This window comes from Hemicordylus capensis, chromosome 1, assembly GCF_027244095.1.
Source record: "Hemicordylus capensis ecotype Gifberg chromosome 1, rHemCap1.1.pri, whole genome shotgun sequence".
NCBI classification, from domain to species: Eukaryota; Metazoa; Chordata; class Lepidosauria; order Squamata; family Cordylidae; genus Hemicordylus; species Hemicordylus capensis.
Genome location: NC_069657.1, coordinates 214,093,935 through 214,166,023, shown reverse-complemented (window position 1 = coordinate 214,166,023; position 72,089 = coordinate 214,093,935). Strand labels below are relative to the sequence as shown.

The 72,089-nt window shown below is 44.6% G+C and overlaps 1 long non-coding RNA gene across 1 annotated transcript; it reads right to left on the bottom strand.

Moving 5' to 3' along the window:
- Positions 1–48,326: 48,326 nt before the first annotated feature.
- Positions 48,327–53,171, bottom strand: LOC128341112 (uncharacterized). Its single transcript, XR_008314212.1, has 3 exons — positions 53,005–53,171; positions 51,270–51,416; positions 48,327–48,675 (listed from the first exon to the last, which is right to left on the bottom strand). It is a non-coding gene; the product is annotated as an uncharacterized LOC128341112 (long non-coding RNA).
- Positions 53,172–72,089: the final 18,918 nt, after the last annotated feature.

Here is a 72,089-nt window from a genome sequence, read left to right as displayed (position 1 = left end):
GAGCTGCACATTGCCTACCCCGTTCTACAAACTCACATAAGCCCAATTCAGACATTACGCTGTACGAGTGTACACAGGGGATGTGCACAAAACTGGTTTGCCTGGTTTGATTTGAATCTGAACTAGAGATGTGCACAAAACCAGTATGCCCAGTTTGGTTCGGATTCAAACAGAATGGGCATGTTCAGTTTTGCCTCCCCAAATGGACCCCGCTCCCCAGCTTGGCTTGAATTTGAGCTGGTCTGGGGTTCTAACACAAAAAAGGGCTTTTTAAAAAACTCACTGCCTCTGGAGGGCACTTTCACAGGAGGGTATCCAGCGGCTCCCCCTCCCCCCTTTGGCCTCCCCTGGTTTCAAAACGGCCCAGTTTGGGTGCCATCTGCATGGCCATTCAGGCCGCTGGCAGTGCGAAGAAGCCCAGAAGAGGCGGAAAACTACCCAGAATGGGCCAGAAACTGCCCAACCTGGGCCATTTTGAGGCCAAGGGAGGTCAGTGGGAGAGGGGAAACCACCAGACACCCTCCCACAGTTGTGGCAGCACCCCCCAGAGGCGGCGGGTTCTTTTTAAAAAAATAATTAGAACCCTCAGACTGGCCGGGGTGGGTGGGTGGTTCGGCTCAATCTCAAGCCGAACCAGTCCTGGTTTGGCTTGAGGGTGAGTCCTCAAACTGTCCATGTTCAATGTTGAACCAGCTTGAGGTCAAGTCAGTTTGCACATTTCTAATCAGAACCAGATTCAAACCAGACCAGACATGTTCAGTTTTGGCACCCTCAAATAAGGGCCCGATTGGGTTTGAATTAGAACTGGTTCAGGCCTGGTATGAAGGTGGGAGGTGTTCTATTTTTAGTTGTGTTTTTTAAAAAAAACAACTTACCACCCAGCAAGGGCAGTGGAGGCCTTCGGTGGGGGGGGGGGGGGGGCTGCTGCAGCCGCAGGGGGATCTCCAGTGTTTCCCCCTCCCTGCTGGTCTCTCCCAGTCTCTCACAGGCCAGGCAGCAGCCTGTTTCAGGGCCATTTTGGCCCTCTGTGAGTGTGCAGCAGCCATTTTTTAGACCAGAACACCCGCATGCATGCACAGACCTGTGGGTGACCAGGTGGAGGCTGGCAGTGGGTGGGGGAGACACCAAAGACCCCGAGACCTCTGCAGCACACTCAAAGGCCACTGCTGCCCTTGCTGAGCGGTATATCAATTTTTCAAAAAAAGTTTGTTTGCTTGCTTTCTATACTGCCCTTCCACAGTTTATACAGAGAAATAATAAATAAATAAGATGGATCCCTGTCCCCAAAGAGCTCACAATCTAAAAAGAAACATAAGATAGACACCAGCAACAGTCACTGGAGGTACTGTGCTGGGGGTGGATAGGGCCCGTTACTCTCCCCCTGCTAAATAAAGAGAATCACCAGGTTAAAATGTGCCTCCTTGCCAAAAATTAAAATTTGAACACACACACACCCTGCCCTCAAACCGGACCCGAACCAGCCTGAGAGGTTTGGTTCTACGTCAAAGTGGTTTGAGGTTGAACCACTCATACCAAGCTGCTTTGAGTGCAAACCAGATCTAATTAGAACCAGCCCATTCATCCGTAGTATACAGATGTCTGTACACTTGTAGATGTGTTTGTGTGAATGACTGTACCTTTGTTCATTTTAAAAGTGAACCTCTATACAAGCCCTTCAAATGCATGGTACAGATAGGAATTGTACTTCTGTACCTGCGTTCAGCATAACGTCTAAATGACTGTACAGATATGTATTTGTGTACACTGAACACTCATACGAGCTGAGTGTTGAATAAAACTTCTGAACAGGCCTATAGTATGGTTGCGTACAACTTAGCCTCAGTGTATCCAGACTTCTATTTGGTTTTTCAGTCACATCTTTTAAAGAAGCACAAACATCCTCTGATTGAAGTTAACTCCCTGAGGCTAAATCTCATTGGGATGGCATTCTTAGTTATAATCAAACCCACAGCCACTGCCATTTTGGGAAGATGTGGGGTGTGAACTTTGCCTCACCCTTTGTTTCAGTGTGGTCATGCTTCAGTGACACTTATAGCTCTGACAAGCTCACTGTTTATTCCACATGTATTATTACAAACAACCAGTTGGCCTATGTGTACTAAGCATGGATGTGAAACACCCAAATCCCTTTCACTAAGGTGACTGTTTGATTTCCGTTGGTAACACTGTGGTAGCAAGTAGTGGTGTGCAATTTGGATTTTTGGTGTTTAGATTCAGATCCGAACCGAAACACCCCCATTCTGTTTTGTTTCCGAATATGGCCTGTCCAACTCACCCCCGATTCAATTCGGATCTGAATTAATCCAAATCCGAATATGAATCGATTTGGATTAAAAAATGGGTCCTGGGGCCAAAAGAGTGGGGTAGAGTGGTAGTGCCCAATGGGTGGAGGCTACCACCCAAATTTCAGGAGGATTGGGCAGAGGGCTGATTTTTGGTGAATTTTTGAAGTTTATGCATTTTTAAGGTTTTCCCCCATTAGGTATAATCGCTTCACATTGTGGGGAAAGGGGTGGCCTAGAGCAGTGTGGGGTTGGTGGTAGTGCTGGGTAGGGGCAAAGAAGCTACCTGAATTTTTTCAAAGGATTTGGGCAGAGGGCTGATTTTTGGTGAATTTCTGAAGTTTACGCCTATTTTAGGTTTTTCCTCATAAGGTGTAATGGAGTGTAGATTCTATGATAGCAAATTCATGGTGTTTCATTGAAAATCTCATTTGCTATCATAGAATCCACACTCAGAACACCTCAGAAGCAACAAAATTCCAACAAATGAAATCACCAAAAATCACCCTCTCTGTGAAATCACCCTCTCTGTGACAGTGTTCCCCCCCACCCATACGTGTGTGTGTGAGATATAATCCACACATATGAGCACATGCCATTGCACAGAGGTACTCTGTACTATAGACTCCCGGGGATGTTCCTGACTGTGCCCCCCACACATGCAGCAGCAGCCTGTCTCTGAGATGGATGGTGTGCTGCCTTCTGGCTCTCATCAGGACCGGGCAAGTGGGTGCTCCTGCCAAAGGGAGGGATCCACCACAGATTTCTTCTGCAGAGACAGTGACTAAAGCTCCAATTGTGCCTAGTCTCGATGGTGGCCAGCCGTCGCAACAGTGGGAAATGGGAGTTGTAGTCTCTCTCAGCAACATCTGTGAGAACCCCTCCCTGATGCAGGGAGCACTCACTTGCCCTTGCCCTGATTGCCAGGACAGAAGCAGTCCACCATCCCAGGCTGACAGTGCAGCGGTGCCTGTGTGTGCATGCGTGTCTGGATGTGCCAGCAGCACTAAGGGGCAGGGAGGGATGGACTGTGACACATCTTCTGGCCGGGATGAACCGCCGTGGCGTGGGAGGCGCTGCATGGGGGGGGTGACGCGAGTCACTCGCCCTCCACGGCCAGCTCGGGGTAGCCCAGCAGGGGGAGATTCACCTTCAAGAAGACAAGCTGCTCGACCAAATCAGCATCCAGGCATGAGCGCAGAGGAGTCACCACATCCCCGGCCATGGAGAACAACCTCTCGCTCGAGACGCTGGTTGGCGGGCAAGAGAGGCACCGCACAGCAACAGTCACCAAGTCCGGTCAGACTTTGCAACGCGTTGCCCAAAAGAGGAACGGCTCACTCTCCTCGTCTTCCGCTTCCTCCTCCAGGTACTGCACAACACTCTGCTCAGCACGGCTGGAGCGAGGGGCAGGCTCCTCCCGTCTCCCCGGCAGGATACCACCAAAGCCCTTGAACCACTGAGTGGTGGTTCAAGGTCGCACTGGCTGCTCCGCTGGTGCCACTGCTGGAGAAACCACGCTGCTGGACTGGGAAGAAGTGGGGGTGGTGGCAGTGCTGCTGGGCGTGGGATGCGCACTGCCAGGCTGCAACCCATCCCCCTCCTCCTGGCCACCTGCTGTATCACCTAGCCCTAGCCTCCTATCCTCTTCATGCTTCACGTGTTCGACCAGGAGGCCCCTCCACTTGGGCAGCTCACCAGGAGGCACAGTGTTGCCCTTCATCCTTGGGTCGCAGATGCATGCCAGGACATGCCATGCAGATGCACCCAAGGGTCTCTTGAGCCGCTCCACTACCCCAGTCCTCAACTGACCTGCCAGGGCAATTGCGTCCCCAGTGGTCAGAGTGGTCTGGAGATCACTCATTGCCTTCTCCAGGAGAAGAGCAGCGGGCAAAACCTGGCTCAGTGTGGCTGTCTGAGTACACAAGCCGCTCGTTGCAGAACAGAACGGCTAGAGTACTGAGACCAGCTCAGAAATGAGCTGCCAGTCCCCATGGACCAGCTTGCACACTTCCAAGCTACCATGCCTTGCCAGGCTGTGGAGGGCTCCCTCCTGCTCATGCATGCGCTGGAGCAAGAGAAAAGGGGAGTTCCACCGGGTAGGAACATCCTGGGGGAGTAGGTGTTCAGGCAGGCCCAGCTCAATCTGCCAGGCCTTGAGCAGGTGCCTTGCCTCTTCACTCTGGTGGAAGTGGCCCGCTATCTTGCCACAAGAGCGGCCACGGGAGCAGCAGGATCCTGAGCTGAACTAACACCCTGCGCACGCAGCTTGGACTTCGATGCCTTCTTGAGCCCAAGCGCATCCTGCACCACCAGGTTCAAGGTGTGCGCAACGCAAGCGATGCTCACACTGTAAACCTGCCTAGCTGCCTTGCTGATGTTATCTGCGTTGTCTGTCACCATGAAGCCTCGGCGGAGGCTTGGCTCCCTGGCCAGCCAACCCCCCACATGGTGGTCCATGATGGCAGCCAACTCATGTGACCTGTGGTCTGTATCCATCGCCTCCACATGCAACACTGCCCAAGAAGGCGTGCATGCATGGGAGGAGCTGGATACAGCGCCAGCAGAGCCAGATGTCCCCTCACCCCCATGCCCCCACCAGTGGGCTGTCAGGGACATGAAGGCAGTGTGCAGCCCGCTGCGGCTAGTCCAGATATCTGCAGTGAAATGCACACTGGTGCTGGGCCCAGCTGCACGCAACCGGGCCAACACAGCCTCCCTGCACGCACGGTACAAGGAGGGGACCACCCTCCTGCTGAAGGTGGTCCTTGAGGGGATCTTGTAATCTGGAGAAAGCAGCTGGAGTAGACGGCAGAAGCCGACATTCTCAACAATGGAAAACGGTTGGTCATCCAAAGCGATCATCTCAGCAATGGCCCGAGTCACGAGATGTGGTTTTGGGCGATCAGACCGCTTTCCAAGAGATTGCACCCACTGGTGACGATCGGTCAGTTTTTCCTGCCTAGGAGCAGGAGCCACTGGCTGCTTGCTGCTGCTGTTACTACTACTGCTAGTTGAGGCACTGGGCCTACTGCCAGTGCCAGCAGAGGTCTCCACACCTGGGTGCCACCGGCGCAGGTGCGACAACAGACCCGAGGTAGTGAAGTGCTTAGGGTCCTTGCCTCTGCTGACCAGTGCCTTGCAGTGGGTGCACTCAGCATGGCTGGGATCACTAGGGCGAAGCTCAAAGTTATCCCAGACCACACTGCTGGACTCTCCTGCGACACGAGGTTGCTTGGTTGGTGGCAGCTTTTCTGGTTCCTTCTCGGGCATACCACCACCACCACTGCCCTCAGAGCTGGCCTGGGAAGGCCCAGGGACAGGAGGTCTTCCCTCCTCCTGAGCCTCCTCAGATGAGCCTCCTCCACCAGCACCACCTCCTCAGCTGCCACAGGAAGATCTTCTACCCTGGCAAGCTGGGACCCCCCCCCCCCCGCTAAATTCTGCCCGGCCGCAGGCCCTGGCATAGGGCCAGGTTGACTCAAGAAGTTTAGCCTGCGCGCCGAAGCAGGGCCGGGGGTGACTCGGGGAGTAAGCCCCTCTGGCCGCCCCCTGCCACAACCAGCAGGGAAGAAAATCGTCCCCCTTCCTTGCACCCTCCCTCTTTCTGCTGCTCTACCAGCCCTCCCAGCCATCGTTTTGGGGCTTCTTTTTAAAATGTAAAAAGGGGGGGGCGGAGTGGATGGGGTTGTCTCAGGGGGCAGGTAGACTCAGAGGACCAAAAACAGGGGCTGCTGTGATGACTTGTGGACTGGAGTGGAGTGCCTCCTTCCCTCCTTGCTTAAGGCTTGTTGGCACAAATATTGTGGCTGGCTAAATCAGAAGTTGCCGTGTAATGCTGTGTAATGTGTATCACACAGACTTTAGCTAGAGGGACTGGCAGTTAGGTGTGTGTGATACAACAGAAGCAGGCTGCCACAGAACAAGAAATAAAATAATGCCACAGCTTGTGGCACTGCTGCGCACACACAGTGCACTGACTGTGGAGGAGTTCTTTAAGGCTGGCACAGTGCACTCACCAAGAATAACAGGGAATTACAGTTATTCTCTGTCTGTGGTTCTTGGAATGGAAGTTAGTTACAAATGTATCAAAATCTAATTACACAGATTAGGATTGCTGGAACAATGATGTTGTTGTCAATATCACAGGCACAGAAGATGAAAAAGTAACTGAATCGTGCTGGGCCTACCTACACACAAGTCAATCAAACAATGTGTGTTTCAATTCACAAATGATTGGCAAAGAAATAACTGGGTGGGCACTGGGCAGGCTAGGGGCTTTCAATATTTTTGAAAAAGCAGCAACACAAAAGTGTAATATGCGCAGGACTCAGGATAGGAGGGGTCAGTGCTGAGACAGCTGAATAATATCCTATCCTTTACTAGCGCAAGCACTGGAACAGGCTCAGGCTCCTTTCCTCTTTAAAAAAAATTACTTGGGAAGGGGGAAAAGAATTATTTATTTAAAGCATTACTAGGCTACGCTTCCAGTCTACTCTACAGTTGAACCACCATCTACTACCTAGCTAATGGGGATCCAGCCTATAGACTCTAAGGCTACACACACTGAAGAACCCCTATTTAAAATATCCAAATATCACAAAACTTTTAGAGAACAGTTAAACCCCAAAACCTTAACCTCCCTCCAAACACGGATAAAATAATAAACCCCAAATACACAATTCAAGGGAGACTAGAAAGCCATGTGTGATGTGCGTGTGTGTGATGGTGTGGTGTGTGTGTAAAATATAAATGGCTGGGCCACTCTTACTCAGTTGAAGGCTTCTCCAACGCTGGGTCTCTGTAGTCCACCTCTGAGGGTCTGGTCACAGGAGGATGGCACACTGGGCCTGGAGTGGAAGAGCAGGCAGGCACAGGCAGCAGTGATGATGATGAATGATTTTCTCTCCACAGCAGGAAGAAGTTGCAAAAAATCAGGGGGGAATTTTAAGAGGAGAAAAAAACCCCTCCTTTTCTACCAATATTCTCTCTTGCTCAATTTTTAAAAAGGCAGAAAATGCAGGCGAGAGAGAATGGCTGCACAGCCAGCAGGCTGGCCTTGCAGCAAGGCAGATATTTTTTAAAAAAAATAAAAAAAATTCCTCCTCCTCTTCTCTTTTTCTCAAAAAAAGGATGAAAAGGACAAGGCAGATGTTATTTTTAAAAAAATTCTCCTCCTCTTCTTCCTCTTCTCTTTTTCTAAAAAAAAAAAAAAAAAGGCTGAAATAAAGCAGGAAAGGCAGGCAACCGGCAAGGCAGAGTAATGGCATAAACGCTGAACAATAGCACCCACACGAATGGCTCAGCAAAATGGAGGCAAGGCTGAGTAAGCAGGGCAATAGAGCTCTCTCTTCTCCCACACAAGGCAGCAGAAAGGAAGAAAATGGCTACTGGTGGCCCTTTAAATACCCTCCTGAAAAGCCCTCCAAAAATTGTCCCCACCCTTGACCCTTCCTTCAACTCCCCCTGGCCAGTGGGGGGGGGTGTTATTTACTAATCAACACCAAATATGGTCATTTCTCTGCAGGTCGGGCCTTTTCAATTAAAGTGAATGGGAAGCTATTTTTGCACTGAAATCAATGGAGGCAAAAAAGCGGGAAATTCAAATAGACGTCATTCTGAAAATGAAGGGGGAAGAAGAAGGCAAGGCAGGCACTTTATCGGCCACAAAATGGAGGGCCGAAACAACCAATATTTTGCATCCGAAAGAGGGGTGATTCGTTTTGGATCCGAATATTTTCGGGGTGCTTCAGGGTGATTCGGTTCCAATCCGAATCACCCGGAATTGGCCGTTTCGGGTACAGATCATTCTGTACCTGAAATGTTTCGCACATCCCTAGTAGCAAGAACGAAGTATAATAAAGTAAACACAACAAATGCTCTTAAAGTACACAGAGCAGGACTTAACATCACACTGAGAATCTTCCTCACAGACTCAGACCAGTGAAACCTGAAATGTCTTCACTGGGATGCAGGGCCTCTAGGGCAGCACCAAGGGAGGAGCAGTGGTGGGGCAAGCACCCTCTCACACAAGTAGTCCCCCCCCATTTTTTTTAAATTTCTCAATATGCTAACACCCAAACCTATTTCTCCATGTCAGTGTCATCAGGAGAAGGCATAACCTCCCTAAATGCCTGTCTGAGGTGGTGATGCGCTGACTGAGGGATAACAAACTAAGACCGCTTGGGATAGGCCCATAGTCATCATGGCCGCTTTGAACTCCTGAGCCGCCCTGGACAAATTTATCCTGAAGTGAACATTGAAGTCCCCCACCATTATAAACCTGGGGGACTCCAATGCCAAGCCCAATACCAGGTCTGTCGGCTCATTTAGGGACCATGTTGAGCAGCGGGGTGATCGGTACATCAACAGAAGTCCCGGTCTATCCCTGGTCCCCAAACTTAAGTGCACACATTTGACATGGTCAGACACTTCAACAAGGTTCCTGGTAAGGGAGATGTTGTTCTTATAGACCGCAGCCATTCCACCTCTCTTCCCACATCCTCTCACCTGCTCCTCAACAGAGCACCCTGGAGGAAGAAGCTGAGACCAGACTGGGTCACCAGCCTTTCCCAACCAAGTCTCTGTGATACATACCAGCTTGGCCCCTTCATCCATAAGCAGATCATGGATGATTTCAGATTTATTGTGGACTAACTTGGCATTACAAGGGAGCAAGGTGAGGCATTGCTCCTCAAGGTCAAAGAACTGGCAGGACATCTGGAAGGGCAAACAGCTATTTCCCTTCCCCTGTAATGGCCTGCTGCCCTCCAATGTTACATTTTCTATTCCTTGCCCCCACTGGAATAGCCACCTCATAATAAGTGGATACGCCTCCTGTCTTCCCATCTTCAGAGAAACCAAGACACATTAGAAACCAATCTCACCCAAGACTTAAAACAACAGAAGCTAAAATATAAAATATTTATTTATATTTTAAGAAATCTGCTTCAGAAATCTAATACGTGGAATGCAGCATATCATCTGTAAATGCACTTTGCCCCTCCCCCCATTTGTTTTCTAGTGCGGCCGTGGCTGGGTATGAATCTTGCAATTGCATCTGGTAAATGCTTGACTCAGCTGTGCATGTGAGGATTTTAAAGGACACTGTGGATTGACATGGCCTCGGTATCTTTCTTTTGTTGTTAATCTACTTGTCTCCATCCCAAGAAACTACTAGGATGAATCCTGCCAATTTTAGCTGTCCGTTTTGTCTTAGTTGTGCTTAGGGAAGCACAAACAAATATTTGTATTGACTGGAAAGTTATTAACAACCTCTCACCACGCCAAATTCAGAAACCAGTACATTTTTCAGTCACCTCCCAGACACTTATTTGGCAAGGCCACATGACTTAAAAGGAGAGCTGCAATCAATTATCTTATATTCAGGTTGCATTCCAAATAACAAACACTTTAATTAAATATGTCCCACAAGCAATGACGTGCAGGCCCAATATGAATTTAAAAACTGAACTGCTTCGCAAATGAGTGGATATCGTGCAAAGCTAAAGATAACTTGTATGTTGACATTTGGGATTAATAGTCTGCAAATAACATCTCAGGCTCAACCAACAAATAGACCAGTCTGTCATTTCCTCCTTCTGTCTCTTAGCATGTGTCTTTCTTCTTGCAGTGTAGAACAAAAGCACGTCCATGTTCATGAATCCCTTCCTGATTATGTAGCAGAGCAAACCGAAGTGCCCAGAGACGGGGTCTTGGCTTACATGCTGCAATGCACCACCTCTGACAAGAGCATGACTGATGCCCTTGTATAAAACTATTGATCTTTTTTAATGGGAGGAGCTCTCATGTTTATTTCAAATGGTGGAAGTCCCTGCAACCCTTTTTTCTGCACGTACACAGCTCTAGCTGTGCTATTAGGGTTTAGGAAAAGTCCCTGGTGTTTGACAGTAACTCATTGTAATGTGCAGTGTAATGTGATTCAGTGCTTTGCCCTTCAAGCACAAAAGATTTGTGTAGGTGGTATTGCTAGGTTAATGAACTAAACGATCACATTAAAAGATCACAGTTCATATTCCAGTGAAATCCGGTGCTGTATAGGCGGAATGTCCAAGTATTCGTTGATAGGTCCAGTGGTGCTTTCAAAGCGAATTCTCATTGGAGAACCCTGAAGTTGGAGAACCATGGCCCCAGTCCAGAAGTACATGCACAAACACCATCTGTTTGCCCTCTGGAGTAATTCAGTTAGATTTCTTTGAAACAACTCCACTCCCTGCCCCCATCTGCAAATTGCCTTTTAAACGCACACTGGCTTTAAAAATTAATGTGTGGGTTTGGTGCAAGCGTTGCTGAAATGAGAAATTGCCTTTTGATGCACTTGGACTATTTTTGTTTATCCTTTGAAGCATCTTCCAAGACCAAGAGACACCCACTATCCTGGCTTTCATACTCCGGGAAGGGTCAAGCTGCAGACCCACTCAAGGTGTCATTTGGAACGCAGGTCATGCGTCTTCTGGGATTGTTTGATGTATGTGTTTTATTTGAGATACTTAGACTCCCTCTCTTCAGGGCCGGACTGGGGGCACTGAGAGGGTGGTGGAATGCATGTGGGGAGGGCGTCGGGTTTTGAGCAGAATGAGTAATTAAGGGTGCAAGTATTCATTGCTGCCAAGCGTGGTGGTGCGCTGGGGCACCCCGCAGGTGGGGTGCACCGGGCATATGCCCTGTTGCCCTGTGGGCCAGTCCGAGCCTGCCTCTCTGTGATGTTTTGTGGATTTCCTGAGCAGCTCACAACAACCAGGAGCATCACTAGGCGGTGGCCCATGGAGCATGGACCCCAGTGAATTGCTCAGAACCCCAAATCTCATCAGCCACTTCCCTTCTCCATGACCTCTACCAGAAAGGAAGTGCAATAGGGGTGTGCATGAAACAAAAATCACAGCTTGGCTCAAATTTGAATCGATTTCAAGCCAAAACCGCATGCTGCTGAACCATGTGCTGCCAAACCAACTGGCTGGACTGATCCGTTTGACCCAACCGTTCTGGCAATTCAGGCAGCTAATACATGTAAAGGGGGATCCTCCACACATCAGCGGAGGCTGGAACCGAGCCGCCACCTCATGGGCAGCTTGCTCAAGGAGGCAGTATCACACCCACTTGGGCTATGGTCTGCACTGGGGGTGGGGGGAGTGAGCAGCCACACCGGCAGCTGCACCTGGTGGCTAAGAAGACCCTTTGACTACCTCTCTCACTGCCCCGCAGCGGCTGCCTGTCCAGCACCAAACAGGTCCACCTGAACTAGGCTTGGTTCAGTTCAATCGTGGACTGAACCACTCCTGGTTTGGTCTGTGATCAAGCCACTGAACATGTCTAGTTTGAGGCGAACCGGTTCGTTTTCAAATCGTTTGTGCACACCCCTAAAGTGCAGCAGTGGAGGCACCTTCATAGAGAAGGGGAGAGAGCTCCTAGCTATATGTAGCTCTCTGCTGCTTCTACCTTCATACTCTATTTACCTGAATCCAAGACCCAGAATGTTGGGGGCAATATGCCAAATCATTGTAAACCGCTTAGAGAGCTTCGGCTATAGAGCGTTATATAAATGTAAGTGCTATTGCTATTGCTATTGCTAAGACAAGTTTCCCCCAAAGTTTTTTAATGTTAGAAATCAGGAAGTCATCTTAAATTCAGAGTTCTCTTCCTCTTGGGTAAATATAGGTCTACTCTGCATTTAACCACTAGTTTTAAAGGGGCTTGTCTTAAATTCAGAGTTGTCTTGTGCTAGGGTAAATATGGGTAGGTGCTATATTATAATATTAGAAATTTTTAAAACCCACACAATTATTCTTTACAGGGGGTATGATTGAGTTTAATTATCAAGAAGGGGCTATGAGCTTGGGGCCTTTTAAGTATCTTGCAACAACAATATTTGTGCAGGCAGTGATGTGGGTGTGGTGAGCAAAAGCGCAATTAGTTAAACAGGCAGCAGTTCAATCATCCTTACCAATAGAGATGGACTGTTGAGACTGAAGAGTCAGAGCAGACTGATACAGGGCAATGTGAGACAACATTGGCACCTTGTGTCACATGACAATAGGCACCAACAAAACAGGGCTGAAGCTGGCTGTGTCACCAGGGTGATACCTATGTCCAGCGAGCTGTAGTCCTTCCCTCCATTAGCGTTTTTGTTTATTTCCTCGGTCCCACTCCCCATGTCTTGCCCTCCAGGCTCGGCATTTTTCCACTCTTGATGGAAAAGGGAGTCACCTTTAAGCGATGTGTCTGTTGCTGGGCCAGTCTTCCCTCTATGGATGGCCGTAACTGCTGTTTGTTCTGCTTCAGCGAGGCCCACAAGGTAGAGGCTTGAATCCATTGCTCCAAGTTCACCAAGCAAGCGAGAAAAAACCACACTTCACACTTAAGATCCTGGTTGTGGGAACAAGCTCTAAAATCCTTGGATACAGCTTCCAAAACTATGCAAGTGGCTACTGGCAGTTCCTAGCTGTATTGGCAGCACAAGAAAGCCATAGATAATATGGGCATGAAGGACCAGAGGTGGCTACTTCTGCCAAAATGCTATGGTGGCATAGGGGGCCAGATGCCAGAGTTCATCTGCCAGCATCCATGGTTTGACACCCATGGCATCTTACAAAGAGTGTAAATTACAGTGTGGGAGTTTGGTGGGAGATCGTCTTGGTACTTCACGAATTGTATGGCCTTTGTTCACAGAATGTTGTAGGGACCACACGAGCCACATGCCCAATTACCACAGCAATGTAACTGACAGCAAAGAAGGCTTTTGGAGGGAGGAAAGAGAAGAGAGGTGGAGAGACAGGTTTGCAGTAGCAAGCATGAAGTGTCCCCTTTGGTAAGTAGGGTTTGCCTTGGTTCATATTTGAATGGGAGAATATGGCACATGTGAGCACTGTCTGCTGTAAGACATTTCTTTTAGGGATGGGGCTGTAGCTCAGTGGTCGAGCATCCGCTTGCATGCAGAAGGTCCGAGATTCAAACCCTGGCTTCTTCAGGTAGGACTGAGAGACTCTCATCTGAAACCTTGGAGAGCCACTGCTCCATCGGTGTAGACTGAACTCGATGGACCAATGGTCTGACACAGTATCAGGCAGCTTCCCATGCTCCTAAGTGAAAAATCACTTCCACATCTCTGTCCCTGTGTGCTGGGCTGAAACACCAACCTGCAGCACAGCAATTCAGCTACTGTACTTTGGACTAGGCATTACAAATGTGCATTATTACAAATGGGGGAAATGGTCTGCTCTCAGGTGTTTCGCTGGCTTATCTTGTATAAAAGTCAAACTACATGTTCTAGGAAATGAGTGCTTAGGGCTTCCATGTTTTCTTTATTAAAGTAAACAATAGCTGGATGAGGGGCCCCTGAATACTGAGATGGCAGGAGTGGGGAGAAAGGTTTGAACCCTAACGAAAAAGAGGCAAAGTATTACACGAATGAAAATGAACAGCTACAGGGATTGGGATATTTCTTTAATAGAAGTTCCCAGATGTTCTTTTGTTTTGGGGATTGAATCCTAACCCTGCTGTAGTCCTGGCCATGGTCGTCCTCTCCACCTACTCCAGCTGCTGCTAGTCAAGGAGAAAAGGTTTCCATTGACACCAATGGGAGCATTTACCTCTTAAGAGCATCTGCAGGGTGCTTAATATGGATCAGGGCCAAGACGGGAGTAGGATTAACACTCTCTTCCCCCAGTGTGGTCCCAGTTTCTGGCACCTCTGATCTAGCTGCTATTTGCTGGGGGAGAGGAAAGCAATGATGGAAGAGCTCAGCAGGCACATCCTTTATGGTAGTTAAATCCATTTGACCACATTCGCATGTAACGGGAAAGCAGAGGTGAAGGAGCCTGAGGTTCACAAACTCATACGTGTGAATGCATAAAACCCCGGTCCCATCCGAAAAGTGACCCAAGGTTTCCCTTCCCAAACTGAAACATTGGGCTGGAGAGAGTTTCACTGCTCCTGCTGCAGTGGGGAAGTAACTTGCCTAGGGAGCAAGAGGTTGCTGGTTAGAGGTTGCTGGTTCCCAGTCTATGGGAAACTCCTATATCGGGCAGCAGCAATACAGGAAGATGCTGAAAGGCATCATCTCATACTGTGTGGGAGATGGCAATGGTAAACCCCTCCTGTATTCTATCAAAGACAACCACATGGCTCTGTTTTCGCCAGTGCAGAACTAGCTGTGTTCACTGTAGGCTGTGTTCACTGTAACTGAAGCTGAGGGAGTAAGCTCCAACCTCTCTCTGTCTGTGATTGGCTGTTGGGGCTGTCCTTCATGCCAGAAAGAAGCCCAAACTGCCAGTTACCCCTCCTCTCTGCAGTCTCCCTGACTGCAGTTCAGTTCCTGTTCGTTTTGTCTGAGTGGAGGCATGTAAGCAAATACAAAGAGGGGAGGAGCACAACTGTGGATCAATTGGACCTTCGGTTCTGCGTTAAGTGTGAATGGTGCCTTTGCATCATTGTTCATTTGCTAAAATCATGTTCATTTGGGAAAAATCCCTCCCTCATCTTTATTACTCCATTTTTTTCTGTAGTAAAAAGGGGTGGGGTAATTAGCCTGTAGTGTAGCATAGTAGTGGGCTTTTTATAAAGTGAATGTTTATAAAGAGGCTGCTTTGTGGGACCACCATGCCTTTCCCCGCACAGTGCCCAAACGTTGCATAGGTTCAGGGCATTCTGGGAAAGACACACTCCTTTTACAATTTAAAAACATTTTTTTTACAAAAGTGTGTCACTCTGCCATGCTAGCCTCTCCTCTTCACTCCAAAAAATGAATGGGGCCTGAATGAATCAAATGGTCCAACTGACATTAGGCTCAATCAGTCCTCATAAATATTACTTTTGTGATGAATGAATGTTTAACCAAATGAGCTCCATTCGGTTCAGTGCTCCATTTGTCCCGAAAGAAGTGCACAACCCTGCAATGCATATCAAGATGGCATATGGAGGTTGTCAGTGTTACAAATATGTTTCATGGTACATATTAACCAGGCAAATAGAAATAGCATCGTAGCCTTAAACAGCCACAAGTTGAACCAGTGACCTAGAATGAAAGAGCCCCATAATCCAGGACAGAAAGCCTTTGAGCCATCCAAGTAACCCCATGGCCTCCCGAGTTTACTGGCAATTGTTCAGCTGAGTTGGCCTGTGGTGAAGAGTTCATGGCAGCTTTGGTTTCTTTAATTCTCCTGGAACCAAAAGAAATCGTTCTGTAAGAGAACCGCTTGGCTCTGTCACACGTGAAAAAGTGGCTTTCTTTGCTGTGATTTTCAAGTCTGTCCTTGGCCATACTGGCAGAAAAGCATAATCATTGGATCCACAGGACTGGAGAGAGAGAGAGGGAGAGGTAGCTTTATTGGAAATACATTTTCAGCTTTGCCAAAGGCTTTTTCCAGCAGCCTGGAAATATGATAAGGCAAAAAACATATTATAAGAGTGGGAAAGGCGGGGGGGAATAGGGAGTAAAATACAAGAAAAAAATTAAGTTGCTGAGTCCGGTTCTCCTGTGCTGAAATGTTTTGAAGAGTTTTCATCTTTGAACAGAGAAGAAAAGCTTTACAGTTAGATGTAACATTCAGTCCAGACTCCCAGTTTCTCTCAGGGTGGATTCACACGTTCAAGTCACTGACGGTTAGTCTGTTTCCATACTCTGCAAGGGTATATCATCCCAGTACAATTGAATGCTCACAAGTTGTGCAACTGTGCAAATTACACAAATGCAAAACTTGTGCAAATGACATTACATAAGAGTAACCTACTGGAAATAATTTCAACTACTGTTCTTTTTGCAGGCATGTTATCCCACATAATACCTGATAGAGATGTGTGTGATATGGGTCATTTACAGTCACTTCTGTAATAGACAGAGAGGCTATTCTCATGACCTCCCAAAAGTGGGCTAAGAGAGCCCAGCCCGCTTTGGGGAGGTCGCGTGCGGCAACAGGAGCCACACAGCTCCCGGCAGCAGACCTCCCAAAATATCCCGCTCCTTAAACGAGGTTAGTGGAGTGAGTGCTCAGCTAACCCTGTTCTTCTGATCGTGAGTTGCCACGGCGAGGCTCCACACCGTGGCAACTCACGAGGAAACCCCCAGCTGTGAGGCTGCAACAAGTCTCCTGGCCTCGGGGGTCTCCCCAGAATGCCCCCGCATGGGACATCCTGGGACTTTTGTGGGCCAGGCAGCCCCCGATCACCGCAGCCCCAACCAGCTCCATGACGGAGCCGGTAATCATGTAGGCAGCTAATCCAGCCGCCCAGGGTGATCTCCCTGCTTGTCTGTGGGCAGAGCGAGCTAAGTGCGCTCTCCCCACAGAGCCCAGTTAGGCTCTACACAAGGATAGAGCCTCCGAGTGATACTACATCATAGGAACACAGGAAGCTGCCATATACGGAGTCAGACCATTGGTCTATCTAGCTCAGTATTGTCTTCACAGACTGGCAGTGGCTTCTCCAAGGTGGCAGGCAGGAATCTCTCTCAGCCCTATCTTGGACATGCCAGGGAGGCAACTTGGAACCTTATGCTCTCCCCAGAGCGGCTCCATCCCCTGAGGGGAATATCTTGGAGTGCTCACACATCAAGTCTCCCATTCAGTTGCAACCAGGACAGACCCTGCTTAGCTGTGGGGACAAGTCATGCTTGCTACCACAAGACCAGCTCTCCTTTCACTGAAGAGAATATAAGGGCTCCTATACTTCTATGGGGTGGAGCCATGGCTGTGATGGGGACACATAGCTCAGTGGTATGGGAACAAAGCTCATCTGCTTTGCATGCAAAAGACGCCAGGTTCAGTTCCTGGCATCTTCAGGTAAGGCTGGGAAATACTCCTGCCTGAAACCTTTAAAATCTGCTGCCAGTCAGTGTTGACAATACTGAGCTAGATGGATCAATGGTCTGACCTGGTATAAGGCAGCTTCCTATGTTCCTACTCTCCTTTGCCTGTTGCTGGACATATATGGTACATTAACAAAGGCTGCTATAAGAGTACACTGTTCCTTCCTTAAAGAAGTGCAATCAGATGAAATTTTTCATATGACTTGAAGACGTAAGCTAACAAAGAAACAGCTGTTCTGTGGGTGGTCTGCTCAGTGGTCGCTACAATGCTGTGATCACACAGCTAGTATTCTAACATTTAAGCTTCCTCTTGAGAGACACCTTTGATTAGTCATAAGAGATATTACTCTGAATCTCTAGATGCTTTGCTCCCAAACTCTTTGGCCTGGTGCCCATGAACACCTGTCTTCAGTACGCCCACACCATCATCATCATGATATGTTCAGGCTGCCTGTAGAGAATTCATATAGTTTGGGGGGCCTTCCCCTCTCTCTGTTTAAGTTTTGTTGGTAGGTAATAATATGCTTTATTTTCTCAACTAGTCTGGGCTTCTATAAATGTTAGGCTCTCTTTTCTAAAACATATTTGGGAAACATAAACTACAGCCAGGACACAGTTTGGTCTTGTAAGTAAAGCTTGGATGGTTTTAAAAGGGGCTTAGACAAATTCATGGAGCACAGCTCTATCAACGGCTACTAGTCTGGTGGCTAGAGGCCACATCCAGCCTCAGAGAAAGGATGCTTCTAAATGCCAGTTGCAGGGGAGCAACAGCAGGAGGTAGGGCATGCCCTACCTCCTGCTTGTGGGCTTCCAAGAGGCATCTGGTGAACCACTATGGGAAACAGGATGCGGGAATAGATAGGCCTTGGGCCTGATCCAGCTAGGCTGTTCTTATGGACAACTGTAAGGTTCAGATGATGGAAGTTAGAACTATGGGTGATGCTGAGATCAAGCAGAGTGTTTCTTTTACTAAGCTTCTCAACTCCTGCTCTCAAATGAAACCCATTTAAAAAGAAAGAAAATTATAATTGTGTTTTTAGCCTACTTTCTTTAAGGAAAGTAAACTTATGAGATCACCCAGAATATTCTCTCTCTCTCTCTCTCTCTCTCTCTCTCTCTCTCTCTCTGTATCAATTTCACAATGCTTGGACCAATATGAACCAAATTGGGTACAGTTGTAGGGACAACTCAATGGCATAGTTTGTGATGATTTCATCCATGCCAATTCAAGATGGCGGATGCATAAACATTTGAGGGGCAAGTGGGCTAACTTGTGAACTGCCTAACCGATTTGAACCAAATTTGTTATAGCTGTAGGGACACATAGGAACATACACATACCTTGTGCCCCATGTAGGGACACAAACCGTGCCTCAGTGGCACAGTTTGTAATGGTATCTTCAGCCCCAATTCAAGATGGCGGATGCATGAACATTTGAGGTGCAAGTGGGCTATCTTGTCAAGATGGTAATTCTCAATTAAGATTATAGCGAAAGTAAAGTAGGCAGATTCGTTCTTACCAGCGCAACTTGTTCATTAGATGATAGCATTTCAAGTAGGCTTTCCTATTTTTCTGGGTGCTTCTGGGATTGGTAGTCCCTGCAACCCCACCCCCTAAAAAGCAGCCATGCCACTCACAGAACCTAGAAGGACGTGGAAGGGGTGGTGGGGTTGGTTTCTGGCAAAGCTTCCAAACCTTCAGTGGAGTACCAGCACAACAGCAGGGAGCCTCCTCACTGTGAGAGGGCAGTTCTCAACAGAGGGCAAGTCAGTTTTGACAGGCTTGTTGCACATCTTATTTATTTGTTTGTTTGTTTGTTTTATTACATTTATATCCCGCTCTTCCTCCAAGGAGCCCAGAGCAGTGTACTAAATACTTGAGTTTCACTTTCACAACAACCCTGTGAAGTAGGTTAGGCTGAGAGAGAAGTGACTGGCCCAGAGTCACCCAGCTAGTTTCATGGCTGAATGGGGATTTGAACTCGGGTCTCCCCGGTCCTAGTCCAGCACTCTAACCACTACACCACGCTGGCTCCCCATGCCATGCCACACAGCCCCATGGTACATTAGAAATATTCTAACCATTATTCATTAATCAATGTGCTGATGCTTTTAGAATTCACAAAAATACACCAACCTCCTCAACTTGCACCTCCATTCCCCTGAGATCACACACACACACACACACACACACACACCACAAACAGCATAGTGAGGCAAAAGCTGGACTGGCTTTATGAAAGCATCTTCTGCATTTCTGAGGTGTGAGCTCTTTATTTTTTCCACAAGTGCCAATGCTTCAAAAAGAAATCAATGGAAATACAGAGGTGCTGCCGTTATGTATACCACAGAACTCTATTACTACATTGGATTATTTACATTTCTCCTGAGAAATTTAATTATTTAAAAGTTTTACCAATAGTAATGGCATAGCATTGTAATTTATGACATTAAATTCAATTTGCAGAAATGTGAGGTAATGTACAGTAAGCTGTTAGTATGCTGCCAAATGATGCAGGCAACACTGGCCAAGTTCTGACTTTAAGTATCCGTTTTTATGAATTAATCACATGGGAATTCCATCCTTCCTCCAAGAAGCTCAGGGCAGCATAGATGGAGCTCATCTGTTTATTCTCACAACAACCCCATGAGGACATTAACCTGTGAAACTGTAGTCAAACACGCAGAGAGGTATGAAGCACTGCCCCAATTTCTGCATGTTTCGTTTATCGCCACTTATCTCTTGCCTCCTGCCAATATTGACTCCTTTGTCACAGACAGATCTCTAGCTGGAAGGTTTTGTGCTCTCAGCTGTGCCTGGGCTCTGCAGGGGTGGTGGGGGACTATTAAGATGCTCCACCACCAGAGATTAATGGATCTGGGTGAATTCCTGATGTTGCTTGAGGAGGTCACTGATAGGTCTGGTGGTTCTGCCAATGCTTTGGTCTCATTGTGGAATGAGGAAATGACTAGAGGGACAATTGCTCCTCAAGAGCTTTGTCTTGATCATAGCACTGTTCTGAAGAGCTGAGAGTGTGAAATGGATGCATCTCCAGCTAGAGTGCTGGTGGTAAAAAAATCTCATTGCACAACTCATAGGAAAACTGCATAGACACAGAGGACTTTCTTACAATCATGCAGACAGGTGGGGGAAGGCAGGGTTAAGCCTACTTTCCCCACAATCCTGGACTTGCCTCACTACACTACACCACTGTGCACAGACACAGGCGAACGGTGCAACATTCCAGAGGCCAGAGAAATCCCACAATGCACCACACGATAGGCACAGTGCATTGGGAGATTCCCTCGGATGATGGGCACTCTAGGCACCTATCTCTATGTCAATGTGGGTTGCAAGCAACCTGTGCTGACGCATGATCCCAAAGCCTTGGTTAATGGAGCGCTCCATTAACCCTGACTGAGAGCCAGGCTTGAAAGCCAGGTTTGGTAATTCAACAGCACCAGGATCCACATGGATTCCAGTGGTTCTCACGGGCAGCCAAACCTGAGCTTGGTTGCCCAAGCCTGGGTTTGGCTGCTCATGAGAACAGTCTCACAGACTAGAGCCCATTTTAAGGCCTCCTCTGTGCTGGTGATGTTGGGAAAGGAAGTGTACTTTCCTACCATTACATGTGATTACCATGTCATCTAGATTACCATGTCATCTAGCAGCACTTTACTGGGTGGTGAGAAGCCTTTTGCAAGGTGGTTCAGATGGTCATATAAGGCAACACACTCAGTAGCCCACTGTGACCTATTTATTCTTTTTATTTCCCCAGAGTTCAGGGCAAGGGGGAATTAGCCGTTTAAGAGATATGACAATATCAAGTGATCTTGTCATCAATCAACTGATGCAACAAGTTTGCCAATAGCTCCTCCTTCCCTGTATGTTTGTAATCCCCACCAGCTACTATTGGGGTTTTTTTTGGGGGGGGGGCAGCCTTCAAAGTTTTCAGCTGATTATACTGGGCTCTCTGCAGCCTAGCTTTCAGTGGACACTTGATCAGCTCTTGCTGGTCCAGCTCCAGCAAAGCTCTGCTCTGCACTCATTCTCAAATTGCTTCTAGATCAAATGCCTCATTTGTCACATTGAGGTTACTCTGCTCTCTTTGAAAAGTTTGCAATATTTTCTTGGAAAGATTTGCAAGGAGATTCAAGTTAGCACTAAACAGCAACTTAAGTGATGAAATGTGGAGGTTCTTTCTTGGGGAAAACATCTGAGGAATGTTGATGGAAGCAAAAAGAGATTCAACTAGACTAGTGACATTTCTTTGAGGGTTGTATATATCCATGCTGGCCACTGACTGAAAGCACTGATACATATTTTTAGTAAAAGTGTGCAGTGGATATCTTCTGACTTGCCCCACCACCAGCCAGCCTTGGCTGTCATGTTGAGAACCCAGGAATGTTGAAGGATGTCATCCTGCAGTGGTGTCTGAGCTTCACCTGGAAGAGGTCAGCCTTGGATTAGGCAGGGATGTCTCATAGCAACAAGGCAACAGGTGAGCTGGGAAGCAAGGTACACATCAGCAAGTTAAGGGCCACACAGGCAGCAAGATTACAAGGCAGCCAGTGAACAAGGAGGTTTGGTAACACAGTCAAGGAGGACAGTTGCACCATCAGTGGGCAACTAAGACTGAGAGGGATAAGTAGAACCCAGGAGGTCCTTGCCCATCTTCTGACTCTACTCATTCTCACAGTTGAGCCAGGCAAGTCTTCTTCCTCATGAGGTGACACCTCCTCCTGAGGTGACCATTCCAAGATTTGCCTGTGAGTCACTAGGTTGCTGCTGCTGTATTTGGGGGCCTGGACTCTGCACTGACACTCTTGAGGATCTGGCAGTGACACTGGTGGTCTTGCACCAGGACTGGATCTGGGGTTTGAGGGAAGCAATCTTCCAGGTCTTGAGATGGCAGATGGATCTCAGGTTCTGAATCATCTAGTCCAGCATCTTGTTTCACACAGTGGCCCACCAGATGCCTCTGGGAAGCCCACAGGCAAGAGGTATGTATATGCCCTCTCTCCTACTCTTGCTCCCCTGCAACTGGTATTCAGAGGCATATTTTGCCTCTGAGGCTGAAGGTGGCCTCTAGCCACCAGACTAGTAGCCATTAATAGAGCTGTCCTCCATGAATTTGTCTAAGCCCCTTTTAAAGCCATCCAAGCTGGTGGCCATCACCACATCCCATGGCAAAGAATTCCATAGATTAATTATGTGCTGTATGAAAAAGTACTTCCTCTTGTCAGTTGTAAATTTCCCAACCTTCAGTTTCATTGGGTGACTCGTGGTTCTAGTGTTGTGTTAGAGGGAGAAAAATTTCTCTCTGTCCACCCTCTCCACTCCATGCATAATTTAATACACTTCGATCATGTCTCCCCTTAGTCGTCTGTTTTCCGAGGTAAAGAGCCCCAGATGCTGTAGCCTAGCCTCGTAAGGAAGGTGTTCCAGGCTCCTGATCATTTTGGTTGCCCTCTTCTGCACCTTTTCCAGTTCTAAATTATCCTTAAGATATGGTGACCAAAGCTGAACACAGTACTCCAGATGTAGCCGCACCATAGATTTGTATAAGGGCATTATAATATTAGCATTTTTATTTTCAATTCCCCTCCTAATGGTTCCTAGCATGGAATTAGCCTTTTTCACAGCTGCCACACACTTTCAATGAGCTGTCCACCACAACCCCAAGATCTCTCTCCTGGTCAGTCACCGACAGCTCAGATCACATCAGGGTATATGTGAATTTGGAGTTTTTTGCCCCAATGTACATCACTTTACACTTGCTTACATTGAACCACATTTGCCATTTTGTCACCCATTCTCCCAGTTTGGAGAGATCTTTTTGGAATTTCCCGGATCCCTTCTTGAAAATTGGAGTCACATTGGCTACTTTCCAGTCCTCTGGTACAGAGCCTTTCCTCAGCTGCTAAACCTGAAAAACTCAATTCTGAAGAGGGTATATGGTCAGTATCTTCCACTGTGAAGACAGATTCAAAGAACTCATTCCGCTTCTCTGCAGTCTCCTTATCCTCTTTAATAATCCCTTTCACACCCTCATCATCTAAGGGTCCAACCACCTCACCGGCAGTTTTTCTACTTCTGATATATTTAAAGAAGTTTTTGTTATTCCCTTTGACACTTCTAGCTATATGCTCCTCAAACCCTCTCTTTGCATCCTTTATTGTCTCCTTGCATTTCTTTTTCCAGAGTTTATGTTCCTTCCTGTTCTCTTCATTTGGGCAGGTCATCCATTTTCTGAAGGAAGTCTTCTTCCCTTTTATAGCTTCTCTGACTCTACTTGTTAGCCACGCTAGCATCCTCCTGAACTTGGTGGTACCTTTCCTCCTTCTTGGTAGATATTCCAACTGTGCTTCTAGTACTGTGGTTTTAAATAAGTTCCGTGCTTTCTGGAGTGATTTGACCCTCCTGACTTTCCCTTCCAACTTCTTTCTTACCAGTCCCTTCATTTTTGAGAAGTTTCCTCTTCTGATGTGTTGGACAGATGTGTTGGACTTCCTTGACAATTCTGCATACGTATACATGCTGAATTGGACCACACTGTGGTCACTGCTACCCAATGGTTCTGCAAGTCAGACATCTCGCACCAGGTCCTGGGTACCACACAGGATTAAATCCAAAGTCGCCATCTCTCTAGTTGGTTCTGCAAATAACTGTTCTAAGGCACAGTCCTTTAGCACATCTAGAAATTTGGACTCTCTCTCTCTCTCATTACCTAAATGTGAATTTACCCAGTCTATGTGTGGGTAGTTGAGGTCACCCATTATTACTGCCCTGTGTGTCTTTGATGCCTTTCTTATATAACCATAACCATAAATGTCTCATGTGTGTGCATGTGTGGGGGGACCCCTTACAATTGGAGGTATCCAGATGTCTCTCCCATCATCATCATCATCATCATCATCATCATCATCATCATCATCATCATCTAAAGTAAGATTTGTGATCCAACAGTTGTTGATTGATGAATTACTTTATAAAGTCAGCATACACATTCTTGATGTGAAGCTGCTGTGACATTCAAAGATAATGTGCTGGCTGATACCTTTTTAATAAGAGGCAATCAGAGAGTGAATATATGTGTAGGATTCAGGTATGTAATCTTCCACCGGAAATCTGAAATGTCAGTCCATGAATCGTTTTACCATATGATAAGCTTTATTCCCCCCCACCTCTGTTACAGTACCAGAGAATGCCACAACTCAAAACCAGTTGTTAGGTGACATGGAGTGGCACATCAATATATGTAAAGAGGATGGATTTTGTTCACAGTCAGAAAGGTCCCCCCATCCCCAATTCTTAAATCTCTGACCAGGTTAGATAGTGATTCTGGATTGTTTTGTTGGTTGATCTATACTCAGCGATGTGTGGGGGGTGGGGGGAGAAAGAGAGACTCATGACAGGCTGCTGGACCAGATAAACATTTGATCTCTTACAACACTATGGTTCAAATCAGGATGCAAAACACCAAGCAGATTGCTGAAGGACTTCTGACTCCTTCCTCCGCTGGGGAGGACTCCTTCCTCCGCTGGGGAGGGAGTGTGGTCTGTGGGGAAGGAAGGAGCTTGCCTGCCTTCCCTGGCAGATGAGCAGCCCCTGCAAGCACTATCCTCCCCTCTGCCACACCACGTGCCCACACGAGCGGTGGTGCCGCGGAGGGAGATGCTCTCATTAAACTAGCCACTGTGTTGGGCGCGGCTGCTCCTCCCCTACCCCCACCCGGCTCCCTGCTAGAGATGGTGGCGGGCCAGGGGGAAGCCATTTAATTTGGTGGTGGTCACCCAGACGATTGCCAGCCAAGGTTAAGCAAATCATAGCTTCACTTAACCTCAGCTAAACGCCGAGTTAAAAACTCGGGTTTGGCCCAGGAGCAGCACCAGGATCAGGCTTGATCCTGGTGCTTCACATGCGCAGCCTAGCCCAGGCTGGGTTAGGCTGCACATGTCCTATGGTATGTATTTGCAGTTCATTTGTGGCTTTATTCATTAACTCAGAAAGAAACAAGTTGCAACCATCTGGCTATTGTCCAATTTATTTTGTGTGGGTGGTATGGATACATTTTTTTGAAGTAACAACCATTTCTACAGATAGCATTGACAGTTATTTTGCTGTTGCTATCTTGAACATATTTGTGTATTCCCCAATATTATACATCGGTTTACATACCATGCAGAGGTCTGTAGCTCTGAGAGGTGTGCACACTGCTTGAGAGCCTCTCTAGAGGCCACCCACAAAGCTTATGGAGAAAGGACTGCTCTGTGTCTATTAAGCAATGAGTAATTCCAGTTGCGATGGTACTCCATTTGGAATTATGGAAGTAGCTTGCACATTATGCATTGCCTAGTAGGGATGGAACAGTCCCTCTTCCACAAGTAGTGGTGTACCTCTCTCACACATAAGAACATAGAAAGCTGCCATATACTGAGTCAGACCATTGGTCTATCTAGCTCAGTATTGTCTTCACAGACTGGCAGTGGCTTCTCCAAGGTTGCAGGCAGGAATCTCTCTCAGCCCTATCTTGGAGATGCTGCCAGGGAGGGAACTTGGAATCCTATGCTCTTCCCAGAGCGGCTCCATCCCCTGAGGGGAAGATCTTACAGTGCTCACACTTCTAGTCTTCCTTTCATTTGCAACCAGGACAGACCCTGCTTAGTTAAGGGGACAAGTCATGCTTGCTAAGACAAGACCAGCTCTCCTTGCTAGAGAGGAAAGAACTATGGATCACTGCATGGTATGTAAGCTAATCGAGATACAGGCTTCCACTGAATAAAGTTGAGATTTTTTTCATTAGACTTGTTACCATTTCATTCAGCTCCAAACTGGCCCAAGGACTGGCTCTCTCCCTGATTTCTAAGGTTGAGGCAGTAGCCAGGAGTGCTTTCTATCGGCTTTGGCTGATTTGCCAACTACGACCATTTCTGGAGATAAATTATCTTTAAACAGTGGTGCATATGCTGGTAACATCCAGACTTGACTACTGCAATGCACTCTACATTGGGCTGCCTTCGTACGTAGTTCATAAACTGCAGTTAGTACATAATTCAGCAGCCAGGTTGGTCTCCGGAGTTGCCTGAAGGGATCATATTACACCCATTTTAAAAGAACTACACTGGGTGCCAAGAAGTTTCTGGGCAAAATACAATGTGCTTGTTATTACCTATAAAGCCCTAAATGGCTTGGTATTTGAGAGAACACCTTCTTCATCATCAACCTCGACACCTATTAAGATAATCTGCAGAGGTCTGGTTGTGGTTGTCCCTGGCTCGGTTGGTGGCGACTCAAAACCGGGCCGTTTCTAGAGTTGCCCTGGGCCTCTGGAACACACTTCCTCATGACATTAGTTTCCCACTCTCTGAATTTTAAAAGAAAAACCTGGAAACATACCTGTTCAGCCAGGTTCTTAGTTCATAGTTTTAAAGCTTTGGGTTTTAGAGTTTTTATTTGTATTTTTAAATTGCTTAAATTGTGTCTGTGTTTTAATGGTTTTTAGAATGTGGACAACCCAGGGACAATTTTGTGTGGGACAGTATAAAAATGTAAGAAATAAAATAAAATAAAATAAAATAAAATAAAATAAAATAATTAACGATCTATGAAAATATCCTTAGATCAATCCATCAAAGGCTTAATCAATATTAAGAGAATGGAATCATATTAAGACCATTTCCTGGAGCTACCTGTATATGGGAACTGCAGATACTATGAGCTGGTTCATTTGTTCATAAAGACACACACTGTCTATACATGGCCCTGTGCACCTGTCAGAAGCAACACATTTTTATCATTCTTCTACCTCAAAACAGAGAAAGAAGAATAATGAGAACTGGGCCATGTGTGTTCAAATCCACACATAAGACCAATTCAAAAATTACTTCTTATTACAGTGATCCGTAGCTCTTCACATTCATGTATAAATGTGAAGAGCCCCTGGTGGCGCAGTGGTAAAACTGCCGCCCTGTAACCAGAAGGTTACAAGTTCAATCCTGACCAAGGGGCTCAAGGTTGACTCAGCCTTCCATCCTTCCGAGGTTGGTAAAATGAGTACCCAGAATGTTGGGGGCAATATGCTAAATCATTGTAAACCGCTTAGAGAGCTTCGGCTATAGAGTGGTATATAAATGTAAGTGCTATTGCTATTGCTATGTATGAGCAAACTGGACATTGGGTACACATTGGTCCATGGAACATCTGTTGACCTATCAATGAAAAGTGTTTGTTTTGAGGACTGCAACCTTAATTATTATTCATTCTAGACCATTATTAATATTAATAACGTTAACCATATTAATATTAATAACGTTAGCACAATACAACACCAGTCCTAGCTTTTCTGGAAATGAAAGTTGGAATTTTACTCTAGGTAAACTTTATCCACAAAACAATAGCTCATTGTCTATTAAATTCATCTGAATGTTATCTTTTATTGCTGTTGGTTTGTACGGGTTAAGCTTAAATCAAAAGAGCAATGGAAGTTAAACTAAACAATGGATGTTTGTTTTCAGATGGTGAACAAACAATTTGCTTATTATCCCCCATTTACCTTATTTTCGTGTTCTGCTTTTGTTCCCCTTTGTCTTACTTTACCATTACGAATACGAATATGATACATATTTATATACCACTTTCCAACCAAAGTTCCGAAAGCAGTTTATGTAAATAAATTTTTAAAAAACACCTAAAATGGCATTCTAATAAAAGGTTACAAAACATTGTTACTGTTTAGCACCAAGCGCTCCTTATAAACTAGTTTTAATGGGGAAGTGGCTGTTCTTCGTGGCTTGCTTTATGTTATTTTAAACAAAACAAGCAGCATAATTCAATGCAATATGATACATTGCTTCATACTTGCACAACCTTGAGCCTATTAGAATAGTTGCCTTTCTTCGATTTTCATTTAAAACCACAAAGACATCATTGGAAGCCTTAGCCTACCTGGGTAATTGCTTTGATATTGATGGTATCTCATGAGGGTACATTGGAAAACGTTAACTCTTAATGCAGCCTTCATACATCAGGGGATGATTTCATGGGATGAAACACAAAGGGGAGAAGAATATAGTTAAATAAAATGCTAACAGGGAACCAAAATCACAATGTGCGATGGCTTTATCTCAGTCCTTGTGCCTTCCTCAAGACCCAACTAGATGTGATGTTAAACATGTTAATGTCTAGTTTAGGTTATGTCCCCTTTTCACATAGCAGCCAAAAGGTGAAATTTGGATCATGCCCAAGGCACAGACGTAAAGGGTGTAAAACCTTTGATTCTACATCATTTTCATGCCCCAAAGCCCAAAGTGGCTGTTTGCCCCCCAAATGTGCTGTTTGCTGCAACTTTGGCCTTGTGGCTATTTGTCCACTTTTGGGGACAAATAGCCACAAGGAAAGTCTGGTGGGGAAATGGCATGAAATTAAAAAGTTAAATGCCGTCTTCTCCTGTATCATGATTCCAGTCCTGTGGTCCAGACTGATACCATGTCCACTCCTGACATCTACTCCTGTGTCATGATACCAGACTGTGGTCCAGGCAGCTGCTAATTAAAAGGGGGGAAACCAACCTAAATGATATGCTTAATGTCACAAACCCAACCTAGATTGGTTTAATTTATTTTAATTTTATTTATTTATTTACATTTTATATCCCGCTCTTCCTCCAAGGAGCCCAGAACGGTGTACTACATACTTGAGTTTCTCTTTCACAACAACCCTGTGAAGTAGGTTAGGCTGAGAGAGAAGTGACTGGCCCAGAGTCACCCAGCTAGTTTCATGGCTGAATGGGGATTTGAACTCGGGTCTCCCCAGTCCTAGTCCGGAACTCTAGCCACTACACCACGTTGGCTCTCGCCTGATGTATGAACGCTGCATTAAGAGTTAATGTCACATCTAGTGTGCCCCTCAGTCTCCTTCCTTCAGTATGATTGAAAAGTTTATTTCGAAAGAGCCAATGATTCCCTTCTCCTTCAAGTTTCAAGCACTCCACCAACAAACCTGTTTGAAGAGGTAGTGACTCTTCCATCGCAAAAGGCAGTCAGCAGGCCTGCTTCAGCACAATCAAATGGTGCATTTAGTGTATTTATTTAATCATATTTCTATGTCACCTGATATAGACATCTCCAGGAGGTGTACAGGTTAAATCATAAAAACAATATAAAATAGTTAAAATTCATAAAACTGATACAAACAATTTCTGTGAGTAAAAACATATTAAAATTAAAATTTCAATTAGAAGCCTGGAAAAACAGGAACATCCTGAGGGTCTTCCCGAAAGCAGAGAAGGAGATGCTCTTATTTCAGCAAGGAGTGTATTCCAGAGCCACAGAAAAAGCCCAAGAATATTTCCCTGGATTTTATAACTTCAGGTCAAAGATGGTGACATAGGTGTTGCACTTTTGCATATTGCCCCATAGGGAAAAAAGAAGACTAGCTAAACCCTAGTTTAATATAGTTTTACCCCTGCTAACATGGCAAAGAGACACCTTTTAATGTGGTGAGAGGGGGAGAGTAGCTGGCCCTATCCACCCCCAGCACTGTACCTCCAGTGACTATTGCTGGTGTCTATCCAGAATTGTCTATCCAGCAATTCTTTTTAGAATGTGAGCCCTTTGGGGACAGGGTTCCATCTTATTTGTTTGTTATTTCTCTGTGTAAACCGCCCTGAGCCATTTTTGGAAGGACACTATAGAAATTGAATTATAATTATTATTAATAATAATAATAATAATAATAAACAGTTGCATGATTTTTAATTTTTTTAATTGATGTGTGGACTTTGAACCCTGGAGCACTCCATCTGAAGCCTGGGGTTGTATAATCTAGGGCAGGGCTTCCCGACCTGTGGTACAATAAGTTGTATCTGGGGATGATGGGGATTATAGTTCAGCAACATCTGGAGTACCACAGGATGGGAATCCCTGATTTAGGGAATGCTTCAACACTGAATTCTTCCAATGGTATAAACTGGTCCTGAATCAGTTCTCTGTTTCATTAATTCTTGCAGACTTATTGCTCCCAACAATGCAACATGTAGTCATGATGACAATTATGTTTGAATTCAAAAGTGAACCCTGGGTGTGAGAGGTGCTAGTCCAACACACAGAGTCACTGAGACACTGGGAGGGCTGATTAATCAAGGTTCCATTCACCAAAATGTCATTTCCTTTCAAGGAGATACAAATGTATCTAACAGCTAATTCAAAGCTCACTAGTTTAGAACCTTTCAACTTTATTAACAGCGTGGTTTGCAATGACATTGGCTATTTTCACACTCCCAATTGTTCTCTTAAAGATTTCCAATCATCTCCCTTCTTTTCAACGTGGATGGGCTACCCCCCCCCCCCCGCCGCTGCCACCCCATGTTGACCCATGAGATGGGATGGCAACCGGATCAGCATCAGAAGGTCAAAAATGCACTGAAAGGAGCTATCGATTGAAGTCCATTTTGAACAAGGAAGCCCAAGACTGGGTCATGATGCAGTTCATTTGGAAGTGAAACCCTTCTTCCAGTGAACCAAAGGTCAGAGAACTAGACATTGTTAAAGAGATCCCATGTGCCTTAAAAAGGGGGGATAATAAGGGGGAAAGATTACTTTGCAGCTCTGTAATCTATAATGTATTTCTAAGGGCAGTAAGTAGAAGTGGCAAGAAGAGAACAAGATAGTAAAAGATGTCGATAGGCTGCCTTGTGATCAGCGGGTGACTCACAGCCATTGCAGGGGAGAAGGCTTTCTTTGTTCTGGGAGTTCAAAGAAAGCAAGTCTTGCATTTTAGCACAGCTTGTAATTTCGTTCAAAAGGCTTCTGGGGCGAATAAATTCACTTGAAAGCTGTTGTCTCAATTAAAACATGGAGAATCCAAAAACATGGAGAATCTTAGATTCAGGACAAAGAGTGACTGGGAAGATCATATAAAAGTTATGGGAGATAGATAGATAGATAGATAGATAGATAGATAGATAGATAGAGTGAGCATATACAAGAAAGAAAGGTGTTACAAGATAATATTTGGCTAATGCCCAGATCACCTCCAAGGGTGGGAAAAAGTGTAAGTCTTGCTGTGAAAAGCTTTTCTGTCCTGCTGAAAACATCAATACTGCATGCTGTGGCCAGCACTCTCAGAGAAATAAATATTGATTTCCCTCCTCCTTGAGGCTTACCAACGGCAGTCAAATGTATTCCTCAACTCTAGGGTTGTTATTTTCATTGTTTTCCAGGTGACAGATTCTCTGAGCACTTCTCTTTTATGGTTTCATTGTTCTCCAATTCGTGTGTGTGTGTGTGTGTGAGAGAGAGAGACAGACAGAGAGAGAGAGAGAAGGAAAGAACCAGTCAATATACACACGACTCTGCTTTCAGTTCTCATATAGCCAAGTAATAATAAAAAGTTTCAACAATAAGTTCACAGAGGGCTGGTTTGGATGATACTTCCATGGCCCATGTGATTAAAAGGGGGATGTCTGAGAGCACACCCAGCATGACATCTTTTGTGCATATCCTGAATCCTTCCTTGTCCCTTTATTGTTCCATGTCCCTTTATTGTGTGGGGGTGGAGAATGACCGCTCTACACAAGCTCAAAATACTAGTTTAAACTGGGCTGTGTGTAGAGCTGACATTCAAACTAGGGATGTGCAGGACATTTTGACATTGAGCTCAAAACAGAATGCCTTTCAAATAAAGGTCCTGTTTTGAACTTGGAACAAAACATCCCCATTTTGAGTCAAAATGTTTCAATGTTTCAAGTGCTATTTTGGAGGCCTATTTTCCCGTGCTGATTGGCTTTCTGGCACTGGTTTCCAATTGGCTATCAATCTCCTTGCTTCATGGTTGGCTTGTTATCATACAAATCACGTGCAACCAGGCCCCTTTGGCTGGCAGGGAGGGAGGGGGAACACAAAAGGAGGGAATTTCAAAATGTATTCAAAGGGACTGGGAGGCAGAGAGAGCCCTTATATCTCTCTTGAAGAAGATACAACAGGAGAGGAGGAAGGTAGGTTTGATTTTATAGTTTTCTTTTATCAGTATTGAGTATGATATGCTGTACTATTGCTGCTATAACTATCTGATTTTGCTGCATATTGACAAAGGCAGAACTTGGGTGCCTGCCTTGCCCTCCTTGAGTTGTGGTTTGTTTTGTTTATGAGATAGGATTCCGGCAGGAAGTGGACAGTGGCAGCTCTCCCTCTCTGTGTGTAATATTTCTTGGTGATTGCTGTGATGAGCTCCATGCCTGGCCTTGAGACTAACCTGTGCTTCACTTGCTGCTCTGGTCTGCTCTGCAGTCTGCATTGCAAGGTGTACTCAGACAAAATGTGGTTAAAGTTGCTCTAATTGAGCTTATGGCTATGCTTGCAGCTAAGGGTGCTGCCCTGGTAGATGTTGCAATGCTAGGATGTAAGGAATCATAATTGTATATGAGAGAGTACTAGTGCAAATGATGTTTCTGCTAGGGATGTGCGAAACAATTCAGGTACAAAATGATTTTTACCCGAATCTGGCTAATTCAGGTGATTTGTAGACAAAACAAATCACCCCTGCCCTCAGTTGCCCAGATTTGGGTATAAAACAGATCACCCCAGATTTGGACCGAAAAATCTTGGAGATTTTGACCTCCATTTTGTGGCCAAAATGGGTTGGGTGGTAGAGCTCAATGAGTGAAAGCTACCACCCAAATCTCAAAGAAATTGGGCAAAGAGGTGATTTTTAAAGAATTTTTAAAATCGGTGCATCTTTAAGCTATTCCCCATAAGGAATAATGGGGATTTCAGCAACCTTAAAGCTCCATGAGGGGGGCACCAGGGTGACCCAGAGTGGGTTGTGGTGGGTGGTAGTGCTCAGTGGGTGCAAGGAAGCTACCACCCAGATTTCAAAGAAATTGGGCAAAGGGCTGATTTTTAATTGTTTCTGAGTTGTTCTGAGAGTAGATTCTCTGGTAGGAAATGAGAGTGGATTCAATGTTTGTCATTGAATCCACTCTCATTTCCTACCAGGGAATCTACTCTCAGAAGACCTCAGAAACAACAAAACCCAGTGCCTTGTGGGTTTGGGGGTGGTTGGCACCCTATGTGCACTACACCACCACTCACTCTGGGCTGCCCTGGTGCCCCCCATGTGGATTTATGGGGCTGCTGAAATCCCCATTATTCCCTATGGGGAAAAGCTTAAAGACATGCCAACTTCAAAAATTATTTTAAAAATCACCCCTTTGCCCAATTTCTTTGAAATTTGGATTGTAGCTTCCAGTGTTTTGAGTTTCCCCATTGATCCCTATGGCCAAACACTCAAAACATTTCTTGTTTTGTTCCGTCAAAACAGCCAGCTCATCTTCTTCTGACAAAACATTCCAGCCACTTGCATGTGGTTTCAAGCACAAAACATAATGCAAAGACCATTTTGTGCAATCCCTAATTCAGAACAAACAGCTCTGAAAAGAGACACAAGAGACACAATGGGAAGATGTCAGCATGTCCACAAAAGCTATCATGACAGGTACACATTCAGCCCCTTTTGATGGGGAAAAGGGGAAGTCTAGGGTGAGTCTAGTCCAGGGAAGTCTAGTCTGAACTGACTGAAAACCAAGTGGTTTACACAGCAAAAGGAATGATAAAAAGAATGAGAAAATGGCTTCCTGTCCCAAAGGAATGCTATTCTGGGTTGAGTGAGGACTGTTGTTCTTCCCCTGCTAAATATAAGAGAACCACCACTTGAAATATAAGGGAACCACTCTCCACAGTTAGGATACAAACCCATTAGTATTGGGGAAGGATCTGTTTTGCCAGTGAATAACTGTTCTAAAACACCCAAAGTGGAGGGGAGAGAAGGTCTACCTGTTGATTAAAATTTTTGAATGGGTTGGATCTGTGTAAGACTGACTGGCTTACATACAATGCAGCCAGCTGTGCATCCCAGCAGGATGCAGGCTTGCTGGCTCTGTGGCACTCACCAGTGCATTGATGCTCCTATTGACAGTCCATGAATCCTACGTGAGGCATCAGAGCAGCTGTGACCTCGTCAGCCACTTCCCTGCCACCATTAGAAAGAGGCCATTGTGGCAAACGCACAACTTTTATTTCCCTTTACCAGTCTTCCAGCTGTGATGGGAGAAGATCACAGCTGTTCCAGTGCAGTCTTGAGGATGCATGAAGTTTTCCCTGCCATCAGTAGGGAGGTGCATGCGCTCAGGAGCGTAAGGAGGCTGGCGGTGGCCCGTGTGCGGCCGCCACAGCCTCCTGGCCCCACCCCCAACATCTGACATCAGACGCAGGGGGCCGGCTAGCCACACCCCCATGTCTGACATCAGACACGGGGGATGTGGTCTCTCTCCCAAACGGAGCTGTGCGGCCTCGTTTGGAAGGGACATCGTCCCGCGCTTGTTGGGCAGTGTGGGCCGGAGCGACTCTCCCTGACTTAAAGGCAGGGAGAACAGTTCTGGCTGTGCTGCCAAGGCAGTGCAGGCCAATCTCTCTCCTAAATGGGGCCACACAGCCCTGTTTGGGAGGAAGATCAATAGGCCCCGCTGCGTTGGCAGTAAGACCAGGAGTGGCGCTTCCTGCCTTTAAAGCATGGAGAGTCACTCTGGCTGTGCTGCCCAATGCAGCGCAGGCTGATTTTAGCTCCAAATGGGGCTGCACAGCCCCGTTTGGGTCCGAAATAACACCCCCGCGCCTGACATCAGACATGGGGGGCATGTCTGGGACCGTGCTCGCGGCTCCTGATTGGTGGCGGCCCAAGTTCTTTGAACCCATTCACTCAATAGTGGCTCCGCCTCTGCATGCGCTGGTGAGTGGTGTGGAGCAAGCATTCCCCTTGATTACGCAGCTGGCTGCATGGTATTTAAGTCACGAATGTTTTGCACAATCAGTAGTAGTCCTGTTAATTTTACTTCTGTGTAATGTGTTACAGCAACACAGCAGTAAAGTTTAACCCTAAGTGCAGCTGGAGCATTTCAGAAATAGCAAATATGCAATGCATGCAGAATAGCTCTCCAGTCTCAGCTCCACTGGCCATTTAAAAATGTTTTCCCCCACAGAGTCTGAAAAATGTAACCAATTTTCTAAAATGCAATCAAAGCCTACTTGACTTTTCAGGAAAATGTATTTGAAATTATTGGAGAACATAATTCACTAATGTCAAGTATACTTGAGTTTCATTTTAGATAACCATTTTGTTCAAATAAAACCGACTATAATTATGGAAGTATAATTTGATTTTAATACCTTGTTGAAAGTCTCCTTCCCCCTGCCCCCACCCCACACTTTGATAGCCAGTTTTTGGTCTCATGTGCCTATATTACCTGAATGTTATTTTCAGGACCTTTCAACTTGACTCTCAGATCTTTCTTACAGCCTTCTCCTAGGCATATTTACTTAGAAGTAAATCCCAGTGAGTTCAGCGTCTTACTCTGTTATGCACTTTTAATTTTGCTTTCATTATATTCATTGCCTAGCAATGACGCCCCCACCCTCAAGAGTTCATATCTGCTACTCTTCATTATAATTCAGATAATATATAGTGGGGTAGAGAAAGGCAGCTGGAAGAATGGTGAAGGGAAATAAAAGTCGTACATTTGCCAAAATAGCCACAAGAAAGAAGTATTTCTAATAGTGGCAGGGAAGTGGCTGATGATCTTCTCCTCCGATGCCTAGTAGCTTTGACATCACCAGCAACTACAAGGTAAGGGTGAAAGAAAGTAAGAAATGGTAAATGATTAGTATAGGCATTACCGGAGAAAACAACAGCACCTAAGAGGCCACTGAATGAACAGCTTAACTCTCTGATTTACCCTCCTCAGAGATGCTTGCATTCTTGATGAAATCACTCCACATCTGAACCAAAAGAGACTGCAAGGCTGTTCTCAGGAGGCTGCGGCTAGCTGCTTGTGTGGTGCACTGGGATCCATGCAGATGCTCCTGGTGCTCCCACCCAGCCAACCCCAACTTGTAAGCCTGGCCTTTAGCTGAGGTTGAGGGCGTGAGAGTGCCTTTAACCCGGCTGTTGGGATTGTGTGTTTGCTCAGGCTGTTTGCACAGCCCGAGAAGTCACAGAGATGAGTGCCTAAAATGCCCCTCTGAAGTGGGTATCCGTGGCATTGGAGACATAATTGATGATTATCTGGGGGGAGGTAAGCAGGATTGTGCCTTCCCCCTCACCCTTCCCGCTATCACACATGCCCATGTGAATAGCCTATGAATCTCAGAAGAATGCTGAAAGGTGAAATGCTCTGGGCTTAGCATATAATTCTACTTATCTGTCTTTAAAGGCTTTTATTAGGCTAATTTCCTTAAGGAAAGTAAGCTTGTGAGATTGCCCAGCATTCTGTTTGTGGGTCCATGTGTGTCTGGGTGTGCCTATCAACTTTCCTGTGCCTGGACCAATATGAAACAAATTGGGTACAGTTGAAGGGACACATAGGGACACCGCAACGGTGTTTGTGATAGATAATGTCACCCATCCCAATTCAAGATGCAGAAACATTTGAGGCACAAGTGGGCTAACTTGTGAACCGCCTAACCAATTTGAATCAAATTTGCTGCAGCTGTAGGGACATATAGGGATGCCTCAATGGTGTAGTTTGTGGTGATTTCATCCACCCCAATTCAAGATGGCAGACAAGTTAACATTTGAGGCACAGGAGGGCTAACTTGTGAACCGACTAACCGATTTGAACCAAAGTTGCTACAGCTGTAGGAACACAAAGGGACACCTCAGTGGTGTTGTTTGTGATGATGTCATCCACCCCAATTCAAGATGGTGGATGTGTGAACATTTGAGGCACAAGAGGACTAATATGTGAACCGAATAACCGATTTGAACCAAATTTGGTACATTTGTAGGGACACATAGGGACATCTCAAAAGTGTAGTTTGTGATTATGTCATCCACCCCAATTCAAGATGGTGGATGTTTGAACATTTGTGGCACATGTGGGCTAACTTGTGAACTGCCTAACCAATTTGGACCAAATTTAGTTCAGTTGTAGGGATAGTGAAATGAAAGTAGGCAGATTAGTCCTTACAAAAACTCCTTGTTAAACAATAAACATGGTATAGTCTCTACAGAAAGTATCCAATATCATGTATTTATTTTGGAGGCGGTAAGCTGGGGCTGAGAGATTAGTGACTTGCTCATGGCTCTTCCATCAAATTTAAAATTTACACTTGTGCTATGTACTTGTTGATATTGCATATGGACAGCTGCATTTAAGATGGTGGCACCCATACAACATATGGCCAGACCATCTTGAAAGTGGTTCTTCACCTATTAATGTGCTATGGCCACCATATCTGTGTCCACACTGTTGAGACAGAGGGAGGAAAAGGTGTTAATTTTGTGTGGTGTGCAGAGAAGTAAGTTGACAGGTGAGAAAGAGCTTGATGGATTCAGCCTATCTCTAGAGATGGATGTAGAATATATTAGCAGAGGGGGGGAAAGACTTGTTTTGCCAGTGAATTACCATTGTAAAACATCGATGGTAAATAAAACATTCCAAAGTATAGGGGGAAACTGGCCTGTCTGCCAATCCACATCCTGCAATGAGTTGCATCTGTATAAGTAAACTTTTCAATATACATTTTAAATAGCTCCCCCCGCCACAATGCTCAAAGGGGTTTAGAATGATTTATTTGTATTCATGATTGCTAACTATTTTACCACAGTCATTTTCACAATATGAAGAGTTTCAGACCAACAATTTTTCAATGGCCTCAAGTACTGTATTCATTTCATTCGCATGCATATTACATACATGTCAAAGGAACCCAAAGGAATGAAACTGAATGCTCAAAACAGTTAGGGATATTAAAATGCCGGAAGGTTAATAGGAGCACTCAACACCCAGCAAACAGCTTCCTTAAGAGGACAGAAATAGGATAATTCTTTGTGGCTGATGTCATTTGATGCACAATAACTGGAATGGAATGCATGACCTCATCAAGGGTGACCACAGCTCTATCCAGGCTTCCTTCTCTTTATGTGGGTGGAGGAGAACCATGATAATAACTGGCTCCCCCACCCCTTCCACATCCCTAATGTTCACTCACTGATTGTCATGTCTACACAGATCTATGCTTATGTTCATAGTATAATGATAGTATAGTATAATGAGCCCCTGGTGGCGCAGTGGTAAAACTGCCGCCCTGTAACCAGGAGGTTACAAGTTCGATCCTGACCAAGGGGCTCAAGGTTGACTCAGCCTTCCATCCTTCCGAGGCCGGTAAAATGAGTACCCAGAATGTTGGGGGCAATATGCTAAAAATCATTGTAAACCGCTTAGAGAGCTCCGGCTATAAAGCGGTATATAAATGTAAGTGCTATTGCTATAATGATCTCTGTAATTCTGCTTCCTCCAAATGTGTAAAGTGTGGTAGGCGAGAAGGCAGGTTTTGCCCAAGTCCCAGGAAGCTGGACACATCCGGGTACCATCCCTAAGGCCATGAGTTTGTTCATGACCAATAAGGGAAAGGCTTGGGGGCCGCTTTATAGGCACCCACCTTCCCACCCCTATCCAGTGGGGTAGAGCCGGTTGCCTGCTTGGGACCAAATAGGATTAAAAACAAATCTGCCTCTGATTGGTTTGAGGTGAAAATTTTGTCACCTACTCTCCACTGGGGTCATCGTTGGTTCTACATTCAGGTGGTGCCGCTAAATTGATGAGTGTGGGTTAAGGTTGGCAGTAGGCCTGTGCAAATTCTGATTCAAAAATCCAGATTTTATTTGAAATTGCCCCAAATTGGAAAAATTTGGTAAGATACGAATCCAGGTTGTTGTTGTTTAATTGGATTGGTAGTCAGAAACAATCCTAAAATATCTGAATTAATTTTGGAAATATTTCAGAATTTTGGAATTAGCAAAATGCAACCAGATTTTTCCCCATAGAGGTTAATGGAGAAACTGGGAGGGTAGATCACCAAAAATCACCAGGTGGTCCTAGAGCCTTGAAACTTGCCACACATGTGGGGAAGGAGGTATGGGCACCCTTAGTGAATCTGAAGATAATTGGTCAATCCCCTGATTTTGTGTGAATTTTTGAAAAAAATGTTTTTAAAAATGGCTAAAAATGGTGAAATCTGGGTTGTTTCAAACCAAAACTTTAGAAAAACTTCTAAAACTGAAGACCCCCCCTTGGACAGGGGAGCTGCATATGGAGGAAACTGTGATTTGCCTTCATGAAAAGGGGTAAGAGCATACCCCTTTTGCCTCCCCCTTTTATATTTCTGGAGTGAATGGGCATACAGTTATGAAATCGGGCACACATAAAGTCCACATTGGTAGGACTCTCAAAAATTTGCTTCAAAGCTATGGGTCAATCCCGTGATTTATTTATTTTTTTAGTTTTTAAAATTTTCTTTAAAATGGCTAAAATTATTGGTATTCAGCCAGAGGCACCTTAATGGTAAAGGGGAATTCCATGGAACAGTCCCACAAGGTTTTGCGGATCATGACAGCTGAGAATGAATTTCATTTGGGGAATTGTTTGACTCATTCCCAGTGAGCTTTGTAGTTTGGAGGATAGTGACTGGGGCAACTCTCCCTGAACACAATGTGTGCAGTAAGGTGGGAGCCAGAGGTTAGATGACTGCTGGTACCGTAGCTACCAAGCCTGACTGATTTCCCCAGAGATGGGAGAAACAGCTGAAACAGAGAAGCAATGTATGTCTGCACACTTGTGGATCTATGTGTGTAGGCCCATGTTGTTGTTGTTGTTATTTCATTATCATTATTAATCAAATTTGTACACCGCCCCAAACTTTAGGTTAACAATAACATAAAACATAATACATAAAACAAGTTAAAATCATACACAAAAATCTTAAAATAATTTAAACATTATAAAAATATTAAAATTTAAAAATTTTTAAAAGCTGAAAAAGCTTGGGTGAAGAGGTAGGTTTTCAAGTGCTTTTTAAAAATTGCCAGAGATGGGGAGGATCGTATTTCAGTAAGCAGCGCATTCCACAGTCTTGGGGCAGCAACTGAGAAAGCCCATCCCCGTGTGGCCACCAGCCGAGCTGCCGGCAACTGGAGACGGATCTCTCCAGACAACCTCAATGGGCAGTGGGGCTCATGATGAAGAAGACATTCTCCTAAATACCCAGGTCCTAAGCCATTTAGGGTTTTATAGGTTATAACCAGCACTTTGTATTTTGCCCGGAAACCTATTAGCAGCCATTGTTGTGTCGTTCTATCAGCAAAGGAGTGATGTGGTCTCTCTGAGATGACCCAGAGACCAACCTGGCTGCTTCATTCTGTAACAAGTGAAGCTTCCGGACTACGTACAAAGGCAGCCCCACATAGAGCGCACTGTAGAAGTAAAGTCTGGAGGTTACCAGCATATGTACCACTGTTTTGACGTTGTTAATCTCAAGAAATGGGTGCAGCTAGCATATCAGCTGAAGCTGATAGAAAGCCCCTCTGGCCACTGCCTCAACCTGAGATACCAGGGAGAGGTGTGGATCCAGAAGCACTCCAGCATACCTGTTCCTTTTGGACAGCATACTTGCTCCTTTTGGAGAAATGTGACCTCATCTAGAACAGATAGATCAAAATCACCTCTGGATTTCTGACCCTGCATAATAAGTACCTCTATCTCATCTGGATTCAGTCTCAGTGTATTCTCCCTCATCTAGCCCATTACTGCTTCCAGGCAGGCATTTAGGGAGGTTATGCCATCTCCTGATGAAGTTGACATGGAGAAGTAGATCTGGATGTCATCAGCATACTGATAACACCCCACACTAAATCCCCTGATTATCTCTCCCAGCGGTTTCAAGTCGATGTTAAAGAGCCTTGGAGACAGTATGGATGGAGACCTGAGGGACACCATACAGAAAGCTCAGATTTCGAAGAGCAACAGTCTCCAATTGACACCACCTGGAATCTGTCTGGGAGGTAGGAGCGGAACCACTGTAAAACAGTGCCTCCCACTCCTAACACTCTCAAACGTTCCAGAAGGACACTATGGTTGATAGTATTGAAAGCTGCCAAGAAAGCCAAAAGGACCAACAGAGTCACACTTCCTCTGTCAGTTCCCAATTGGAGATCATCCATCAGGCCCACCAAGGCAGTGTCCACCCCATAGCCTGCTTGAAAGTCAGTTTGAAATTTCAATGAATAAATGAAATCTAAACATGAATATTAATGGGGTGGGGGCTTGCCAACAGGATCATGATCCCACAATACAATGCAGAAGAACATCTGCATAGGGCTTATATTTAAAACCACAAAGTATCAACTCTACAAATACATTAGTATAATTAGAAGTGGAATAACTAGCACTTAGACTTGTGTCCACAACATGGCTGGAGAGGGAATCACCTTTCCTGCTAAAGCCAATTGAGAGAGGGGGGGGGGGGAGAGAGAGAGAGAGAGAGAGCGGCGGGTGAAGGGGAGGGGGAGATTTGAGTAAGAAATCTCTTGCAGGGCAATGTTAAACAAAACAATAAAACTATACAGTCTTCCCCCTGGAACATAGCTGTGGTCGAAATTGGGCCACCCAATAGCTCCTTTTAGGGGAGGAAAGGCTTTGGGAGATGCATTCACACATCTCCAACATCATCCATTGTTTTTAAGTATTTTAATTGGTTTTAAATTTATTTATTTATTTATTTATTCAATTTCTATACCACCCTTACAAAGTGTGTTTTAAATGGTGCTTGTTTTTGTGTTTTTTAAACTTGTGCACCGCTCAGAGCCTTTGGATGGGGCAATCCGGAATTGAAGTTAGACAGATAGATAGATAGATAGATAGATAGATAGATAGATAGATAGATAGATAGATAGATAGATAAGCAAGCAAGCAAGCAAGCAAGCAAGCAAGCAGCACTCTGTTCCTCAGTCTTGCCATGATGTTGTTCTAAAATTCTCTGGTTAAAAAAAAAATTCATGCTGATAAACTTGCTTACCATATTAATCTGTGAAATGAAATGTAACTGGTCAACTCAGACTGCTGTCAAGCAAAGGTTTTTAAGCACATGTTATTCGACGGTCTTCAGAGTCAAAAGTCAAATGTATGATACAGCATATGTTTTATAGCCATGTCAACTCCATAAAGCTCTTGACCTCCTAGTGCATTTTTCTTCTCCTTTTATCACATAACAGATCATCTTTACATCATGGAGCAGTAATACAGAAGCCTATGCCAGAAACCTATCTAAGACACATCTCTGCCATATTTTATTATGCCCATGTTTAGGCTAACTCAAAGTCATTTGAAAAACATTGGTAGATGGCATATCTTGAAAATTTGCCGGAGTGATGAGTCCTGGCAAATATTGATTTGATGCTGCATTGCACCTAGCTTAAATGCATCCTCCCACCAGCTTGCTGTGGGTCATTCAAGATACTCGTCAGAAAAGAAGGCTTGTACCCATCATTCTACAAATGCTAGATTTCCCCTACTGCTAGTTAGTTGGATGGAGCTCCTACAAATCTCATCTATCCAAAGTCCATGAAAAAAATATGGCTGGAACTAGAAGTGAAGGTTATGGGGCTGTACCACCAAAATGTCGATCCATTGTCAAATTCCCCACTCAACATTATGCTGGGGTGGGACATGGGGTGGGGTATGATTTCCTTCTACATATTCAAGGAGGAGGAACCTGGCACAGGGTTCTCACTCCTCCTCCTCCTCCTCTCCTCATCCCTCCTCCTCATCTTTCTGTAGCTGAATATAGACAAGGACCAAATTTCCTTAGAAAAACAGAAAATCAGTGAAATTGACCAAGTCAGTCTTGAGGCAGCAAGCATGAATTGTCCCCTTTGCTAAACAGGCTTCATCTTGGTTTGCATTTGGATGGGTGTCTACCCCAGGGGCGTAACTATAATAGAGCAAGGGGAGACAGTTGTCTGGGGCTCCACTGCCTTGGGGGGCCCCCAGAGGCAAGTCACATGACTGACTCCCCCAGCCACGCACCTGCCCGGGCTTCCTTCAGTTGTATTCATCCTCCGAAATTGATGTGAGTGTTAAGACCTGGAGCTACCAGAACAGCAGGTCTTTCTCTAGTACCGTTAAATGACTTGTATCATCCATAATTTACAAAACCTTTGAAAAAATAATTTAGGATGATGTTCTATTGTGGCACATAGAAGACAGACAGACAGACAGACAGATATGCTTTTTGTTACCACTATTCAGCCTCATTTAAGATTTCTTTACTTCATGAGCTGAGCTTCAGTGAGGGAGGGCCATTTTAAAATCTTGTCTCTGGGCCCACTCCAACCTTGCTATGCCCCTGGTCTACCTGTGAGTGCTGTCTGATATAAGATATTCCCCATAGGGTTTGGGGCATAGCTCAGTAATAGAGCATGCACTTGCACACAGAAGTTCCCAAGTTCAACCCCAGCATCTCTAGATAGGGCTTGGAGAAACTCCTGTCTGAACCCTCAGAGAGCTGCTGCCAGAGTAGACAACACTGAGCTAGATGGATCAGGGTTCTGAAATAGTATAAGGCAGCGTCTTATGTTCCTGTGGATACACAGGGTAGCCTTTCACGATATTAAGTACATTGACAACAGTGTATTTTATGAACAGTGTGTTTTCTGAACAGATTTCATAACAGGAAAGAATTCCCTACAACAGCATTCTGCTTGGTGTTCTAATATTCTTTAAAACATCTTAAACCTTGCTTCAGCAATTCCTGTTCTTCCAGCAGTTTGTACCAAGATGTTCCAGGACGGAGATCTCAGATTTCAGTGTTTAACCAGCTGCTCTTGTAATCATGATATACCTGATAATTTCCAATATTTTGCTTGCAGAAGTATGCAAATATGCAATATGCAAAAATAGCAAATTAATTGCTCTGTTGGTTATCATATGGAACATCAAAACCTTTTGCTTTATGGGGACTTTACCCCCTTATATGTCCTTCTTCAGTCCAGCATAATCTCCTTCTCAATGGCTTTTGCTGGTGTCTATCTTGTGTTTGTTTTTTGGATTGTGAGTACCTTTGGGTAGAGAACCATTTCTCTTTACTTTTGCTGCGGAAACCACTTTGAAAACTTCTTTTTGTTGTAAAGCAGTATTTACAGAATTTTTAAATAATAATGATAATTTATACTAAGAGAAACAACCCCATGAAAACTACCAATATTCTATTGGCCATATAATGAATTTGGATACAGGAGGTTTGCCCTGGAGAAGGACAACCAGCAATGAACAAACACTTGAAAATTTTCTCCAAGCATGACTGATTTAATCCATTTGGTGGATTTAAGTCCTTCTAAGTCTTTCTAAGATATATTGTAGCATTCATTCATTCATTGTAATTGTAATCTCCGCCTCAGACCTCCATCTCTGGGCAATTGACAGCAACATAAAACAAATTAAAACAGAAACTAAAACCTTAAAACAGTTTAAAACTTGTGTGAACAAATGTGTCCTTAAAGACTTTTTAAGTGTTGGCAGAGATGGGGAGGCTCTTATTCTCCGGGCAGCAACAGGGAAGGCCCGTCCCTGTGTAGCCACCAGATGAGCTGGTGGCAACTGTAGACGAACCTCTCCAGATGATCTCAATGGGTAATGGGGCTCCTTGTGAAGAAGATGTTCTCTTAAATACCCTTGTCCTTAGCACTTTAGGGCTTTATAGGTTACTAGCTGATCCCACACAGAGCATCTGTGTGCTGCTTGGGGCTGGCTGTTTTCCCCTCCCTCTCCCTCTTGCCCGGTCTCTCCTCTCTCCCCCTCTTGCCCATACCACCTGCACAGAGCTGCTGCCAGTCTCTCCAACTGCCTCCCTTCTCCCCCCCACCTGGCTCGGTTCTCCCCCCCATTGCGGTTTTTGGCCTGGCGGCCCAGCCACCTCCTCACCCTGGCTGCTGGGCCCGCCGCCACCTCCTTGCTGCTGCTGCCACCCCACTGCAACCAGGCCCGCAGCTGTTGCCTCCTGGCCGCAGCCGTTGCCTCCTGGCCGCAGCCGGCCCCACCGCCGCGCTTGTCTCTCCTTGCTGCAGCCGGGCCTGCCACAGCTGTGCATGCCTCTGCGCCCCCACTGGACCTGCCGCCACTGGGCCCGCTGCCTCTCTGCCAGGACTGGACCTGCCACCGCCTCTCCACCACTGCTGGGCCGCCGCCTCTCCACCACAGCTGGAGCTGCCGCTGCCTCCCCGCTGCCGCCGCCACTTTGCCTGCCTTCCCTCCACCTGCTCCCCAGCGCGGCCACCACTGCCTCGCCTGCCTCTCCTTGTCGCCATTAGCTTCAAAGAGGCCAACTGGTGCCCAGCCAATCAGGTGGCTTCCTCGCTGGCACGCATAGCCTTGCCATATCCCTACGCATGGCTGACGGCTGGCTAAGAGAATTAAGTATAACTAGCTGACCCAGCACATAGCATCTGTGCAGTTGTGTACTGAACCTGTGACAGCCCCCCACAGCTCTCCCCCGTAGCTTGCTCGCCCTCCCCCCCACAGCTCTCCCCTCCCCCCATGGCTCGCTTGCTCGCCCTCCCCCCCACAGCTCGCTCGCTCACTCCCCCCCCGCAGCTCTCCCCATTGGGCTGGCCAGGGCCAGGCCATCCCACCACTGCCTCCCACCTTCTCCTCCCAGCTGGTAAGGCTTTGCCCGCCGTCTGCCCACCTCCTCACCACCGCCATAATTTCTCCCCACCACCGCCTCCTCTTCCTGGCCGGAGGGGCTTCGCCTGCCAGCCCTCCACCTCTGCATCCTGACCGCAGCCATTATTTCTCTCTGCTTCAATGCTGGAACTCTTGCACGCTCTAGAGCATCTGCACGTTAGTGCTTGATTGCTCCCCTCACCTCAGAGATCTCCCCACCCTCACCTGGTCTGAACTCCTGCTCCTCCTCCATCCCATTGCTTCCATCCCCCTCACCCTTCTTGGTCGTGGCTGCAGCCTTGCTGCTGCCTACTGGCCAAGCTGCAGCCCCCTTTCCCCAGAGACTTCCCCACGCTCACCCTCACCCCGCTCCTCCCTTCAGGAGCAGCAGCAGTGGTTGACTGGGTAGTTCCTCGTTGCTGCCACCACCATGGCCGCTTGTTCCCCTCAGGCCGCTGTCAGGCCCAGGCCCATCCCTTGCCTGACTGCCTTCCTCTTACAATGGCCTCAGTAGCCCCAAACAGCAGCAGTGGTTGCCTGGACCCTTCCTTGCCGCCACTGCCGCCATGGCCACTCATTCCCCTCAAGCTGCTGACAGGTTCAGACCCGTCCCTTGCCCTTCCTTCTGTCTCTCTTCCCCCTCCCTTCTTTCTCTCTCTCTCCTCCACTCACATTTCTCCACTCTTTCTTCCCCCTCCCTTCATGTTTTTTCTCCCTCCCTGAGTTAAAAGATTTTGTTCATTTATACAACGGCATCCTCCTTCTCCTGAAGGGGCTCTTTCCTCCCTCATGACCTTTTTGCAGACCCCTGCCTGCTATCCTTTTATATCCAGAACATCTTCGAACCAGTAACAGCTGCATTCCAACTGACCTTAACCATCACAGGCCCCTCCTCCCTATCTGCATATGGAATCCCCACTGCCCAATCAGGTGCTTCTGCTTGCAAACTCTGCATATTATTATTATTATTATTACATTTATATCCCGCTCTTCCTCCAAGGAGCCCAGAGCAGTGTACTACATACTTGAGTTTCTCTTTCACAACAACCCTGTGAAGTAGGTTGGGCTGAGAGAGAAGTGACTGGCCCAGAGTCACCCAGCTAGTTTTATAGCTGAATGGGGATTTGAACTCGGGTCTCCCTGGTCCTAGTCCAGCACTCTAATCCCCACTGTCCAATCAGGTGCTTCTGTTTGCAAACTCAGCCAATCGCCTCCTTCCTACCACATTGCCACACATGGCCCGTCTTGGAGAAATAATAATATAGATGATGATAACCAGGGGCTTGTATCCCCCCCTGCCTCCATAAAACTTATTGTTTTCTTAATGGTTCTTTTAATATAGGAGTAATACAGTCTATTTGAGATGACCAACCTGCCTGCTGCATTCTGTACCAACTGCAGTTTCCGGACTATGTACAAATGCAGCCCCACAGAGATTGCATTGCAGTAGTCAAGTCTGGAGGTTACCAGCATATATTCTGTTCTGAGCTTGTTTATGTCAAGAAATGGACACAGCTGACATATCAGCCAAAGCTGATAGATAGCACTTCTGGCCACTGCCTCAACCTGAGACACCTGTGAGAGGTGTGGATTCAGAAGCATTCCCAGACTGTGTACCTGTTCCTTTTGGGAAAGTTTGACCCCATCCAGAACCAGCAGATCAAATTTTTCCCTGAGTTCCAACCCCGCACAATAAGTAGTACCTCTGTCTTATTTGGATTCAGTTTTAGTTTGTTATCCCTCACCCAGCCAATCACCGCCTCCAGGCAGGCAGGCATTTAGGGTGGTTATGCCTTCTCCTAATGGTCTCCACTCTCCCCATTAAGGTCTCCCCTCCCTCTATTTTTGTAGCAGTGCCTTTCTTTCTTTCCTCCCCTGCTTTAATGGGAGATTAGACAAATTCATGGAGGATACAAGCTGCCAATAGCTATGGTAAATAAAAATGGGGCCCACATATAAAGAGATGGTATATCTCTGGATAGTGGATGCTGGAAACAAGCAGCAGGGGATTGCTATCATCTGCCGCTTAGGAGCAACTGAGGACATCATGCTGGCTTGATCCAGCAAGGCACTCTGTTCATTTATATACTAGGCCCCATCCTAATTCCTCATATATGCTTACTGCTTACAAGTCCTGCTTACAGTGTGTGCCTTCCATAATTAGTACAGGAAGCTGCCTTCAGCTGTGTCAGGCCATTGGTCCATCAAGCTATGTGTTGTCTACTCTGATGGGTAGCAGCTCTCCAGATAGGGATTTTTCCTCAGCTCTGCCTGGAGATTCCAGGGATCAAACCTGGGACCTTTTGCATGCAAAACAGATGATCAGACACTGGACCATGGCCCCAGCCCTTTACTAAGGGTGTGGCCCTATTATATCTTCAATCCTGTTTTCTTGACCATTCTCACCTGACCCTGAATGATCTGGGGCCCTTTGACAACATCTTTGGTACACCACAGCCATACTGAGCAGCTCAGCTAAATTTGAGGGTATATGTTTCCCTGGAATCTTCTTTTCTTTGTGGTTCAGGAGTTTTGTCCTTTGGGTTCCAAAAGAACGAAGTTGTGGAGGGAGCTTGTTAAAAACAAAAGTGGAAAAGATGCCTCAAAAGGTGAAGAAAAAGGCATCATGTTTTATGCAGAAATTCAATTGGAAAATTTTAATAGGAAATCGCTAAATAGTTGATTAATGAGGAAGGCCCTTTCTAGTGCCTACTAATTAGATCTGCAGAGATACTGTGTATTGATCATGAGGAGCAGGGACAATAGGGCGAGAGTTTTATTTGCATGACTTCTTTCTTCTCAAATTTTAATTTCAAGGTTATCAGACACTGCAGTGTTGTGTTTTTTCCTCCTTTTGTTCCATCCTGCTCCTGTTGTGAAGTGAAAAACTTCTTGCTGTCAAGATCAAAGTTGCAGTCAAGTCTCAGAAGGGATCTGCCTTGTGCGAACAGCAAGAAATGAAAACTTTTGCGTGGTGTGCTGTCGCTCGCAGCTGAATAAGGCACTGCATATACAAACATAAGAACACACCGGAGGTAAATGACGGTATCTGGAATAACATAGATTGATGATGATACTACTATAGGATGCTACAAAGATAAAGTAGCACCAGTCCAAATGGTAAGCAGAAATAAGACTCCAGGCTGTACTATAATGTATATGCTACAGTAACTGTCCAAAATTTGGTTGCATGTCAATAGTCAGATATTCATGCTGACAATCCCAGATGCATTTTGGGATGTCCATAAATAGATATATGTATACTTCCCCACTGTCAGACATACAAAGATTAATGCTGTCTATCATATGTGACTATATCATATGTGACTATATCTTAGTCATTGCCTCCAGAATGCTCTCCTGGTTGGCCTCCACTCCCCACTCTCCATCACAGTTTTTAGAAAGCAAGTAAAATCTTTGCTTTTTACCCAGGCTTTTAAATGAGCATTTTGTTTGCTGCTGTTTTGTATCTTATGGTTATATTGTATATGTTTTTTAAACTTTTAATTAGATTTGTATTTGTATATTCCATTTGAATTCTTATTGTGTGGTTTTTAATGGTTTTATTCCATTTTAATTCTTATTGTGTAGTTTTTTATATTGTTTTAAAATGTTTTGTAAACCACCTTGAGATTATTTTAATGAAAGGCAGTATAAAAATTTATCAATCAATCGTGTGTGTGTGAGTATTCACCAGTATATCTCTCCATTTTCAGATATTGACCCAATTTGTTTGGAATTGTCCAACAGTTTGTCGCACTTTTGTCATGATGAGGAGTCCCAGGTCAGTCACTAGACATTTCATGGCTCAGTCCCTCTCTAGTCTGCTGGGGTACTGCCAATCTTAAAGGAGTGGCAGGTTCGGGGAAGTGATGCTTCCTGCAAATGCCTTGACCTCTTTGGTCAGCAAAGAGGATCAGCAATTGGCCATAGGTCTATGATGCTGTTCTGAACCCAGCACAGTGTGTTGCCTGGTGTGATGCGATGTAAATTTGGACTTGCACCTTGGGGGGCAAGTCATTAGTTTCCACATTGTAGGAGGGTAGAAATCCAATTCCAGTGTTGTCATTTAATTGGATGTTAACTGAATAATGTGTGGCCCTTTTCTGCAATTAAGCCTCATGTCTTACTGAGTGACCCCTGCTTACTGAGCAAAGAGACACCTTTTAAAGTGGTGATTCTCTTATATTTAGCAGGAGGAGAGCAACTGGCCCTATCCAACCCCAGCACAGCATCCCTCCAGTGGCTGTTGCTGGTATCTGCCTTATGTTTCTTTTTAGATTGTGAACCCTTTGGGGACAAGGAACCATTGCATTTATGTATTATTTATTTTTCTATGTAAACTGCTTTGAGAACTTTGGTTGAAGAGCGGTATATAAATATTTGTTGCAGTAGTAGTAGTGTTATCAAACACTGGAGAAAAGTAATTTTGATGTGAACATATGCAAAATTGCATCCAGATTCTCTCTGTACTATATTTTGCTGTTACTCATGTGCACTTGTTTTCACAGGTAAAACATCACTTTAAAATGCAAACTAGATGCGACTGAATTGCATTAGGTGTCTTTTGTGTGGTATTTTGCCCATGTACAGCTGTGCATGTGCACATCAGTAAAACACCACACAAACATATGGTCATACATACAATCCTATCAAGGTGTGTTTTTCCTGGTGTTTTATCAATGTGCACATGAGCACCAGGATGTAAATATCAGGTTGACATCCTGACTAAATTTACTCGAGAAAGTCCCACTGAAATTAAAAGGACATTAGACATGCCTAACTTGCCCTTGTAATTCCTCTAGGATTTCCTTGAATAACATTAATCAGGATGTCAATGACAGACTGGAAAAAGGCAAATAAACTGAAGGAACTGAATGCTGGGATAAACTGTGTATGCTCCAATTCTAGAATTAATTTTAGAAATTCTCCTAACTGGAAAAATAATATAGGAATGGAATGGAGAAATGATAATCCTCTCATTTTTAGAACTGGCACGCACATTTGCAATACATTTTTTCTGAACATTGAAACAAGCAAACAAATAAACTAAAGAGTGAGAGGATAGAACAAGAAAAGATACAAAATCTGACAACTTCACCCTGTTAGTCCAACATGTACCTAGTCATGTGAAGAAGTAACACTTAAGTATCCCCAGAAAATATATCAAGGTTCATAAAAAGCATGACTAATTAAGAAGAACCTTGTCACTGAAAATGAACGTGTAGTCCATAGATATGACAACTGAAAAGACCTTTAAAATTAATTGGAATTATAAACATGTATTTTATTATTTTGCCCCAATTAGAGGTTGTGCCATTAAATTGTTAAAAGATCTCTCCATTACTTTCCACAATTATACATTTTTTTGAAAATGAATTCACTAGTCCTCATGGAACTTGGCCAAACCAACTGTCTGCAAAAAAAGCAACCAATTTCACTTCTTTCATCAGAAGACTTGAAGAGGCTTTCCTTCTTGGCTTCAAGTGTCAGGATAACCCTCTTGAGAAACTGAACTTCACTATGTCCCTGATAATGAACTCTAAAAACTGCTTCAGAAATGTCTTTAGCAATGGGAGAAAGGGATGTGAGCTGTACCTCAAGTGTTACTTTGAAGTGCCCCCCCCGCCACCATGTTAGCCTGTGGGTATGGTAGGAAATGAGAGGAGGTTGATGAGCAACCAAAATGACACTTCTTTCAAGTTCTCCAGCTTCTTATAATTCAGCAGTTCCATAGCTCCTGTACTGAGATTTGAAAACATTAACTTGTATCATCATAATAAAATAGAACTTGGGTATCTTTAATACACCATACTACCATATACATAGTATGTGGAATACAATCCTGAAAGCTAACGTGATCATTTTAGAGTCAGGTTGGCAGAAATCCTGGTGAGCTAGAGGGGATATGTTCCCTTGTAAGGTATGCCAGCGTGGAGGACCAGCGTGGTGTAGTGGTTAGAGTGCTGGACTAGGACCGGGGAGACCCGAGTTCAAATCCCCATTCAGCCATGACAGTAGCTGGGTAGCTCTGGGCCAGTCACTTCTCTCTCAGCCTAACCTACTACACAGGGTTGTTGTGAAAGAGAAACTCAAGTATGTAGTATACCGCTCTGGGCTCCTTGGAGGAAGAATGGGATATAAATGTAAAAAAAAATATTTTTTTTAAAAAAATAAAATAAAATCTCAGGCAGGAGTTTCCAAATTGGAGTTGTAGCCCAACAATATCTGGAGATCCAAGGCTATGAACTCCTGCCCTAGACTACTTTCTTCTGGAAATGTTTGATCATAACAATTATGGGAGGAAAAGAGGGATTTATTGACTGCTTTACAACCCTGAATGAAGAAAAATCAACACAGAAATGAAAAAGAAAACAGCATTGAAGATCACCAATGTGCAAGCAGTATTTTTAAAACCATTCTTTATAAACAGCTTATAAATACACTACCAGTAACCATTTTTCCTTGAGCAAGGTCCTAGGGGTCCTACCAGCTCCGAATTAAGAAAGTAATTAAATGAATGCTAATTTCTTTCAAGGGATAATTTCAAAGTATCTAGGGATACATTCATACATTCCTATAAACTTCAAACAGATTAAGAATGGCACTCTAGGAGACTTTGAATCTATAAAAAATGCCACTCAGTCAATAAAAGATATCATATGTATTATGGAGACACCCAGTTTACATATTGATTGTGTAGCATCTGTTTAAAACATCTTTTCATCATATAATGATATATGAAAATTAGAACAATAAAATATGTCATTCCATTGTTCTTTTTGAAAAATATTTGATTTGATTTTTTAAAAAATGTAGAGATGTTTCCCATATGAAAATTCCAATAGCAGAGCTGTTTCATCTAACCAAGGATGTGCAGATGCAGGCTGGGATCTAGTAAGAGATCTCTGGATGATTTGCTGGGAATCAGAAAGGGTGGTTGTTTTTTTAAAACTCCCAACTGTTCAATAATAGCAACAACAAAAAGCATTTCCCCCCTAAATTGGACTGCTGAAATGCAGAAAACTTGGGGAAAACCGGTAGTAGATTTTGTGTGGGAAAGTATGCAACCAGTTCTTGGAATGAGCATGTGCTCAAAGGCACCCTGGTCCTTAATTCTAAGTTCCTGCCCACCCCTCTGAACACTGAGCTGGCTTGACTTTCAGGCATTTGGCTCGAGGGGATTCAGGTCAAGCTGAACCAGGCCTAGTTGAGCTTGAACCAGCTCAAAAAATCACTGGTAAAGGGGAATCCGGATTCCCCTTTACCAGTAAAGGAGGGGACCAGGGGCCTAAAGAAAAAGAGTTGGGGCATGAGGGGAGTAAAAATTTACCTTCAGTTTGCCACTGCCAGTGACTGCAGCAGTCTCGGGGTGATTTGGGGTTGTTGGGGGTGGCAGCGCCCCCACCCCCCCTGCAGCAGGCAGTCCAGGTCCAGTTCTGGCCCAATTTATGCCTCTGTGCATGTATAGAGGCCTGAAATGGGCCTGAACCAGGCCCAAACAGGGCCTGTCTGTTCTGGCAGGGGTGGGGGTGGGGAATCCCCACTCAGCCCCGAGGCTGCTGCAGCCACTGCAGTCACCAGTGGTGGCAAATTGGAGGTAAATTTTTACTTCCCTCTTGCCCCAACTCTTTTTCTTTAGGCCCCCTGGTCCCCCCTTCCCCTGTACCAGTAAAGAGGAATCCTTACCAGATTCCCTTTTACTAGTATGGCCTAGAATCCCCCTGAACCAGGCTTGAATTTGAGCCAAACTGGGCCTGGTTCAGGTGTTCACAAAAGCAGCCCGACCTGGTTTGGTTTGAGTCTGGTTTGACTCAAACTGAACCTAGTGTTCTGGTTTTGTGTGCATCCCTACTCTGAACCATTCATTTGCACCTGGCTCTAGTTGGTGGATCTCAGCCTGAAGCTTCCTCACCCCCAACTTATATAAGAAAAACCCAGCTGGATCAGGCCAAAGGTCCATCTAGTCCAGCATCCTGCTTCACACCAACGAGGTGGCCAACCAGGGCATCTGGGAAACTGCAAGCAGGGGAAAGAGGGCAATTGCCCCTTCCTGTTGGTGTCCCCTCTCATCTCGTGTTCAGGGGCATGTCACCTCTGATCCTGATGGAAATATATTGCTGCCAAGGTTAGTAGCTGACAGCTCTATCCTCCATGAATTTGTCTAATCATTTTTAAAACCACCTAGATTGGTGGTCATCACCATATGTGGCAGCAGTGAATTCTATAGTTTAACTACACCTGTTGTAAAGAAGTGCTTCCTTTTGTCTGTTCTGAATATCCTGGTGTTTAGCTTGAACAAATGATCCTGGTTTTAATATCATGAGAGAGGGATAAATAGTTCTCTTTATCTGCTTAATCCACACCATGCATAGTTTGCAAAAACCTAGTCTATGGGCCATGCATAAACTTAGTCTATGGAGCGAAGCCTGAAAACCTTGAAATTCAAAGAGAATTTCTACTTCAGAGAAACTGGGAAGGATATCCAAAAAAAGGAAAGCATTTTCATGCTTTTAAAGAAATGTTCTGGAGTATGGGCCATTCTGCGAAAAGAACAATGTCCTTTACATTCAGGGACTTATCGCAACCGTACTTTAGACATCTGTTCATGAATAAATTTGCACCACTGGACAAGTATCTATTTTTAGATGCAGAAGGCCATACTGCAATACATGTGGCAATTCCATGCTGTGTTGAATAATATTCTTCAGTGCTAGTGAAGGTAGCTTAGTTTCAGTTCATACCATCTGGCAGCCCAGGAGAACCCTGCTTTGTTGATTTACTGAAAATGAAGGGTCTGCAATAGTTAAGGGTCTGCACTAGTTAACTGTAATAGGGCTCTGTCTCACTGTCCACTTGCTGACCTACAGCACAACCACGGAGATATTTCAGAAGGGAGTGAAAGTGCACTAGAAGCACTTATGAGCCCTGGTCAACAGCCACAGGGGTACTCTTCCCCCCCAAAATGCAGCCCCCAGATGGAGATCTAGAAAGTATCTACATGTACAGGTCATGGAGTCCACATTAAGGTCTCAATAAGAAAAGCTACCTGCTTTAGCAAGCGATATTTTCTACTGTTTCAGTAAAATTCCAAATATAGACCCCGTTCAGACATTACACTGTACAGGTGTCTGTACACATGTATGTGTTGAGTGTACAAGCTCCCTTTGAAGTGCTCATTAAAAAAGTGAACCTGGATATAAGCTCCTTCACATGCAGAGTACAGATAGGAACAGGGGCGTAGCAAGGTTGGAGTGGGCCCAGATACAAGATTTTAAAATGGGCCCCCCCCCCCAAAGTCCAGGGCCTCCGCACACCCCAGGCCCCCAAGGATTTAAGTCTGATATTCCAAAATAAGTATGCTGCCTGCAAATACATTTCACTGAATACACACACACACGTCACAATATATAGTGATATACATTGAGTACTATACATTTGTATTACTTTTAATGCCTAGAACACACTAGAAAGATGAATTATTAAAATGGGCCCCTCGCTGCAGATTAGCAAAGGAGACTTTCAACCCTGCAGGGTGAACCTATGTTTGTTTTCTCAGAATTCTGAACAAATTCAGTCAAGTTTGATTGCAGGAGGTTTTTCACAGGAGGCTTTTAAAGCCCTTTAAGACACATCTCCTCTGGAATGGAGGTGCTGCATTCACATGTTGGCCAGATTTACCCTGAAGTCCCTGCAAGTTATTGGGGAGCAGTTCACACACAAGAAAAATAAAATAAAAGCACCACACATGCTTCACAGTTCTCACTCAGACCTTCTGGGTTGCAAAACAACTTGAACATAAGTGCATTTATAAATGAATGAATGAATAAATAAAATTAATAAAATACTGTTCCAGAAGTTTTTGCAATTTTCTGCCATGAAACAAGCCACTTATAGGACTTTTTAGATAGTTTTTTTTTTAAGTCAGCAAATTTTCCAAGCTGTTTCAAAATAAATATTCAGAGACTTCTCGGTCCCCCCCCCATATCCAAGCCCTATGGCAAGCAGATCCCTATATATGGGGGGGGCGGGAAAGGTAACCACAAAAAGGAGTTCACACTCTACCTGGCAAATGCTGGTCTGGGTTAAGCAGGGCAGCAAGGGGTCTTCTGCTGCAGAGAACACTCTGGCTGCCTCCTCCTTCCTGGCTGGCTTGGGCCCTACTGGAGTTCAGGCTTCACTGCGGCCTACACGGAGGCCTCTGTGGAAGCCCCGCCCACCCGCCGATCAGCTGAGAGGCGGGAGAAAAGGAGCTCTTTGCAGCTGGGCTGCTGCTTCGATTGCGGGCCAGCAGAACAAGCAGGAGAGACGGCGAAGAGGGCAAGTGGCTGAGAGGCTATGGGGCTGGGCAGGGGGCAATGGGGAGTCACATGAGGTGCCCCTGGGGTGCCCCTCCAGGCAGTGGGGCCCCCAGACAACTGTCTCCCCTTGCCCTATCATTGTTACGCGCCTGGATAGGAAGCATACTGCTGTACATGCACTAAAAATAAAGTGTGACTAACTCTATGTGCATAGAGATCTGTATGTGTGTACAATGTGTACAGATTTTATGTCCACCATACCATAACATGGCGTGAATAATGCTATGGAATGCAGAAAGCTGTTGTGCAGATGTGTCCCTGTTTCATGAATTCATCCTGATTGTAGGTGTTTGTGCTGCTGTAACTGGTGTAACTTCATGGCCGGAAACATCAGTCAAGGTGGCTTCCCATGTAATGGCAGCAAGTACGTAGGAGAAAACTACAGGTTCCCAGTGAGCTCCACGTCTTCCACTGCCACTTCTTCCATTTCTTATTTATTTATTTACTTATTTATTTATCCAATTTGTATGCCGCCCCAAACCTCCGTCTCTGGGCAGCTCACAACAACATTAAAAAGTTAAAACACAGAAATAAAAACCTTGTAACAGTTTAAAACCAGAATTAAATTTAAAAGCTTGGGTGAAAAGATAGGTCTTTACACAGGGGCGTAACGAGGCTAGAGTGGACCCAGAGACAAAATTTTAAGATGGGCCCCTCGCTGATACACACACTAACTTCACATGTGACTTGCCTCTGGGGGGGGCCTCGAGGCGTGGGGGGCCCCAGGCAGCTGCCTCCCCTTGCCTAATGGTAGTTACGCCCCTGTCTTTACAGATTTTTTAAAAGCTGACAGAGATGGGGAGGCTTGACAGGGAGTGCATTTGAGAGTCTCAGGGCAGCAACAGAGAAGGCCAGCCCCTGTGTAGCTGCCAGACAAGCTGATTGCAGCTGCAGACAGACCACTCTGGATGATCTCAGTGGGCAATGGGGTTCATAGTGAAGATGTTCTCCTAAATACCCAGGGCCTAAGCTGTTTAGGGCTTTATAGGTTATAACTAGCACCTTGTATTTTGCCTGGAAATGTATTGGTAGCCAGTGTACCATATTACACCTTTCAATATAGGTGTAATATGGTCTCTTCGAGATGACCCGGAGACCAACCTGGCTACTGCATTCTCACCAATTGCAGTTTCCAGACTACATACAAAGACAGCCCCATCTAGAGCACATTGCAGTAATCAAGTCTGGATGATACTAGCGTATGTACCACCATTCTGAGGTAGTTCATCTCAAGAACCGGATGCAGCTGGCGTATAAGCCAAAGCTGATAGAAAGCAACTCTGGCCACCACCTCAACCTGAGATGCCAGGGAAAGTTGTGGATCCAGAAGCACTCTCAGACTGCATACCTATTCCTTCTGGGGAAGTATGACCCCATCCAGCACTGGCAGATAAAAATCATCTCCCGAGTTCCAATGCTGGAGTCAGTTTCTGTTTGTTATCCCTCATCCAGCCCATTACTGCCTTCAGGCAGGCATTTAGGGAGGTTTTGCCTTCTCCTGATGATGTTAACATGGAGAAATAGATTTAGGTATCATCAGCATACTGATAGCACCCTGCACCAAACCTCCTAATGATCATTCCAACAGTATCATGCAGATGTTAAAAAAACATTGGAGACAATATGGAGCCCTGGAGATCAGAATTTGGAAATGTCAGGTGCACAATGTCAGGTTCCCTCCACCACCCAACATTTGAAGTTGGGCAGATAATGTCAGGTGGTGAAAGTAACCCAGTGTTATCTACCTGACACTGGCAGGTCTGGATGCCAGAGAAAATGTTGCATGTGGTTGCTGGAAACCAGAGGTTTTCTTTTAATTTTTTGCCACCATTATGTGGTGTTCAAGGCCAATTACTCAACAGAAGCAATACAATGAGCTGAGTCTGCAAAGAGAACGTGTTCAATTTAAAGGCATATAATAGAAGTTCCTAAAAGCCTTCATAGATTTAAATAGGCCACACTGGCAACTGATTTTTTAAAAAAATCACCACAAATAAGGTCTGGGGGTGGGGGAAACACAGGAGGGTAAAGAAGAAAACACCGCAAGTCAGGGGTTTTCAAACGGGTCCCCAGATGTTGTTGGACTACAGCTCCCATCATCTCCAGCCATAAGAATGAGTGGAAAGAAGGTGAGCTCCCCGCTACTCCCTCTGCCCCCCCCCCCCAGAGAAGGCCAGGCCACCAGCAACCTGGTTGGGGCCTCTGCGCACATGTGGAAGCCATTTTAGTGACCTCGCAGAAGCCATTGGTCATGCAAATTGCCTCTGCGCATGGACAGAAAGCACTAAAATGGCCTCCATGCATGCACAAAGGCCCGAACTGGGCTGAAAAAGGCCTGAATCACTCTGGGGGAGGTTGGAGGAGGTGAGGGGGAGTTACCGCCCCCCTTTTTTAATTTAAAAAAATTAAAAGCAAGAAATTTAAAACAAAATTTTAAAACAATATTCTAAAAACAACATTAAAACAATTACCAGTCAAGCTCCAAGGTGGCTCAGTTTGAACCAAGCCCAGTCTGGTTTAGGGATGTGCATGGAACTGGCTGGCCTGGTTCGGTCCGGCACCCCCTCACCCCCCCCCTGGTTTCGGTCCAGTCCAGGGGGTTCGCGAGCTTCACATTGTTTTTAAAACAAACAAAAAACACCTTTACTCCTCTTGGGGGAGTTCCTGGAGGCAACCGGGGGGGTCCGCGGAGGTTCCCTCTCCCCCCGCCGGCCTTACTCATGCCCCTCTCGGCCAGTTTGGCTGCTCTTTGGCTGGTTTTCGGCCTTCACTTGGTGGCCTGGCAGGCATTATGGAGGCCGCGTGCCTGCGCACATGGCCTCTGCTTTGCCCACACAGAGGCCAAGTGCACTGGTGCGTGCCTCCATAATGGTCACCGAGCCACTGGATGAAGTAAAAAACCAGCAGGAGAACGGCCGAACTGGCCGAGGGGGGCCATGAGGAAGTCCGGTGGTGGGAGGGGGAACCACCGTGGTCACACACCCCACCACCTCCAGGAACTCCCCCAAGAGGAGTAAAGGTTAAAAAATATATTATTTATTTATTTATTTTAACGATGTGAAGCTCACGAACCCCCCGAACATCAGCAAGTGTTCAGTCTGGCGTCGGACCAAACGGGGTGGTTCAGTTCAACCCCAAACGGTCAAACCGAACTGGTTTGACGTCACACCCCTAGTCTGGTTTGACTCCAAACTCATCAAGCCGAGCCAGCTTGACATCAAACCCAGCTTGAACTAAGCCGGCTCACACACCCCTAACCTGAAACCTACAAGTTCAGCCTACAAGCTGGAAACCCAGAGTACTCCAAGTGAGCAGTGGAGACAAATTAAAGCAGTGGAGACTGTATTTTAAAATAGTCAAGTGACAACCCCATGTTTTAAACCACAGATGCAGAATTTGGCAGGTATTCCTTCTGGTTGTCATTTTCTTCTAGCTCTGATGTTCTTCCTCTTGCTTTGCAGCACATCAAGCATTTCCCGTTTCAGTTTTAATACCTAGCTCTTTGTACAAAGCACAGGCTCGCTCTCTGCAGGTGTCCCTTTCCTATTTCAGATCCAAAGACATGAAAGCAGCTCTTGTTATGTTCACCGTGCTCAAGGCAAACATTCTTCATTGATTTCAGTCCATTCTGGTTGTAAATATTAAGAACCCAACTCTGTATTTGAGGACATGAATTGTCTAAGAGTCAGTGAAAAGATCCCCCTTGCTATTTTCAGTTACCCATTGGCAGCGAATTCAAGCTCTCAGGGTACATCTTTTATTTAATCAAGCTAGTGTAGTGGCCAAGAAAGTGAGTTATGGGCCAGAAATCCCCCGCTTCAAAAATCTTTCTTCTGCTATGGATTCTGCTATGAAACCCTTCTGGGATTCAGTACTAGCCTCTGCAGACAAGTGCTGAACCCAATGAATCCAGTTTCTTAATGCCTGAATAGGGCCTTCATGATCTCCCAAACGTATTGGGTGGGAGGGAACAGGTGTGTTGGGCACTGTTAGGCCTTTTAAAAGGCTGATTCCATCAGTGTACACTGAGGCCTAGAGATCTCTATGCAAACTGTGGCATCGATAAGATTACCACAACACACAATTAATATTTATGAACAGGTCAAACCAATATGATGCTCTATCACATAAATATTTCCCCCAATAATTTGTTCTTTGTTTTGGTAGAAGGACCTGCAAGAAGCTGCAATCCAAAGTTAATTTTTGCAAGTAGGGACATTTATTGCTTTCCTTGTCGGTCTGTTTTGCTTTTCAAAACAGCCTCCTCAAAGCTGCTTTTTGCCCTGTGGAAGAAAACTTGGGGGAAAACATTCATGCCACTGAGTGTCTCATGTAGTTTGACCCTAGGTGGCTACTACATGGTTTCCAGCCTGTTGTTTCCTCCCTCTGAGTTTTAGAAGTCAACAGTGTGTTCAAAATACATCATCTTGATTCTCTCTTTTTCTTAAGGGAAACTCTCTGTTATTAAGAGAAAGTTACCCTAGAGGGCATGAAACTCTCTAAAGGAGAATTCGGAATTTTAAAGTCCCTGACTATATGTTTTCTTGTAATTTATTCATTGCTTTGCTAACCCAACACTCTTCTGAGAGTATGACACATATCCACGTAATATTGCTGAGTGCTAGATTTTCTTAGCAGTCTTCTGATTTATCTGACAGATGTAAGGGGAAAAACATGTGTAAACAGACAAGTCCCGTTTGTCTGTACATACACGGTTGCTGAAATGCACAGGTTATTTCCGTTAACACTGACATTAACGTATGTTCCAAATGTTCCCTGCTGATATGTCTTCCTCTAGTGATTCAATGCAGCTAAGTGTTGTGTTATTCATGGGTTGTTGTTTTTAAAACTCAGCATACTACTGTTTGTATCTCAGATAAGCAAATGATAGATGTGGATATAGGCAGATTTGATTAATCAAGTGAGGTAATATTTAGCAAAAGCCATAATCCACAGATATTTTGGTGGTGCATGTTTATGATGTTTGCATGTTAGGTCTATTGTGGATCTCACCACTGAGATATCATTTATGGGTACTAAGCTCCACGTAAGGACAAAAGGTTACTTGGGTTGGTGGGAGATTCTGGGGAAGAGATATGGTTTTCAAATGAAGCCCTACTAGAGGGGTTACTATTGTGGCTCACTGAAGGCTGTGTTTGAGGAGCTAGCGCAGCTGTAGAAATAGACCATACACCTGTTAGGCCCAAGGATTATATGTATCTACTAGTCATATAGTCCAACTAGTCATTTCATCACACATTCAAGATGGTGACATCATCCGCTGGCATCACAGACATAAGTGACCTTAGTTGGCCTCAAGCCTGCCTGGAGTATGGGACTCGGGATAATGTGAACAGGGATGCTGATTGGCTAAGTACTGTCAACTGGCTGCATATTATTTGCAAATAAACAATTATAAATGGGATGTGCTGAGAGTGAAAGGGGATGCGCTGGGAGGCTTCTGTTGATGTCCTGATGCCTTCCTGGCACATCCCTTAATTATAGTGGGCCGATCAACTGAAAGGCCCGTATTCTGTCCTCCAAGTACTTGTCTAACAGTCCCTCTGACATCATAAAGGCACGTTCTGGAGGTTGTTGAGACATCAGCAGAGGATGTCCTGACAGACCTACTCTCAGGGCCAGGGGCTATACTGTGCAAACTGTAAACTGGATCATGGTCATCTGATAGCAAAGATAAGAGTGGAGGCTCTTTTTCTTCACAGCCATCCAGACACACACAGATGCACATCCCTCATAGGAGCAAGAATCCTTTTCTGATGCCATTACAACCACAGCCATATTTGAAAATAACATTTGTGTTTTATTGTAGCTTAGAGCAACTTGACCCCTGTGTTTTAAACCCGGGACCATTATTTGACAATGTTGGTTGTTCAGCTGACCAAATATTTTTCAGCATTCAAGTGATCAAGCTGAATATAACTTTCAGTAACTGTTGCTGAACCGCTTCACTACCATTACGAAAGGGACTTTTATCACAGGAAGGAGGTGGGGAGAAAGGAAAACTCTTACAAATGAGGCTGCAAACTATGATTCATATGAGATGACATCTTCTATAATTGCATCTGAGGGGAATGCCTGGTGTGTCTTCTGCCAGGAACATATTCAATTATACTTGTCGCCCTGTGCTACTCTTCAAGCTTTCTTTTGTATTGGCCAGGGCCTCATTCTCAGAAATCCTTTGAAATCTTCATTTCTCCCCTCTACACAATTCTGCTTATTAGTCTTGCTGTTATTGTGCTCAATGGTTTTTTTATTGGGAGAACTGGCTCCTGAGGCAGCAAGTATTTATTACCTTTTACCAACAAGGAGAGAGTAAGACCGGAAACAATCCTTCTACTTTGGAGGTCAGAGATCTGACCTAGTTACCTCCTGCCTCCAGAAGCTGGATAGGAGACTAATTCTGTCTTTGCCTGGGACAAAAAAAACCCCTCTTTTTGTATCAGATACCACCTGGAGGCAAATGCTGTAAAGGCCAGCTTTTCAGAGGATTTGAGTCACCTTTTGCAGTTCCCCACTGAAAGAGAGAAAGAGGACCTGAAGTGATTTTCTCATGAACAGGTGTCATTTTTGCACAGCTTTATGCCAGTTTTCCTGCCAGGTTTTATGTCAGCCCACAGGAAAAAGAAAACATAATAGATTAACTGGTTTTCAACTACAGGATCCATGCTCGTTTTGAAATGGATGGGCAGCTGGATCTTTACAGCACGGTGCTGACAGGTAGGCCCTTTCACTGGCCTAACTCCTTCTTTTGGTTTCAGTGGGACTATTTTGAGTAATTGTCTTCATCATGGCAGCCTATGTGGGGATCAAATCAAGGGAATATAAAGGATCCCCTGTTGCATAATGAACCTATTTCCTAATAAAATGAAACCTCCAACTGGGTAATCAAACCAGACCTTACCCTCATAGTGCATTGAGTGACATTGGATGCTGGTGATGTATAACCAGAAACCTTCCATGTAGCAATGGATATTGATGCAGGGAGAAGAAGGGAGACAAAGAATACATAAAACTATTCTTTATTCAGGACATTGTTTCCCCAACTGATCCAATAGCAAGGAAATTGGAAGAGACAGCAGCCTTTGTCATGAACCCTGCCGCCCGTTACGATCCTCTGGAGAAGTCCAGTTATGGCTGCTGCCAGCTCGTCTGGTTGCGACCTGGGACCAGGCTTTCTCTGTGGCTGCCCCAGGGCTTTGGAATATGCTCCCCACTGAAATAAGAGCCTCTTCTTCTCTGTTTTCAGGAAGATCCCCAAGACTCACCTGTTCTCACAGGCTTTTAATAAAATTAATTTAATAATTTGTTTTAATAACCTTTTTATGCTATTGTTTTTATTGTGTTTTGTGGATTTTAATCTGTGATTTTTATATTGTTTTGAATTTTGCACACTGCTTAGATATGTATATATCAGACGGTATAAAATAATATGATAGATAGATAGATAGATAGATAGATAGATAGATAGATAGATAGATACTGATTGTTAACACAGATATGAACTACAAGTGACTGACTTCCTAGCTGACAGGATTTGTCTCCAAAACTGAATGCTATACTTTTAAAAATGGCAGCCAGGTCAAGCAAGCTGGATATTGATAACCATTTCCATAACAGGCACTGATAAATCATATTCCTGAATTAACTAGTAGTGTGCATTCATTTAATGGTGAATGGAAAACTGAATCAGTCCCATAGTTCAGTTTTCATCCATTACACAATGGTTGCCAATGGGGCCAAGTGAGCCAAATGGCATTTTCACCCCATTTGTTTTCTTGACAAAGAGAGGGCAGACAAGGGGCCACAAACTTCAGTAAATCTTTTACAATGGAGGGCCCTTGATTGGTGGAACTGCCTCCATTCATGGTTGCTTCTCTGCACAGAAGAGGAAGTGGCATAGGAATAATGGGGAGTGGGGAGGGCATTTCCATAACTCAGAATGCCATGCCTCTTCAGGTGGTGGTGGTGGTGGCAACAGTGCTTTTCCTGCTGGCCAACTCTTGTCAACCACCATGATTTTCTTACTAGTATGAAACGTGTTGTGATGCAGTGTCATTCTCAGTGCATTCCGGGGTGGTGGGAATGAAGTCTCCTGAAGATCTATAGAGGGAGCAGCATTTTCTATTCAGGATGTGCCATCATGTACCGTCATGATATAGTATTATTCTCATGTGCATTGCGGAAAGGAAGAAAATGTAGCCAACAGGAAAATCAATAGTGCTTTAAGTGCTGTTGCTATGCAGAAGTGTGGCATTCAGTTAACAGGAAGCTTCCTCCACCAACAACAACAAAGTTAATCCACCCCTGTGCTGAAACTTTCAGTGATGTTTGGTCCCCACAAAACTACTGCTGTTTCTCTCTTCCACTGAGCTCTGCAAAAACTATGAACTTCACCAAAACTGCAGATCCATATGCATTAGGATCAGCTCCAGCATATACTCCTAGTAGTAGTAGTAGTAGTAGTAGTTTTAATGACTAAATGAATGAAGGCATGGGCTTGAACAACAAAAGCAAGCTGAATACTAAACTGAAGGTGGGGGGGAATATTGCACACTGCTAGAGAGGAACCCTATCCCCCAAAACAAGCATTCCATGCTCTGCTGTGTTCAATAAGCAACAAATTAATTGGGCAGTATGTATGCTCACGATACATTAAATGTGCCCCTGCCATGCTTCCTATGCCATTTCCTGCTGTGTGCAGAGGATGGACCACTAATTAAATGTATGAAGGCAGATCTACCAGTCAGGTACTAACTTGTATTCTTGCTAGAGCCCTGAATGCAGAAGAAGCAGGGAACAAAGCATGTCTCAGGAATAATAACATGATGATTTGTAGAACATGACTTGAAAAATGTAATAAGTGACTGGTACAGATATATATTTAAAGTGAGCTAAAAGAAAGAGGTCTTATACACAAAGGTTTAACTGACCAACGTTATGATTTGCTTTTGCTTCTAATTTTTCAAACAAGTACAACAAATCTTTCTGGTCGGAAGCAGGATAATCTATAATATGAAAGATGTGTTTAAGCCCTCTTCCAGTAAGGCTAAACTAACTGTCCTGGCTTACAGTAAGTAGCATTATTGAAAAAGTTAAAGAGATATATGAGTATGATGATATACAGTATCACTGCAGAGCTGTTGATAGTACTGAATGTCTTTTGTCTGCTGCCGGTTTTCTGTGGCTTGAAAATTATGCTTATTATTAATACAATATCCAAATGGGATGAAATACCCTAACCAAGCAAGGTGAATATTATCTGAACTCACCTCTGTCCTGAACCAGCTGTATTAATCATCGTTCTGTTTAATATTTTAAGAGTATTAAGTATTCTAATTTGAATTTTGAAATAGAATAAACACATCTATGGTAAAAATTTGTTTGAGCCATTTTATTTTATTACCTGAATATGTGACATTCTCAATATTGAAGGTAGTCAAAGGGACTCACTGTTTTTCAGGAACATTTTGGTGTGTCAAAAAGTGCCTCTACTTTCAATAATTTTTTAGCAATGCCTGTGATAATGTTCACCTATTTATCTGCATTGCCCTTTCTCTTAATGGGCTTCATTTTTCTTCAGTGATAATTGGTGTGTAGCCAATCTGTTCGTTCATTCATTCATTGGCTTCACACATAGCTGCTGGAGCCCAGGGCTCCAGTGTGAGGCCTACTTAAAGTCTTTGGAACAATATGCCAAGATTAGGTGTGTTGTGCAAATCCGCCAATCTTAGCATATCTTGCCTTACTTGTGGCACTGAACTCGACATCTATAATTTAGATTTGAAGTAGGGACATTCCATTCTATGCTGCAAGTAGGGCAGGATATACTGAGATGGGTGGATTTGCACAACATGTCCAGTCTTGGCATATCATTTCCGAGACCAGAATCAGGGCTTGAGTGTGGCCATGGAATGAATATTATTGTAACTACTTGTCATAACACATTATAACACAGACATAAAAAACATAGAAAAACATAAAGAAAAAGGAAAAGATATAAAGAGAAAAAAGAAATCCCTAATTAATAAAATACAAACAAAACCATATCAAATGAAAAAGTGAGCCATTGTATGGGATTGTCTGGGATCACCCATCTGACTGATCCAGGAAACATTGCCCTCACTCTGAATTGCCCTCACTGATGTCATCACGTAGTCTAATCTAGTGGTCAGCATAGACATCATCCTGTTCATCATGGATCACCCAGTTGATTAATACAGGAAGAAGAATAAAGCTGTTAACTAGAGCGGGGGGAATGGTGCAGGAGGAGTACCACATAAGGGAAACAATCAAATTATTTACACACACACACACACACACATCCCAAACACATGATTTCACTACTTTTGGCCTCCAGTCAAACATGAGAATATTAAGCACAAACAAACCTGTTCTACATCCAGCCAAATCTATATAAATACCACAATTCCATGGCCACATGACACACCTGGTATTGAGTGAAGAACATAGCCTCTTGTTAACATCATCTTTCATCTTTCATTCGAACGTCAGCTTTCATCTTTCATTTAAAAAGAATGCTTTCAGCCCTTTATGAACTTCAAAACACACGATGAAATCTGAGAAACAAAGATATAATAGAAATGAGTAAGGATGTGATTAACAGCAAGAACTTTGCATCTGTATTGCTTCTTGAAAAGACACCTTTCATGCTACACCCATCCAGATAATAAGATTGTTGTATCTTAACACAACTGGACAATTGGCTTTAGCTTTTAAAACCTGCTGTGGCTCATCATACTATATTTTTTATTTTCCACTATTTGTTATTACTTTTTTAAAGCTAGAAAGATGTTGAAATATCCAAAATGAGATACATACAATAGAATAGAATACAATTAGGGCTTAAGCAGAACTTACATTGCTTCCGTTTCAAGTGGGACAAAATCACCTCTGCTAAATATGTTTGTCTGGGGCCATGGAATCCAAACACAAGCCTTCAATGGAAGAGCTTAGAGGAGCTCCTTGGCCTTTGCACATATCGGATATGCACATATCAAAAGAAAGTGCTCAGCCCTTAACAATACTCCAAAGTGGCCAAGTTGGGGACCACTGTCAAAACTGCTGAGCTTCCCCATTGTTCAGTTCCTGTAAATTTAGGGTTCACCTGAGGACTTCATGGTGCCAAAGCTGGGGAACATTCTGCCCAGAACAGTCTCAATGTTATTCACAAATAGGGATGTGCATGATTCAGAAATCTTGATTTGATTGAGTTTGAATCCAAATGTGCTGTTGGGATAGCATTTAAAGGGATAGCCCTGTGTGAGCGGCTGGCGGGCCACAGGGAGGGATGGGGGGTCAAGTCACCACTGCCTCCCCTTCTGCAGTTGAACATAGGAACAGCCCTGCAGGATCAGGCTCAAGGCCTATCTAGTCTAGCATCTTGTTCCCCACAGTGGCCCACCAGATGTCTCTGGGGAGCTGAGGGCATGCCTTCTCTCTTGCTGTTGCTCCCATGCAGCTGGTATTTAGAGGCATCTTGCCTCTGAGGGCTATAGCCACCAGATTAACTGCATCAGCAAAATACTGTACTAAAGGGATGAGGCAAAATGTTGGCAAGATAATATGGTTTTGTCCTACTTGCCCTAGGGCAGGTTCTATCCATGTATCACAACTGAATCCTGCCTTTCCTCCAAGCAGCTGAAGGTGGAATGCATGGTCCTTGTCCACTATTTTGTCCTCACAAAATTCTCACAACTTCTATGAGTTGTGGAATGCCCTGTTGAGGGAGACTTTCTGCCACCAGTGAGAAAACTGCTCTTTTAAAGATTGTTTCTGATTTCAGTTCTATTCTCCATTTTTTCTACATCATTTAAATTATTCTGTATTGTTCTTTTTTGCATATAGTTGTGTACTGCTTTGAGCACCTTTGTGGAAAAGCAGGATATAAATTCCTCAATAAATAAGGTAGGCTAAACAGAACAAAGGCCACAATCCTATGCACACTTACTGTTTAAGCCCCATTGAACATAGTGGGATGTACATGGGATGACACTGCTGTTAGTTTTATGGCTGAGTGAGGATTTGAACCTGGAGGTCCCTTGTCAAAGTCCAGCCTTCTATTCACTTCACCATACTGACTTTCTCAGCAGCTAAAAGTTGCCAGTGTTACTTGTTAAAGACTTGTCAAAGTACAAGTCTCTGATTTCATCACAGTATGTGCAATGAGGGATAGGATACACTATAGAGCATGTTTTACCATTGTGCTTATTTTAAATGAGCAACTAGTGGTCCTTGGGGCAAAGGACTCCAGCCTTCAAAAAGGAGTACTAGGCACAAAGGCAAGAGGGATGTATAGTAGGACTCGCAGTACTGTAGCTAGAGGACTAGCCAGTAGGGTTGTATCAGCCTTGTGCCACCTCTCATGCACCCTTCAAAGTGGTCCTCAATCTATTCTTAACAACTATTCAAAGCTTTTGGGATTTAAGGCCAGAAGTATCATTTCACAAAAAATTTAAGCATCTCTTTAATATTCTGAACCCCAATATTCTGGGCCCTCAAACATGCAAATTCTTCCAGATATTTGCTCAATTTTTTAATTTTTTTGGCAAAAATATTTAGTGAAGACTTGTAGTCTTAATCCCAAAAGCGGATGGGAGTGTAAGCATTGACAGGGTTAATGTAATGCCTGAGCTGCATGTTAGTCTACCGGTATCAGCAGATGTGGTAGGGACAATTTTCTTGTATCCTTGATTCTTTTCTGTATAATGCTGCTAAGAAAGAAAATGCTGATTACTACCTCATAAGTAAATCTTAGTGGCTACTGACAGCTTATTCTCATTGAAAAGTCGCATATTGTAACATATTATATTTGTGACTAGTTCCAACAAGGACTACAGAAGGTGCTAACACCGGGTGACATTTGTTATGGAACACTGTCTTATAGGTACAAAGTATAAATCAATAAAAAGAAAGAAACACATAAACAAGCAAAGTCCCTGAACTTCCTGAAGAATTTATATGGTAAGCTTCTCTTAGACATTATTCTATTGAACAGACAGCAACAGACCAAATAGAAGTCTATGACAATGAGTATCCCTTTAAAAGTAATGAATTCTATGCATGTTTACTCAGAAGTAAGTCCCAGTATGTTCAGTGGGAGTTACTCAGTAGTAGGTGTGCTTGGGCTTGTAGTCTAGGATAGGACTATGACTACTATCATCACTCCCTAAACTACTGAGAAGTTTTTGCTAAACAGATAGTCTTAGTAAAGAATTCAAATACCAATATAAAAGTATTTAGTTGTAGAATGCATTCAGTTTGGTAAGATGATGGTCAGAAAAAAATACATTATGAAATTAGTCCAGCATATCCTTCCATCAATGGTAACAATTAAGGAAATGAAAAGCAACCACAAAATGTAACAGATCAATGAAGAACTATGAGTATTATATGCCTGTGTTGTTCTGAGATGCATAATCTATAAAGCACTTCTTGATTCCTTCATCATTTAGCTTACTGATGATACCCATTTAATTAATTGTCAGACTAAAGGCCTAAAGTGATTTGATCAGTCTACCAAAATTTTATTGCATATGCTTATAAAACAGGAGGATGTTCTCACTCACTGAATGTCACTCACTAAGGTCAAACACATGGACATCTGGGGGTGGTTTGGGAGAGGGAAGAACACCTAGCCTGAATTGCACAGATGATCAGAGCCTCCATTTGGTTCTGTGAACACACCACCCAGATGTTCTGTGCAGCTGCAAACAAACACAGAGCTGGGTCCTCCAAGTATCCCAACATGCATTGTGCTTACAGCAGAGAAGCAGCCCTCAGTACAGCAACAGCTCTCCTCTACCTGCAGAACTCTATGACAAACATGGCCACTGGCAGCTGGGAAGCAGTGTTTTCAACAAATGATCAAACTGAGGTAGGACAGCAGCTATTTTTGTCCTACCCTAGTGAGTACCAGGGTTGAATGGGCTGGCTTGGCAGGAGTCCCACAGATTTTCACAACCAGCAATAGCTGGCATTATACAGTACATCCTATTCTCGAATTCTTTGTTGTGACAATGGACATGAGTGACATCCTGTAAAAACGAAGCCATTGGTTCAGAACAAATCAGGCTTCAAACATATTCCCTAGAATTTAGAAGGTGGGGGTCCCCAGAGAAATCCCTATCACTTTAGTGGGGTTAGAAATCCCTATCATTTTGGTAGGGGCTCTGATCAAATCCCCTGCACCATTTTTGCCATTTTTGTTGGGTATGAAAGTGGAGGGGAGTCAATTCTTTCATGCCCCCCCCCAATTTCAAGAGTGGAGGTGGGGGCTCACCTAAGGTAGTGGTGGGGTTGTAGCAGTGTAGCTATCTTTCTTAAACTAGTGCCTGTTACCTCTTTGGGCAGTGATAGGCATAGAAGCATTAAATGTGTGCCTTGCCTGTTGGCCAGCACCATTTTACTTCCTGGAATGCACCAAAAATGACGTGTCGTCATGCCAAAGTACCCTGTTTCCCTGGTGAACATCAGGAAGTAAAATGGTGCCAGTCAGGAGAAAAACAGCACTTCTAATGATGTTGAACCTGCAACTACCCCAAGAGGCTGCAGGCACTTGTTAAAAAAAAAAAAAGATAAATCTACTTCCACCACCCCAGTGCCACCCAGTAAATCCCCATGTGCTCTCAAAATTTGACAAAATTTGACAAAAGAGCCAGCGTGGTGTAGTGGCTAGAGTGCCAGACTAGGACCGGAGAGACCCAAGTTCAAATCCCCATTCAGCCATAATACTTGCTGGGTGACTCTGGGCCAGTCACTTTTCTCTCAGCCTAACCTACTTCACAGGGTTGTTGTGAGGAGAGACTCAAGTATGTAGTACACTGCTCTGGGCTCCTTGGAGGAAGAGCGGGCTATTTTAAAAAAAATGTTTTTTTTAAAGTAAATAATTTCATGGAGGCTGCACATAACTGTCAAATCACTTCCCCCATTTTCATCTCCCATGAAAACATCAGCATTTTCCATCCTACATCAGATGATGCTTGTCTTTCTGTAACTATCATATAAGCGCTAAATGTTGGAGCATAATTTTTTGAAAAGAAGTTCTTTTTCTCCAAGGAAAAAAATGTGTTCCAAAAAGATACATTGAAAAGTTGACTTTAATCAGACTAATCATTAACCAACAGTCTAGGGTTTAGACTCTAAGAACTTAAATGACATCACTTTAGGTAAACCACTTTAGAAAGTCCTCCAAGCTTCTCATGGGGTGTGCAGCAGCTTGCTTCACCTATAGGGAATAATGGGGACTCAAAACACCCCATTATCACTCATTTTATTTATTTATTTATCGTATTTCTATACCCCCTTGTATACACATCATACAAAATTTAAAATATTTAAAAGTCACAAATTAAAATACATGATAATAGAAACAACAGAATAAAATAGATATTAAAAAGTTTTAAAATTATTAAAATTATTTCTAATTTAAAGCCTGTGAAAACAGGAGAGTCTTGAGGTTCTTCCTGAAAACAAACAGAGAAGGAGATGTTCTTATTTCAGCAAGGAGCATATTCCAAGGCCCTGGAGCAGCCCCAGAGAAAGCCCAGTCATGGGTCACCATCAAACGAGCCAGTGGCATCCATAACCAGACCTTTCCAGAAGATTGTAACAGGCAGCAGGGTTTATGACAAAGGAGGCACTCTTTTAAATAGCCTAGACTTTATAGGTCAGAACCAGCATTTTGTATTTCACCCAGAAACATTTTGTCAGCCAGTTCAGTTCTTTCAAAACTGGTGTTATGTGGTCCTGGCTGCAGCATTCTGTACCAATTGTAGTTTCCGGATTACGTACAAAGGCATTCCCACATTGAGCGCATTACAGTAGTCAAACCTGGAGGTTACCAGCATATGTACCACAGTTTTAAGGTCATTCGCCTCTAGAAATGGATGCAGCTGATGTACCTGTATCAGCCAAAGCTGATAAAAAATGCTCCTGGCCACCACCTCAACCTGAGAAAAGAAGGAGAGCTTTCAGTCCAGGAACATTCCCAAGCTATGTACCTGATCTTTCAGGAGCA